Source organism: Thamnophis sirtalis, unplaced genomic scaffold (assembly GCF_051295495.1).
Source record: "Thamnophis sirtalis isolate CommonGarterSnake01/CBP01778 unplaced genomic scaffold, rThaSir2_p1.2 scaffold_4, whole genome shotgun sequence".
NCBI classification, from domain to species: Eukaryota; Metazoa; Chordata; class Lepidosauria; order Squamata; family Natricidae; genus Thamnophis; species Thamnophis sirtalis.
Window position 1 is genome coordinate 129,390,699 of NW_028261384.1, and position 68,484 is coordinate 129,459,182.

At 39.0% G+C, this 68,484-nt stretch overlaps 1 protein-coding gene across 1 annotated transcript; it reads right to left on the reverse strand.

Moving 5' to 3' along the window:
* Positions 1 to 29,924: 29,924 nt before the first annotated feature.
* LOC148046554 (vomeronasal type-2 receptor 26-like) lies at positions 29,925 to 38,914 on the reverse strand. The gene is made up of 4 exons (XM_087714835.1): positions 38,624 to 38,914; positions 37,353 to 37,499; positions 33,673 to 33,799; positions 29,925 to 30,829 (listed from the first exon to the last, which is right to left on the reverse strand). The coding sequence occupies exons 1-4, from the start codon at positions 38,912 to 38,914 to the stop codon at positions 29,925 to 29,927; spliced, it is 1,470 nt and encodes a 489-aa protein (XP_087570961.1).
* Positions 38,915 to 68,484: the final 29,570 nt, after the last annotated feature.

The window sequence follows — 68,484 nt, forward strand, 5'->3', positions numbered from 1 at the left end:
ATGAGCAATAGTTTCCAGGTTACCACATTCTTTAGATCTTATGACTAATTCTATATAGATTAGGTCATTCTTGTAACGGACCTCATGAAAATAGAAGACTTATTGTATCGCATATGTTTGAAAGATATTATTTCTAATCTATAATCTATACATTAATAGTAGCAATCTTTTCTGATGAATTAAATTCACCCCAATTTGTAACATACTTTCATGTATTAAAAACCAGAAGAAGATATTGTCTGTCTATAAGAAACACAAATCTATGAAAGCAATAAAAATCTGGACAGTAGTATATAATTGCTGCACAGAATAAAGAAAATGAAATTGTAATTTATATCAGATCACCTCCCTGGGATGGTTCAGATTAATCAAAAGATAGCAGGGAGGGATCCTTGGTGATCTCTGACTTTATTTTTTGCAGATGTTTCGTCAGCAACATTAGCTAATTTAACAGAATAACAGAGTTGGAAGAGACCTTGCAGGTCTTAGAGTCTAACCTCCTAAATCAAGAGACCCTAAACCTTCCAGACAAGTGGCTTTGCACTCTTTTTCTTAAAAACATCCAGTGTTGGAGTAACTACAAGTTCTGGAGGCATTTGGTTCCACTAATTAATTCTTCTAAGTGTCAGGAAATTTCTCCTTATTTCTAGATTTCTTTTCTCCTTGATTAGCCCTTGATTAGTCTTCTTGTCCTGCCTTCAGGTGCTTTGGAGAATCTTTCTTAGATATTGGAACAGTCACTGTTATAGTGTCCCTTCCTCTGTGTGTGTGTGTGTGTGTGTGTGTGTGTGTGTGTGTGTGTGTGTGTTCTAGAGAGGAACTTTAAGTTTTGAAAACAGGTAAACTTCTTTTCTATTTTGAGGTTTTCATTATTTCAAAGTAGAAAATATTTTTATACAATGGGTGTTTGTGTCTCACATTCATCATCACAGATAATTATAGAATGTTATATATAAGAAGCTTCTGAGTTCTTGGTATACTATCATATCTTGTACTATTTGCAATTTTCAGCAAGGATAAACACATACAAATATTTATGCACCAAACTATTGAATAAAATCGGCCATTCTCTTCTTTCTTTTCATCTCCAAGTTGGAGCTACAGAACAAACAGCTAGATGAAGCTAAGGAACATGAAAAGTCAGCCCTATGCTGTAGCTGCCAAAAAGCCAACACAGTTTTAGGCTGCATAAACAGAGGGATAGAATCAAGATCACATGAAGTGCTAATATCACTTTATAATGCCTTGGGGATGCTACACTTGGAATACAGAATCCAATTTTGGTTGCCACAATGTAAAAAAGATGTGGAGACTCTAGAAAGAGTGCAGAGAAGAGCAACAAAGATGAGGCTAAAACATATAAACTGGAGGCTAAAACATATAAACAATGGTTGCTGGAATTGGGTATGTTGAGTTTAATGAAAAGAAGGACTAGGAGAGACATGATAGCAGTGTTCCAATATCTCTGGGGCTGCCACAGAGAAGAGGGAGTCAAACTATTTTTCAAAGCATCTGAGGGTAGAACAAAATTCAGTGGGTGGAAATTAATCAAAGAGAAAAGCAAACTTGAACTAAGGTCTAGGTCCAGGTCCGTCCGAATCTGAGCGATTTTATCTGACAGAAACTGGGCAAATTCCTCAGCTCTACCCTGTAGAGGTTCATCCGCGTCCCTCCCTTTCAAGAGGGAGCAGGCTATCCTAAACAGGGCGGCTGGGAGCGATTCTGCGGATGCGATAAGAGTGGAAAAATGTGCACATTTTGCCACCCGTATCGCCACTAGATAAGTCCTAACAAAGGCTCTTAATTGTGTTTGGTCGGATTCAGAGTTACTAGCCCTCCATCATCGCTCTAGGCATCTCTTTTGGTGTCTCTTTTTGTACCCAACCAGGGGTGGGTTCCTGCCAGTTCTAACCTCTTCTATGGAAGAGGTTCCACAAATCTACAGTGCCATTTAGAACCGGTTCCAGCTCCCTCCCTCCCGCCCGTCCGCACATCATCAAGATGAAGAGCGAGAGGAGGAATTCTGGGAGTTGAAGTCCACAAGTCTTAAAGCTGTCACCCCTGGGGTTTTTTTTCTAAAGGGTTAGGGGTGCAAGGGTCTTGTAACTTGACAGCTTTAAGACTTGTGTGCTTCAATGCCAGAGTTCCTAAGCCAACATGACTGGAGGAGGAATTCTGGGAGTTGAAGTCCACAAGTCTTAAAGCTGTCACATTTGAACACCCCTGGTTTTTTTTTCTAAAGGGTTAGAGGCGCTTTAAGACTTGCGTGCTTCAAATGCCAGAGTTTCTGAGCCAACATTTTGATTGCTAAGCAAGAGCGTTGTTAAGTGAGTTTCACCACATTTTACAAGTTGGCCATGTCCACCAAGTCACATGACTGCCAAGCCACTCCCACTCAGTCACATGGCTGGCAAGCCATTCCCACAAAGCAGGCCACACCTACAGAAGAGGTTCTAAAAAAAATTGAAACCCATCACTGTACCCAATTGAATATAGATTTCCAGGAAAAAGCAGTTAGATAAGAATATGTTATGAACAACACAAAGAAATAGGAGATAAAAATGGGAAAGACTAGAAATCTCTTTAAGGAAATAGGACATCTCAAGGGAATGTTTTCTGCATAGATGGCACAATAAAGGACAAAAATGGTAGAGACTTAACAGAAGTAGAAGAGATTAAGAAGATGTATCAATAATATACAAAAGAACTATACTGTACAAGAAAGATTTTAATGTCCCTGATAACCACATTGGTGTGATTGCTGGCCTCAAGCCAGACAGTCCCTATTGCAAAGTCAAGTGGACCTTAGAATGCATTCCCAAAAACAAAACTAGGTGAGCTCTTTAAAATCTTAAAAGATAGTGCTGTTAAAATGTTGCACTCAATATGCTAGTAAATTTGGAAAACTCAACAATGGCCATAGGATTGGAAAAGGTAAGTATATGTTCCAATCCCAAAGAAGAGCCATGTCAAAACATATTCAAATTACTATACAGTTGCACTCATTTCACAAGCTAGCAAGTTCATGGTTAAAATCTTACAATTTAGGCTTAAACAATACAGTATATGAATCAAGAACTACCAGAAGTACAAGCTGGGTTTCATAGAGGCAGAGGAACTAGAGATTAAATTGTCAACACTCACTAGAGTATGGAGAAAGCAATAAAGTATTGACTACACTAAAGCCTTTGTGTAGAACACAATTTATTGTGGCAAATAAATTCTTAAAAAGAGGAGACTACCAGACCACATTCTGGGTTTCCTAAAGAACCTGAGTGCAGGTCAAGAAGCAACAATTAAAATTGAGACATGGAACAACTGATAAATTAAAAATAGGGAAAGGAGTGTGACAAGATTGTATATTGTCACCATTCTTATTTAACTTATATGCAAATTATGCAAAATCATACAAAATTCTTAAATTAAAATTGACAGAAGAAATATCAACAGGCTCAGACATGCAGAGGGTGCTACACTAATGGTAGAAAGTGAAGAGGAACTAAAGAGCTTGGAGAAAGACAAGAGTGCAAAAGTTAGCTTGAAACTCAACATTTAAAAAACACCTAAGATCATGGCATCTGGTTGCATCATTTTCTGGCAAATAGATTGGGGGGGAAATGGAAGCAGTGACAGATTTTGTTTTCTTGGGCTCCAAGGTCGCTGCAGATGCTGATGTGAAATTAAATTTCTCCTTGGGAGAAAAGCTATGGCAAACCTAGACAGCATATTAAAATACAGAGACATCACCTTGCCAACCAAGGTCCATATAATTTTAAGATTTCACAAGACATTCTGCCATTTAACAGCACAACTGCAATTTTACACACAGGTATGGGCTTTCCAAAACTTTTTCAAAATATCCAAACTATACCTTATTCTTACAGCACTGTCTTCTGCTGAAATATATTCACCCTTATAGTAGGTTATATTGCTAATATCTTTGTCACCTTCTTATCTTTCTCCTCTTCTCATTTTTCCCACCTCTCATCTTTCCTTCTCCTATCAGTATATTATGATTTATCAATTGTTGTTGTATCTTATGATTTATGATCTAAGACTTATCACTTTGTTGTTTGTATGTGCACAGAGAGTTTATGAATGGAGACAAATTCCTTGTGTGTCCAATCACACTTGACCAATAAGGAATTATGTCATGTTCTGTCCTGTCCTGTCCTGTTCTCTATATGGTGAAATACAGCCCCTATCAAACTAAGATTTCTATTTTCTAGTTCTCACTTGCAAAAGTACTTATAAAAATATAATGAAACCGAATGTTTCATAGCTTCTTTTTACCTGGGGAATCTTGTAGGTGCTCAAGATGTTTGTCATATGGAGACAGACTTCAGAAGTAGGTCCCCCAATTACTCCCACAATCTTATTCTGAATATCACATTTGTAGTTAGGGATGAACTTGTCCTGAGTGGATAGAAGTTCCATTGAGGCAAGATAGATCCACATTGCCAAAAATAACTATTTAAGATGTGGAAGCCCAAACTGACATTGGGTAAGAGTTGGGTATTCTCATTGATTTCCTTCATAGCAAATACCAAGGCCAAGATGTGCTGGTAATTCTGAGTAAGCATTCTAAGTTATGAGCAATAAGTACCAGGTTACCACATTCTTTAGATCTTATCACTATTTCTATCTTGACATGATCATTCTCATAGTTGCCCCTTGAAAATAGGAGGGTTATTGTATGGAATAAGTTTCAAACATACTATGTAATTAACAGCATAAATCCACCCCAATGAATTAAAGTCATCATCAATACATAACAAAATATTCCATAAATTGAAAAGACAAAATGCAGATATTGTTTGCCTTCAAGAAGCATATGAATATGTATATATAAACAATAGGGCACAAGTTTCTGTTAAAACAATGGAAATTGAGACAAAAATATAAAGTTGCTGCACACAGTAAAAAATAAAGTGAAATAGTAATTTATGCCAAACCAGCTGCCCTGGAAGATTTTGATTAATTGAAAGAGAGCAAGGAGGGTATTAATCTAAAAATATGAAAGAAAAAACAAAATAAAATAATCATTCTGGTTTCTACATATGGTCAAAAAAAAAATGAAAAGCAATGTTATAATATAGTGCAAATTAGCAGATATAAAAAAGGGAGGGGGAATGTAATGTATTGTTTCTCCTTTTCTTTTCTTTTTTGCTTTCTTTTCTGATTATTATTTTTTCGTATTTTAACATTGCTAAACTTGCTTAAAGTATTTATTATTATGAATATTATATTCTAATTTAATGTATACATACATACAGACAAAAATTAAATAATGATAGATGATAGATTAGATAGATAGATAGATAGATAGATAGATAGATGATAGATAGATAGATAGATAGATAGATAGATAGATAGATAGATAGATAGATGATAGATAGATAGATAGATAGATAGATAGATAGATAGATAGATAGATAGGCAGGCAGGCAGGCAGGCAGGCAGGCAGGCAGGCAGGCAGGCAGGCAGGCAGGCAGGCAGGCAGGCAGACAGACAGACAGACAGACAGACAGACAGACAGACATAACATTTCCTCCTAATGGTGCACTTTGATAGTGGTAACTTTAGTAGTTTTCAATATAGGAGATTTCAATATAGGATATAATTCTTATATAGTAGGTGATCTGCCTGACATTCATAATAGAAGATGAGTATAGGAAGCTTCTATTGTGTCTTTGCAATTTGCAATAAAAATAAACACATGGGAATTTTTATATACAAAAGTGTTGAATAAAATCTTCCATCTTCACTTTTTTTCATATGTAAATTGGAGCTTTAGATGAAACCCCCTACATGAAGCTAACTAGTTGTCTGACCACATAGAAGATTTATTTGACTTTCCAGCCTAAGGTACTTACAAAAGGTCATCAAAATTTTCATTGGAAGGCGACTTCTGGAATGTTAATGGACTTGAAAAAATGTAGACTTGAGAGGTAATGCTAGCAATGATAAAATCCCCAGGCTGGTAATATTTGTGGAGAACTGGCAGAGGTGCGTTAATAGGACACTTAGCCAGAGGAATCTTTCTCTGGCCATAAAGTTCAACAGCTAGGACTATAATCAGTGCCAAATATAACATGACTTTAACTGAGAGTCTTCTTACTTTATTCCAAAATAGTTTGACCATTGATTGATTTTTTAAAATATTGGTAATTCACATGTCATCACTCAGTTGATTGAAAAATGTAAATCAGCTACCAATAATTCTAGCTCTGTAGTTCTTCCTGTCTCATCCTTCACAAAAAGAGACATGAGATCGTTGTTCCTAACAACAAAGCATGAGATATTAGTACACTTGACTTTTTACTTATCCTCCTGTCCTAAGGGAATGTTCATGAATCAGGAACGTATTATATAGTATTCATTGTGGTTATTTCATAATTACAGTGAGACAGGGAATATTTGCCAGTTTTGAATTCTTAGTTTTCTCAAAATGATTCAGAGCTCAACATGTTGATCTTGATGATTTCTCAGCTGACATCTTCCCAATCTATTTCTTTGAAAGAAATAGATTGTCTGTCCTTTGTATTGAAGTTACTCCCAAGTTTTGTACATTCCCAACTCTGTTGATTTTTGTATGTATACAACACTCTCTCTCTCGCTCCCTCTCTCCCCCCTCTCTCTGTCTCTCTCTCTCTGTCTCTTTGTCTCTGTCTCTGTCTCTGTCTCTCTCTCTCTCTCTCTGTCTCTCTCTCTCTCTCTCTCTGTGTGTCTCTCTCTCTGTATCAGTGATGGGATTCAAAAGTTTTTACTACTGGTTCTATAGGCACGGCTTGGTGGGTGTGGCTTGGTGGGCATGGCAGGGGAAGGATACTGTAAAATCTCCATTCCCACCCCACTCCAGGGGAAGGTTACTGCAATATCCTCATGTCCCCCGATCAGCTGGTACTTGGAAGGCAGAAAATAGATGGGGGCGTGGCCAGTCAGAGGTGGTATTTACTGGTTCTCTGAATTACTCAGAATTTCCACTACCAGTTCTCCAGAACTGGACAGAACCTGCTGGATACCACCTCTGTTTTGTGTATGTGTGCATGCACTCACCCTCCCTTCTCTCTTTCTCACACCCATCCACCAGTGTCTATTCATACTGTACAGTATAAAAACCAAAATAAAATCTGAAAAATGTATGACAAGGGAAGAAAACACATATATGTCCTCTGCACGTTTTTCTATTTACCATCTCATACCTTTCCCACTCCCCATATAATTGAATCTACCATTGTAGGCAGATTCAATAAGTGGAAAATTTCTAACTGCACCAATTAAATGTCTTCTTCAAAAAGGTTCCTTATGGCTTAATTAAACTATAGAATGCCTAAGAGATTGAAGAGCCCCCACCAGGGAGATGGGTCCCAATGCTATGTGCAGGAGTGGAAGGAATATGATCTAAAAATATCTTTAAAACACTGTGGTGCAATCAGAACAATCTTGAACTGAACACACTCAAAACTGTAGTGATGATAGTAGATTTTAGGAGATATCCTCCTATTCTACTACCTCTTACACTACTGGACAATGTGGCATCAATAGAAGAATGTCAGGGTTCCAAGTAACACCCCCCAATGAAAGAAGACTCCGAGGCTTGAGTTTCCTCAAAGTTCCATTTTATTAGAGAGATCATATTGGCACATCTGGGTAAACCCGAATCTGAAAGTTTCCAGGTTTTCCCCACCCAAATGAAAGTCCAAGCCCCTGCCCAGCACCCACATGTCCATCCCATGGTCCAATCAGTCACAGTCCTGACTGGAGGTGCCTCCCAGTCGCACCACTCCAGGTGCAGGGCAAGATGTCCTTGACTCTCTGAGAAAGAAATGTTATCTTGACTATATATTTCCCATACTCCATATAATCCCCCTTCCCATTTTCCCACAGCTGAAAATGTCGCAGGCCTAAAGACCCAATGTAAAAGATCACTTCCAGGCCTGACGAAGAGACCTTCAAATTTCTAGGTTCTGTAATATCTCAGGACTTAAAACGGACACCTCCCATCAAAAATGTCATCAAAAAAGCACAATAAAGAGTGTTCTTCCTGTACTAACTCTGAAAGCTCAGACTGCCCAAGGAGCTGCTGATACAGTATATAGTATACAGTATACAGCAATATATGGAGGGATAGATTTGTTCTCTGAGCTTGTGGGTTGGTTTCAAAATGTTTCATTCGTTGGCTAGATACCATCTACAGTGGAATTTAGGGGATGTCAATGTCAGTGTTCTTCTGTTTATAAGGGCTTTGTATGGTCAGTAGGTCTTGTGATTGTGAGGTCACATCAAGTGAGAGTCATATCAGGTCAGGGATTTGTGATGGATCAGGTGTGGATGTGTCAAGTGAGGGTCTTGTGGTGGATTTTGTGAAGAGTCAAGTGTGGATCACCAGTGAATCCTGTGATGGGGATGTTAAGTCAGATGAGGGCCATGGAAGGTGAAGTGCTAGTTGGGGGGCAGGGAATTGTATGGATTGATTGAGGGTCGATGCTATTTCTAATTGGCTGTGTGACTGATTTGAATTCTGAGTGGGTTAATAGACTGGTTGTAGGTCTGTTGATGGTGTTGCTTGTGGAGTGCAGGCTTTGATGAACTCGTGAGCATGGTTGGTGGTAGTGTGGCCAATGATTCTTTTATTGCTCCAATTGAACGGGTGCTATTTGGTGTCAGTGTAGATGGAAATTAGGGATTTGTGATTGTGCCATTTGACTGCCAGTCAGTGTTCATGAATCCTGGTTTTTAATTGACATGATGTTTGCCACATGTAGAATTGCTTGCAGTTGTTACAGTTGATTTTATAAATTACATTGTTTTTTTTTTCAAACTTCTGTATCTTTTCTTTGGTTCTGGATCATTCCTGGCAGAATGTGGCTGTGGGTTTGTGGGCTATTGCTCTTCCTAGAGGTTGGGAAATTATAGTTGTCATTTCCAACGCCCCTTTTGTGTATGGTAAGATTAGTTTTTGCTAGGTGGTTGACTGCATAATGGGTTGGGGTTGGAATACTAAGTTTTTCAGATAGCTGTTGCAGCGAAAGATATCAAGCAGCCATTTATCTTCCTAAATAAACCATGTCTGTAATGCAGCCAATGAAATGCCATACATCTGAATTTAAACTAAGTTTTTGAATTATGATTTTTGTTTTTGTATTTGATTAATTCAATAAGTTTGAATTAATCAAATAAAAATTAACCAGAACAACTAGACACAAGGACAGTTTTTCCTCCCGAATGCCATCATTCTGCTAAACAACTAATTCTCACAACAGTCAAACTATTTACTAAGGCCGTATTACTATTCTTCTTCTCATTCTTCCGATTACCTATCTCCTGGAAGGCCTGGAGGGTGGTGAGGGTTCAAATCTGCACGGGGAGTTCGTTCCAGAGGGTCGGAGCAGCCACAGATTAGGCCTCTTCCGAATTCCATCCGCCGGCCAGTGCCGACTGGCGACTACTCGGAGGAGAGCCTTCTCTGTGGCTGCTCCAACCCTCTGGAACGAACTCCCCATGGAGATTCGAACCCTCACCACCCTCCAGGCCTTCCGCAAAGTCCTTAAAACCTGGCTGTTCCAACAGGCCTGGGGCTAAAGAGCTGTTGCCCCCGTCTCGAATGGTATGACTGTTGTGTGTTTTTAAATTATGTATTGTTATGTTTTGTCTTTTATTTTCTGTCTGTACCCTCCTTCCCTCATTTGAATTGTGAGCGGCCCTGAGTCCCCTTCGGGGGAAAAGGGCGGCATATAAATATAATAATTTAAAAAAATCAAATCAATCCTCCCACTTATGACTATAACCTTGTTGCTTGTATCATTACAATTTATACTGCTTTATTTAATTCCTAATATGATTTGGTTGCTTATTTAGTATTCTATGTTATTATATATGCAGGCCATATTGCAAAGATGCCAGACCATCTGAGGACAGATGGTCCTCTACGGTGAGCTGTCTCAAGGAAAGTGATCACACGGGGGACAAAGGAAGTGATACAAAGAAATGCTGAAAGCCTCCTTCAAGTCCCTGGAAATTGACACCACCTCCTGGGAAACCCTGGCACAAGATTGTTCAACATGGCGCACGCTGATCCACCAAGGCTGCCAGACATCTGAGGACAGAAGAACAACCATAGCACAAGGCAAGCAAGCACTCTGCAAAGCCAGAGTTTTTCTTAATGTTGTGGCACTGCAGTGTGTCCTGGCCCTTTTGAAGAGGGTCTGGATGCAGCTTATTTTGTGGGTAGTGGGGTGGATGCATGGGAAGCTGAGGATTTGGTCCATGTGTGTGTGGGTTTGTGGTAGATGCAGATTTCCAGTTCTCCATTGAATTATTGTAAGATGTAAGATGGATTATTAATAAGATGAATTATTACTTATATTAATACCAGGTAAAACCAGGAAAAGAAGGAAACGAAAAAAGAGCATCCAATCTCAAGCGGGTAGCAGCATCTCGCAGCAATCTTCCCACTACAGTCAAAGATCACGGGCATCTCTAGTTGCAGAAGCACAAATGGAAGCTGAGGTGGCCAAAACAGATCTACAGACAGCTAAAGAAGAGCAGCTGCTGAAGGAAGAGATGGCAACCTTGGAAGCCAGAGCTCAAGCAGAGAGAGCAGTTGCAGAAGCAGAGAGGGCAGCTGAGAAAGCTAAAGTTCAGGTTCAACTAGAATATCTTCAACGCAAGCGGGAAGCAAAAGGAAGACTAATACGGGCCAAAGCTCTACATGCTGAGGCTAATGGCGGCTTCCCTGACTTTGATCCTGGAAATTTAGAGGAAGAAACCCTGACGCACGTGTGAAAGCTTACGTAGATGACCAACGTGTGGCACAACAGGGACAATCACCAATCCAACAAATTAATGAAGTGGATCATGTTGTTCAAGTTGCATCACTCGACCCCTCCCTTGGAACGAGAGAATTTATCCCAACAAATCCAGGCACATGAGGCGCCCACAACAATTCCCCAGTGATGGTGAATAATCCTTAACCAGCGGGAACACAAGTAGCCGCAAGTAGCAATCTCATTGCCGAAGCAAAGGATTTCCAGCCAATACTGCAAGGCAACTTGAACATTAACAAACAGAGTAATCAACATGGACAACCGGCAGAGCAACATTGAAAACAACCTCTGCCCACACCGTGAAAAGATGAAGCCACACAGAACCTTTCCGAAGGAAAATATCAGCTGTTTTCAGCAACTGTGTCTACACCCACAGATCGCAATGGCCTGAACCAATAGTATACCACTGGTCCTGAACCCACCAAAGTCCTGGAGCACACCATACCGTCTCCCCCAGCATACAAGACCAGAGTAGAATGCCAATCCTGCCGGAGGAAGGTGGACTTGGGATCTCAAGGAACACAGAAGTTCTGTGACATGCCAGGCCAACCCTATCGAATATATACTGTTGAGTCAGTACAGAGCAAAAGACCTTTATTGTCATTTTACATCATGTATACAACAAAATTGGATTTAGCCTCACTGGTGCAATCCATGACAAAAAATATAAACAACATAAATAGTATAAAGAATAATCCTTATGCAAGTAATTATGAGAAAAAAGAAAAGGAAAGAAAAAGAAAAAAACTTGTCATATGTTTCCATGTGTGCATGCAGTGGTTCCATGTGGTTGTGTTTAAGAGTCTGACAGCCCAAGGATAGAAAATATTTTTAAACCTATTTTTTCAGTTGACTATGCTTTGATGTCCAATGGTAGAAGTGTGAAGAGACATTGACCAGGGTGTGAATTACTCTGCTAAAGCAACGAGACCTGTGCAATCTTATCCAGTGGCATTAGAGGGCAAACAATGGTTACTTGTGCCAAAATGATCGCTCTCTGTAGTGCCTTCCTGTCTGCAGCAGTTAAACCAGCGTACCATACTATAATACCTTGGGACATACTACATTGCAAAATAAACAGAACTTTAAGTTTCCAGTAGCTGAGTAACAACTGATGAGTTTAAATTAGGACAATTTTAAAACCTTTAACATGTGGATAATTTCAGTTTCTAACAAGCAAGTCGTGGAGTACTTAACACTGGATAGATAACTAGAAGGCAAAATCACAAAACTGCATCTCCCTAATTTAGCTATGTCATACAGGGGAATTCACAAAGGTAAAGTCAAGCACTAAAGAAATCAGGAGATCTAGGCAATTCAAAATTTATATAAAGATTTCATAAGCTTAAGTTCTCTACAAGAATCTGAACTACTAACAGTCAAGGGAAATTAGCAGGAGAATAGAAAGGAATTAAAGGTAGGCTGGATTTAGTTCTCTTGTGGGTGCAAAAGGACTCATAACTGATGACACATTTAACCCCTCCATTGGGATGAGCCTACAAGTAATAGGAAACCAGGCAGTCAAAAGACATGGTGGCTGGACACCAGCTACAGCATAGATAATTTCAAAGAAGTAGTGCAAGATTGGAAGATGTGGAGGGACTGGATCCATAGAAACATGAAGAGTCAGAAGTGACTGAATGGATATCATCATCATCTTTCATGACTAATTAAATTGTTCATGTTTAGTTCACCATTTAAGTAAAATAACTACAGTCTTGTAAAAGAAACAGGGCATACAAACATAATTTTTTTAAAAAAGTATCTGATCTTCATAAGCATTTTTCACATTGTACCTTTGTGAGAACATAAAGACGGACTCTCTGCTCAAGTGGAAAATGATTATGAGCTACCATCACAATATCAACAATAAGTTACAAAAAAGGAAAAATAAGTAGTTTTGCTTTTCTATGTTGGTTTATGGATTGGGACAGACCCTGGATCAAGAATTAGCAGAATGCATATATGGTGTGTATCAGAGGTGATATTCTGCTGGTTCACCCCAGTACAGACAAACTGGTAGCGGTGGCAGAAGGTTCCACCCATCTGTCCTGATGTCATCAAGGATGGTCTGAGCATGTGCAGAAGGTTCTGCATATACACAAAAGCACATGAGATCCCAGTTCCAAACCGGTAGCTAAGGTAAGAGGATTTCATGTCTGGTGTGCATGTCTATGAGTAAGTTTTAAGGAGAATCACTGAATTACATTTAGATCTGTGGTTAACTGTAGACCCAATTCCTTTGTGATTAGAGGTACTTTGGGTAAAAAAAGGGGGGAAATATGGGAGGACCAGAAGTACGACAATGTAATTTGAGTATTGAGGTCATTTATCTCAAAGTTCCTACTGTTCAACATCTTAATGTATACTCAATATTTTTTTTAAAAAAAATATTTTTTTTTATTAGTAAAAGAAAAATACAACAGCCAATAGATTGCAAAAGACAATACAACATCCACCACTGTTTTGCTTTACATTTGACTACGTTTCGAGACATTTCCATAATAACAAAATCATTATAGACATCAAAAGTTAGGCATCTTCTTCCCTCCCTCCCTCTTTCCTTCCCTCGTTTCTTCTCTCCCACTCCCCTTCCTTCCCTCCCCCCTTGCCTCCTTCCCTCCCCCCTTCCTTCCCTCCTTTCTTTTCTCCTTTTCTCCTTCCATTCCCCCTCCCTTTCCTCTCTCCTTCCCCCTTCCTTCTCTCATACATTCCCTCCTTCCTTCCCTCCTTCCCTCCTTCCTTTCTTTCTTTTCTCTTAGATTCCCTTCTTTCTTCCCTCCTTCCTTCCTTCCTTTCTTCTCTCCTTCTCTCCTTCCTTCCCTCCCTCCTTCCCTCCTTGCTTCCCTCCCTGCTTCCCTCCCTCCTTCCTACCCCGCTTTCCTCTCTTAGTTCTCTCCTTCCTTCTTTCCACCTCTCCTTTCCCTTCTCTCCTTACTCTTCCTCCCCTTTAACCTTCCCCCCTTCTTCCGATTCCTCCCCTCTTTCCTACTCTTACATTCCCTCCCATTCTTCCTCTGCCTTTCCCTTTCTCCTGTTCCTCTCCTTTCTCCTCTCCTTCCTGTCTTTCCTACTACCCCTCCCTCCATCCACTCTAACCGTTGTTGCATTTGCATATTCTCCTCTACTGAGGACGACCTGGTTCTCTTTTTCTTTCCTTGTTTAAAAAAGGCAAGATTTACAAAATGCGAGATGAAAAGATATTTTCATCTCCCATTGCTCATCTCGCCTTACCTAGAATGAAACTAGGTTGCTAATTCCATGCAGGTAGTTATAACGGATTACCTATCAGCTTTTCAAGTTTTTCCAACGTTGTGGTCTAGCGGAGTTGCTCAACGGTGAATTCTCACCTTTAATACATTTCTACTCTCATTTGTCCCTCAGTTTTTGTATATTGTTTGTTTGAGTTGTTGCTTACATCGTATTAAGTTAGTCAGCTATCTCCTTTTATATCTAAATCTTCACTGTCTCATCCAGCCATTTGTACAATTTCTCCCAGACTTTATAAAAGTCTGTATCTTCTTTATCGTTAATCCGCATCGTCAATTTGTTCATTTCTTCTAATTCTAAGATTTTGTTCATCACCATAGTGCTAGTGGGGGCATTTTCACTTTTCCAGCACTGTGCGTAAACGATCCTTGCTGCCGTCAAAATATGGATGAGAAGGTATTGATTGGTTTTACATATTTTTTGATCTGTTATCCCTAATAGAAAGATTTCCGGCTTAAGACATAATTTAATTGACAAGATTTCATTCAGCCATCTTAGCGTTTGCTTCCAATACGCTTTGGCAACCGGACACGTCCACCACATGTGGTAGTACGTGCCCAGCATTGTTTTACATTTCCAGCATTTGGCCGATACTTTTGAGGAAACTTTTGCCAGTCTTGTCGGAGGGAGATGCCAGCAGTAGAACATTTTGTATATATTTTCTTTATAGGCCGTCAATTTTGTCAATTTCAGGTTCCACTCCCAAACCCTTTCCCAGTCATCTAGGTCTATTGTGTGGCCGATATTTTGGGCCCAGGTTACCATGACTTCTTTTACTCTTTCTGCTTCCATTTTTCAAATCAGCAGGCAGTTATATATTTTCGAGATTAATTTCTCATCTGGTCCTATTAATATTTTATCCAGTTCCTGGTCCTTGTTCTGAAAGCCAAATTGTGCTAGATCTGATTTATATTTATTTTGAATTTGAAGATATGGCCACCAATCAATGTTTATTCCCATTTCAGCCAAATTTTCCCTGGAGTTTAGTCTATTTTGATCATCTAACAGCTGTTGGTAAATAACAATTTTATCAAAATTTATCAAATTTGGGTATATCAGGGCTTCCGTCGGGGATATCCATTTGGGTAGTTGAATGTAAAATTTCCTTCTGATTTCCAGCCAATCCTTAATTAATACCCCTCTTAAATGATGTCTTCTAAAATAATTGTGGACTTTATTTCCCTCACACCATAAGTAATTGTGCCACCCGTGTTGCAAGTCGTGGCCCTCTATCGTTAAGATTCTTTTGTTGGCTAACATTACCCACTCTTTTATCCACATTGTTGTTGCTGCTTGATGATATACTTTCCATTCCGGTAGGCCCATTCCACCTTGCGCTCTTTTATCCTGAAGATGCTTATATTTTATTCTAGGCTTTTTGCCATTCCACACGAAATTTTGTACCATTTTGTCCAGATCATTATAAAAATTTTCTCCTAATTTGACCGGTGCCATTTGAAATAGGTAGAGGATTTTTGGCAAGATATTCATCTTAATTACTGCGACTCTTCCCATCAATGATATTTGTAGTTTCGACCAATTTTTTAAATCTTTTTGGATGTTTCGTAGTAGTTTATCATAGTTATCTTCTTTTATAGAAGAGCATTTCGCAGACAGCCAAATCCCTAAGTATTTAATCTTTTTAGTTACCTTTAATTCCATTGCTTTCTCTAGTTCTTCAATCTGTTTTTTGGGAAAGTTCTTTATAATCATTTTTGTTTTTTCCTTATTAATTTTTAATCCAGCCACACGCCCAAAATCCTCAATGTCCTTCATCAATTTCGGTCCCGAAATTAGAGGGTCTTCCACAATAAAGACCATGTCGTCCGCAAAGGCCTGTGTTTTATATTGTTCTTTTTTTATAGTCAAACCCCTAATTTCCTGGTTTAATCTTATCTGATTTAGGAGAACCTCTAGCGACATAATAAATAGTAATGGGGAGAGCGGACACCCTTGTCTAACACCTTTTCCAATTCGTACCTTCTCTGTTAGTTCTCCATTAATTATAATATTTGCTGATTGCTGTGAGTATATAGATTCTATAATCTTAATAAATTTGTCGCCGAATTTCATCATTTTTAGTTGTGTGATTAAAAAGTTCCAATCTAAGTTATCAAAAGCTTTCTGCGTGTCGACAAAAATTAAGGCTAGTTGTTTCTCGGATCTTGTTTCGTAGAATTCCAAAGTGTTGATTATTATTCTTGTATTGTTCCGAATGTGTCTTTTTGGGAGAAAGCCATTTTGATCCGGATGGATACTTTGATTTAATATTATTTTTCCTGAAACAGAACTTTTTTATTTTTCTTTAAAAAAAAACCAAAACACAAATATGTCATCATTTGTCAATCATTAAGACATTGAAGTACAATTTTTTTTGTGTGTGTGCCCCTCCCTCCCTCCACCCCTCCACCCCCCTCCTCCTTCCCCCCCGACTTCCCAGAACCCGTACACGGTATAGATTTTTAACTAACACAGTCTAAAATCTATTGAGAAAAAAGAAATAAAGAAATTAATGACATTCTAGATTGACCTTAGCTTCTTCTTACTGAACTAACTTTTAACAGTTTAAATCATTTCTGATCTTAAGCATAGGCTAACTGGAATTTCTTAGTCCCGTATTTATTTTGTATATAGTCAATCCATTTTTTCCAGTCTCGTTTATATATCTCATTTGAATGATCTTTGAGATATGCCGATATTTTAGCCATCTCGGCTAAGTTTGTTACTTTCAATGTCCATTCTTGGATTGTAGGCAGGTCTTCCTTCTTCCAATATTGCGCCACCAACAGTCTTGCTGCAGTTATCAGGTGCAGAATCAAATTAGTCTCTACCACTGTAAAGTCAGTACATATACCTAGTAAAAATAACTGAGGAATAAACTTTATCCTTCTTTTAAAAACATTTTGCATGACCCACCATATTTTTATCCAAAATGCCTTAACCTTTTGGCAGGTCCACCATATATGATAATATGTAGCATCGAGAGAACCACACCTCCAACATTTAGGCTGTACATTCGGATACATAGAAGCCAACTTTTTAGGATCTAAATGCCATCTATAGAACATCTTGTAAAATTTTTCTCTCAGATTTTGAGCTTGTGTAAATTTCACATTTCTTACCCAGATTCTTTCCCATGTATCCAACATTATTGGTTCCTCAATATTTTGAGCCCATTTTATCATACAATCTTTAACTAATTCTGTTTCCGAATCCATCTGTATTAATACATTATATATCCTCTTTATATGCATTAAGCTTTGATCTCTTATTTGTTTAAACAGATTATCCTCAACTTGGATAAAACCAATTTTTTGATCTATTTTCCACCTAGCCTGTAATTGCCCATACTGGAACCATGTTTGAACTACCTTCTCCTCTTTTAATACCTCTAAAGATTTTAATTGTAATACCCCCCTTTCCGAGGTAAGAAGCTGTCTGTAAGTAATTGTGTCCTGTTTTTGTGCTGTATTCATATTTTCAATTGCGTGTCTAGGAATTGCCCACATGGGTATCTTGTCATTTAATTTATATTGGTATTTCTTCCAAACCCGCAATAAAGCATTTCTTAAAATATGACTTTTAAAATTCTTATCCAATTTTTTGTTGAATAACAGGTAAGCATGCCAACCAAATACCAGATCGTGTCCCTCAATATTCAATATTCTATCATTGGTTAAATGAGTCCAATCACTAATTACAGATAATGCCACTGCATCATAATATAGTTTTAAATTAGGTAGTTTCAATCCTCCTCTCTCACGTACATCTTGCATTATTTTCATCTTTACCCTCGGCTTCTTTCCTGCCCACACAAATTTGTTGATACCCTTCTGCCATTCTAAAAGGTTCGCATCTTTTTTAAGTATAGGTAACATTTGGAAAAGAAATAAAAATTTTGGTAAAATGTTCATTTTCACTGCCGCTATCCTACCCAGCAAAGATAAGTGCAATTTCTCCCATTTTTTTCATCTCTGTCTGTATGCTATGCCAAAGTGGTTCATAATTATGCTTATATAATTTCCCATTTGAAGTTAAAATGTTAACTCCAAGATATTTGACTTTTTTAACTACCTCACATCCTAGCATCACTCCTAATTCTTCCTTTTGTTTAATATTCATATTTATAGCTAATATTTTGGTTTTTCCTAGGTTTATTTTAAAGCCAGACACTTGACCATATTGATTAATCGTATTCATTAAAACCATACTGGATTCCTGCGGTTGTTCCAATATTATGACCAAATCATCCGCAAAAGCGCGGACTCTATATTCTTGCTGCCTAATCTTGATCCCTTTTAAACCATCCAAGCCCCGAATTTTATTCAACAATACTTCCAAAGTTATAATAAACAATAATGGGGACAAAGGACAGCCCTGTCTTGTACCTTTTCCAATTTGAAAAGAGTCTGTTAAACTTCCATTGACTATGATTTGTGCTGTTTGCTGTTGGTATATTGCTTTAATTGACTGTAAAAAATCATCTCCTATCTGCATTTTTTGCAGTATCTTCAGCAGAAATTGCCAGTTAACTCGATCAAAGGCCTTCTCAGCATCCAAATATATAAACGCAGCAGGGATCTGGTTGTTCTTTCCCAAATATTCTAATGCATTAATAATTAATCTGACATTACTTTTCATCTGTCTCCCTTGTATAAAACCTGTTTGGTCCGTATGTATCAATTGTTGAATGACCAACATTAACCTATTTGCTAATATTTTAGTAAAAATTTTATAATCTACATTCAGTAATGAAATAGGTCTATAATTTTTGGGTTGAGTAGTATCTTGATCTTCTTTGGGTATCAAAGATATAAACGCTGTCTTCCAAGATGGAGGGACTTTACCTTCCGTTTGAATCATATTAAATAATTCTCTAAGAGGTTCTACCATTTCTAACTGTAAGTTTTTATAGTAAACCGCTGTCAAGCCATCTGTACCTGGTGCTTTCCCTGACTTTAATTGCTTAATTACCTGCAGGATTTCCCCCGAGGTTATTGGTTGATTCAATTTTTGCCTGTGTTCTTCTCTAACTGAAGGTATTTTCTCTTTGTCTAAATATTTGTCTATGTCTAAACCATTAATTTTATCCCCTTTATACAGTTCTGTAAAAAATTCCCAGAAAGCCTTTTGAATCTCTTTCTTTGAAACACCTCCTTCCCTCTGTAAATCACTTTAGATATATTTCAAGTTTTCCTTTTTTTCCTAATCTGATAAGCTAACCATCTGCCAGGTTTGTTTGCATTACAAAAAGTATTGTGTTTTGCATATAATAAATTAGTAGCTACCTGGTCAGAGATCAACATGTCAAATTGAGATTTTAATATGTTAATAGCTTCCTTAACCTTTGTATCATCTGGGTTCATTGTTAACTCCAGCTCTTTTCTCTTAATTTCCTGTTCCAGTTCTGTTCGTTTTAACCCTTGCTTATTTCTATGTGTTTTATTTATATTCATCAAAACTCCTCTCATATACGCTTTGCTTGCGTCCCATACAAATTCCATAGATGTACCCTTAGTCATATTCAAAACAAAATATTCAGATAGTAATTTTTTACAATCATTAATATACTTTTCATATCTAAATAAGTTTTCATTCAATCTCCAAGACCTTCTTGCCTGCACTACCCTTCCCAACTCCATCCAAACTGGGTTATGGTCCGAAAGGACCCTAGCTGCAATCTTTGTTTTCTTGACCCTAGAAAGCAAATCATTAGTGGTTAGAATAAAATCAATCCTTGAAAGGGATTGATGCCTGTCCGAGAAAAAAGTGAAGTCATATTCCTCTGCATTTCTTTCTCGCCAAATATCTCTCAATTCAAAATCATCCATAATGTCAAAGAAAGATTTGGGTAACTTTGCTCGCATCTTGGTATTTAGGCGGGAAATCTTCTTATCTCTCTTAGTGTCTATCACTCCATTCCAGTCACCCAATAGTATACAGGAACTATAGTCCCACTGTACTAATTTAGCATGAAGATTTCTATAGAATCTATCTTGCTGTTGATTGGGAGCATAAATTCCCAAAAGTAATGTCTTTTTCCCTTCTAAGATTAAGTCTAAAGCAATATATCTTCCGAAGGGATCTGCTTCTATTAATTCAGCTTTCATATCTTTTCTTAAGTATACAACTATACCATTCTTCTTTTCCATAGCAGAAGCTGCAAAATGTTGACCAAGTTTTGAGTTGATCAAATATTTTTGATCAGTTGACTTGATATGAGTTTCTTGCAAACAAATTACATCGTTCTTAAACTGTTTGAGATAATGAAATATTTTCTTCCTCTTCTGTGGGGAATTCAGTCCGTTGACATTCCATGTTAAAATCTTAGTTGTCATCTTTGGTTGGTTGAAGCATTTTTAGAGCTTCCTGCATGGCCTGTTTAACCTTAGGTCTAGCTCCTCCCACTGCTTCCAGATTTGTTATTGTAGTTCCTTGATCGATGGCCGATGATTGTTGATGCTGTTGCTTTTTAGCTTGTTTCTCCATACGTCTAGTAGTCATGCGGCTAGGTCTTGGTTCCATAGCACCTTGCACTTCTAGAGAAGAGAGATGCTCCATCTTGTCTGTTGGTTGTGTAGTTTGCTGTCTATCCTGTCCTTCTTGTGGTCTTTCTCTAGGTCCAGATGGTGCAGGGTGTCCGGCCTTCAATATATTATAATAAAAATCTTGGGCTTTCCATACAGAGTTGAGGCGGTACCTTTGCTTATCAAATGTGAATATGATGCCAAATGGTGCATCCCATCTATACTGTATCTGACGATTTCTGAGTTCTTCGACCAAAAAAGTGTAGTCTCTCCTGGCTCTTAACATTTGAGGTGGTATCTCTTTCAAAACACCCAGGTCTTGACCGCCAATTTGAAGCTTAGTGTTATAAGACGCTTGCAGTACCATATTTCTAAGCTCTCTTGTAGTAAAATATATAACGATGTCTCGAGGAAGCTGCTTCTGCTTTTCCAGCCAGGAGTTAACGCAGTAAGCTTTGTCAATTTGCCAGTCTTGGTTGGTCCCTGGCCTTCCCATCAGGCGGTCAAAAGCTTCCGATAGGATCTGTTTCAGGTTCTCCTGTTTCTCCTCACGCAGCCCCCTTACTCTTAATGCGAACTCCATTTGTCGGTACTGTATCATAATAATTTCTTTTTCAGCATTTTCCACTTTTTGTTCCACCACCTCTGTTTTCAATGTCAAGTTAGCATTGGCATCATTAAGAACCTCTAGAGTATCTTCCATTCCAGAAATATGTTCTGTTAATACAGTTACAAGACTCAGCATGTTGTCTCTAATTTTATCAACCTTAGCATCAAATTTCTCATACAGCTCCTGTTTAAGTCCTTTTATTTCACTTTTAATTTCTTCTTTCATTTCTTTTATTTCCTCTTTTCTCTCCTGCTTTACCACCTCTCTATTATCTCTAAACTTATCTTCCATTTTAATTGTCTGTGCATTAAGAGCCTCGCTTAGATTACTCAGGAAAAATTCTTTCGTTAACACATCCCCAGCAGGGGGCGTAGGAAGCGGAGGCTGCAGCTTTGTGCCAGGAACTGAGGATGTGCCCCTGGAAGTAGAGGGTGATGACTTCAAGTTAATATTTGGTTTTGAGGCCATTCCAAAATTTATCTGCCTGCAGTTAATAAAACTCTATTGCCTGAATATGCAGCTTTAAGTAAAGAGGCTTTTATTTTGAAGTTTAAGGCTTGGCAAAACTTTCAGTGAGTAAACATTGTAACAAGACCGTTCAGCAGATTCATCACCATTTAACTTCCAGATAAGCAAGGTTAATGAAGGAGTAAAATTCTTCTATTGTGAAACCAAAACATATGATAAGCAATCTCTTTTGTTTTGAATTCTTGTGAGGATTAACAAAAAGGGTTCGTTATTACCGGAGAAACCAGCCTGCTCGGCGCCATTTTAAAAGCCTCTAAGTAAATAATTTTTTGGAGGAGAAAAAGAAAAGAAGCTAAAATGTTGATAAACAATTATTGTCCACGCAAACGGATTCAGCTCGTGATAAGATTAAATCAAACAAAACTTTGAACAGAGTGGGGGAGACCTACTTTGTCCTGCACAAGGCAGTTTGAAGTTCCCAGCACGGACAGCCGTTCTGCCTTGGGCTAGCCCCCCTTTCCTTGCAAGCACAAAAGCTGCAAAAATCCACATATTCAAATAATACTTTCAACAAAAGTCAGTTAACCTTCTGTTTTAAAGTAGTCCCTTCTAACAAAATTTAAACAACATAATTCATTCCGCATTCATTTTACATCTATCTTAAGATAATCCCAACCGGCTTTCCTCTTCTAATAAGCTTTAAACAACGTAAATCATTCCGCATATATTTTACCCTCATCCCTTGCTTGTCTGATGTTTACCACTATCAAATTTATGCTGACATTAGTTTAAGATCTAGCTCAAAGTAATTTCACCCAACTTTCCCTTCTAATAAGAATTAATCCGCTTTTTCTACCGGAGAGAGGTCGCAAACCCCCATTCGGTCCACAACTTTGGCAAATATTTTAAAATGTCTAAATTCTCGATCTCTGTTTTTCTGCTTCTCCGAGGGAGGAAAGGCTACCCCCTCCATCTTGCAGCCACGCGGCCTGCCGTTTGCCTTCTCCTTCCGCTTGTCTCTCCTCTCTTCCAAGTGAGTCAGGAAGTCCCGCCTTCAAAGTCCTACGATAGAAATCTCGGGCCTCCGAAACAGAGTTAAGAAGAAATCTTTGATTCTCAAATGTGACCGTAATGCCGGCAGGGGCCTCCCATCTGTATCGAATCTGTTGACTCCTAAGCTCTTTAGTTAAAAAGGCGTAGTCCCTTCTTGCTCTCAACATCTGGAAAGGAATATCTTTGAAGACAATCAGGTCCTGGTCATCAACTCGGAGACTGTTATTATGAAACTTTTGCACAATCGCATTTCTGGATTCTTTTGTGGAGAAATATATAATTATGTCCCTCGGGAGCTGTCGCTGTTCCGCTATCAATGAGTTCTGGCGATAGATTTTCCGAATCTGCCAATCAAAGTTAAGTCCCGGGCTTCCCACCGCCTGGCTGAAGGCTTCAGCAAAGGTCTGTTTCAGATTCTCTTGCTCCTTTTCACGGAATCCTCTAACTCTTATTGCAAATGCCTTCCTATTAAAATTTATCATCATGAGCTGTTCTTCAGTGTCTCTAATTTTTTGTTGTAATATTTGAATATTAGTAGTCAAATTAAAATTAGCCTTCTCCAAGCTTTCCAATTTATTCTCTATTTCAGCAGAATAATCTGACAGGGCAGACACGGCTGCGAACGTATTCGCCTTCATTTGGTTAATTTTAGACCTTAAATCATCATATAGTTCCAATACAAATTCCTTAATTTCTTTTTTAAAATCATTAAACATTTTAAAGAAATATTCCTGTGTTAAAAATTCTCCAGTAGAGGGCATAGGAGACAAAGGCTGTGGTTCCAATATGAATTCTTTAAATTCTTTAGGCACATTTGTAGCAAGACGCTTCTTTGATCTGGGTGCCATAATAAATAAACAGATAAGCAGCGCTTTTGCTCCACTCTGTTTCCAAGGAAAAAGAGTTTATTTTGTTAAGGAGCGGTCTGCAGGAAGGTAAGACCGGCTAAGTACATCTACTATCAATCACCAATGGGGGGAAATCGCCATTTTGAAGTCCATTTAGACAAAGAAGTCTCTAAGACGAATGGTGCTGGTATTTAAGATAGTAATAAAAACATAAATCTCACAGGAGTGGGACCCGCCCGTATTAACCTAGCTTGAAAAAAACTTTGCTTTGTCCTGGGGGGAGGGGGCTAGCCTGTCTGGGGCTGCCAAAAAAGGCAGCTGAGAAGAACTGGCTGGAGATAAAAGCTCCGCTCCCGCTGGATCTAATCTCTGTCCACAGCCAAAAAAAAAGAAAAGGCTGTGGATTACGAATAGACCCTAGCATACAGAGCTACTCCCTGCCCCTTCCTTAGCCAAAAAGGGGTGATATCTATGATCTTATTTAGATATACAGACCAGATCCCTGAGGAGCTCGGTTGAGCCCTCCTCGGCAACAGGCCACGCCCCCAGGAAGTCTTCAATGATGATCCATGCTATTTAATTCTTATTAGAAGGGAAAGTTGGTTGAAATTACTTTGAGCTAGATCTTAAACAAATGTCTGCATAAATTTGATAGTGGTAAATATCAGACAAGCAAGGGATGAGGGTAAAATGCATGTGGAATGATTTACGTTATTTAAATCCTATTAGAAGAGAAAATCGGTTGGGATTATCTTAAGATAGAAACTGATTTTTGTGTAAAGTAATACTTGATCTACGCTGCTTAAACTTTACTAAGAAGGGGAAGCTTGGTTAGATTATTTTGAATTATTGTTTGAAAAGGAGGTTAAGAAAGATTATTTACGCTGTTTAAATTTTATTAGAAGGGAAAGTTTGATTATTCTTCTGTAAAGTAATATTTGAATATGTGGCATGAACCACGTTGCTTAAATTTTATCGGAAGGGATCAATTTTGGTTAGACTGTATATTGATGCCTACACAAATTTGTATAAATGTTTACCTGAATATAAGGTTTAGGAAGAGGAACGGGAGAGTCTACAGAAGGTTGGGGTAAATAACAAAGAAGTAAGAACGAGAATAAAATATAGATAGAATGACTTATACTATTTAAGCATAGATAAAGATGGGTGGCTGAGATCAACACAAAGAGTGGTTTCTTTTTTTTTCTTTATTTTCTTTTCTCTTTTCTTTTCTTTTTTTGTTTTCTTGTTTTTTTCTTTCTTTTGACATATTACTTTTATTTTTAATCCATATGTATACAAGATATTTTAGACAGAAGGTAGTGCCAGGTGTGGGCCCTGGGAAGTCGGGAGGATTAGGGATGGGGATTTGTGGGGGGGGGGGGTAGGGGGGCGTTAAAATAGTCTCAATAAGAACAAGAATGTATTTATATACGGTGGTTTTTTCTTTTTTCTTTTCTCTCTTTTTTCTTTCTTTCTTTCTTTCTTTCTTTCTATCTATCTATCTATCTATCTATCTATCTATCTATCTATCTATCTATCTATCTATCTATCTATCTATCTATCTATCTATCTATCTATCTATCTATCTATCTATCTATATATATATATATATATATATATATATATATATTTTCCCTTGGTTTATTTTACTTTTATCAGATTAAACAACACTCGAATAAAGGCATACACCAAGGAGGGAGATAGAGGGAAAGAAGAGGGAGGAGTAAGGAAGGAGTAAGGGGAATGTAAGGAGGGCGTGTGGGGAGTAAGGGGAGAAGGAAGGTTTGAGGGGAAAGGGAAGTAGGAGGGGAGTGTTAGAGGGAGAAAGGAAAGTTGGAGGAGGTAGATGGGGTGTATGGAGGATGGAAGTGTTAGGTGGGGTTGTGAATGATGAGTTGTGTTCCTTTTTATTTTGTTTGTTTTATTTCTTTTTTTTACTTTTTTTATAGTAAATACCCTGTATATAAGTGATTGCAAATGGAATGTGAAAATGAATAAAATATATTTAAAAAAAAAAAGCTGCAAAAATCGAAGAGCATTTGCCAGCAAAACAGTTTCTTCTTTCCTTCTTGCCTGAAGGATAAGAAAACCTGATAAGACGTCAGATGGAAGATCCTCTAAACAGGTACGTAGCCAGGAATTTGGAGGCAGCTGATTTTTTGCTGCCACCACCAGCAGGCTCCTCCCAGGAAGCGTCAATTTAATATTATTTTTAATCTTTCCGCCAATATTGATATAAAAATTTTGTAATCTGCGTTTAACAGGGATATAGGTCTATAGTTTTGAATTTTACTACTATCCGCCTCTTCCTTTGGTATTAGGGTAATGTAAGCTTCCCCCCATGATTTTGGGACCTTACCATTTTGTAGTGCCTCATTGAATAATTCTAATAATTTGTCTTCTACGGTATTTTGACGTTTTTTGTATATTTCCGATGGAAGCCCATCTGGACCAGGTGTTTTATTGTTTTTTTGTTTTTGAATGGCCTTTTTCAGTTCCTCTTGTGTAATTTCCTTATCAAGCATCTCTCTCATCTCCTCCGGCAAGACTGGAAGTTTCTGCTTTATTAGGTATTTTCTAATGTCTTGTTCACTAATTTCGTCCGGTTCGTATAGTTTCTTATAGTAGTTCTGTACAATCTTTTTCTTTTCCCCTATTTCCTGTTTCAAGTTCCCCTCCTCGTCGCTCAATTGTTTAATAGTTCTTTTAACCTCATCTTTTCTTATTTTGTGGGCCAGCCATCTCCCAGTTTTATTTGCATGTTCAAAATAGTTCTGTTTCATTCTCTTAATGTTTTGTGCTACTTCCTCTTGAGAGATCAAATTTATTTGGTGTTTGATTAACTCTCCTTTCTCCCTGTATCTAATATTGTCTGGCTCTTTCTGAATCAGCAGTTCTGTCTCTCTTAATTCTTTGTTCAATGTATTAAGTTTTCCCCTATACATTTTGTTTCTTCTTGTTATATAGGCTATTGATGTTCCCCTCACGACTGCCTTCATCGTATCCCAAACGTTTTGTATTGATGTCTGCTCTTTACTGTTTTCTTTGAAAAAATGGCCCAGTGCCTTGTTTGTACCCTAACCACCCTCCAGACCTTCCGCACAGCCCTCAAGACCTGGCTATCCCATCAGGCCTGGGGTTAAAGATTATAATCCATCCCCGCCCGAATGATGAATGTTGCTTTATTCTTTTAATTATGTATTGTCCTATATGTCATTGTATGTTTCCCCTTCCTACATAAGTTGTAAGCCGCCCTGAGTCCCCTCAGGGAAAATGGCGGCCTATAAATAAACTTATACAATTATACAATACAATTATTAATTGTACAAATTGTTTCTCTTGTAATATGTTCTGGTTTAATGTCCACCTAGCTTTTATCCTTGACTTCCCTTTCCATTGCCATAAGACTGGGTGATGGTTGGCCCACTTGTTCGTTGTTATTTCAATGTTTACAGTATCCATGAGTAGTTCCGGGTTTGACCAGACCATATCGATACGGGACCAAGAATTATGTGGTTGAGAATAAAATGTGTACTGTTGTATCTTGTCATTCATTGTTCGCCAGACATCATAGAGGTCTAATTCCTTCACCATATTTGCATAGGCAGTTGGTAGTTTCCTTCTAGTACTTTTCTTGTGTATACCCTTATAATCAATTTTATCGTCTACTATTGCGTTGAAGTCCCCTAGAATACATATATTTTGCCACTTTATTTCATTTATCCTCTTGTATAGATTTACATTAAATCTTTCTTGTTTTTGGTTTGGAGCATAAATTCCAACTAGTAAAAATTTTTTCCCACCATTCATTATCTCCACTATTAATACTCTACCCTCTTTATCTGCATATATTAATTTGGGGTTCAACCATTCTTTTATATACATCACAATTCCCCTTTTTCTAGTTTGTGCTGACGAGCAAAATGTTTTACCTAATTTTGGACATCTCAACAGGTTATTATATTTCTCTTTAATGTGGGTTTCCTGAAGACAGATTACATCTAACTTTTGTTTCACTAGATCCAACAGTACACGTTTTCTTTTGGAAGTTATGTTAAGACCATTTATATTTGCTGATAGTACATTCGTTTCCCATTCCTCAATTCCTTTACAAGTTGTTCACTTTGAGGGCACCTTTAGATCTCCAATTGAGTTTCAGTTATAATATCCTCCTGTCTTAAGGTTCCTTCTTTATTAAACCTCTCTTCATCTGCTAGTAAAAGTTCCTGGAATTCTTGAGCTTTCTCCAAGGTATCTATCCGGTACTTCTTTTCCCTCCATGTAATTAACATTCCTTCTGGAAGGAGCCATCGGAACTGGATTCTATATCTGTTTAATTGTGAGGAGAGGAAGTTATATTTCCTTCTCTTCTCTCTAACTCTCTGGGGAATCTGCTTTAAGATGAGAATTTATTTACCTTTATACGTTAATGAGTCCCCTCTTATTGTGCTTAGAATGTCCTCTCTCAGTTGTCTTCTCAGCACCCTCACATGAATCTCCCTCAGAAGTCGATGGCGTCTCACAAAGCTTGTATTGATTCTATAGACTTCATCCAGTTCGTTAATGACCTCATTTTTCGGCCTGTCAAGAACTAGTCCCAAAATTTCTCCAATCAGCTCCCGGAGATTTTCATCTCTTGCTTCCTCCACGTTTTCTAATCTCAGATAATATGCTGATCGCTCTAATTCTAGGTGAAGGATGGCCTCCTCCAGGTTTGTGTTTATAGATTCCAGTTTATCCTCTGTTTTGTCTATTTTTTTTCCGCTATTTCCGTTCTCTCCTTAACATTTTGGATTTCCTGTTCATTTCTTGACAATGCTATTTGTATAGCCCCTATACGCTCCTCAATCTTTCCCATATTATTTTTAACTTCACGCATTTCATTCTTTACTCCCTCCAGGCCTTTGGTGACGTTTTCATTCATCTTCAGTATTGCTTCCTGTAGAGAGTCCATTGTTACCTCCTGGCCTTGTGAAGTTGAGGCTGTCTCATCTCCCATCTGCCTGCCCTCAGGCGACTTTTCCCTCACCGGAGTGGATAAAGGAGTTTGCTTTTTGCTCCCTTTGGTTAAAGTTACTGTTCTTGTTGCCATTTAAGTTAATTTGGCTCTCCCCCTTTGAACTGTAAATCTAGTACCTTCTGGTTGCTGTTTGAGTAATTATACAGTACCCGAAGGACAAGCAAGGTAGTTAAACTGGAGCAGAGCTATACAGTATAGAATCAAATAGTTCTGTAATATTTGGGAGGCATCCACTAGCTAAGGAGAAGACGTTTCAGCGTGAAGAGTCAAGAGACGGGAGAGGCCAGAGCTTCTGAAAGTGTTTTAGAGCTCACCCATCAATCACTTCCTGTTGTCAGTATAGTGTCGCCCTTCTATTGTCTCTATCTGTGACTTGGCACCGCCTCATCAGAGTTTTAAAGTTGATTCAAACCCTCGCGACTCACAAGCCTTTTTCCCTTTTTTCCCACGAAGAGGGCAGATCCAACCGACTGTCTTTCTCTTCTCCATCTCGCCCACCGTTAATCCTCCAGATTTAGATATTCCAAAGACTCAGTCCTTCTTTATCCCCTCCACCACTCGGCTCTCTTAAATCTTTCCTGTCCATCTTTACTGGCCGCTTCAACTAAATGCGCCCACACACGTATCCGTGCTCATAACAATTAAGTTATTAATCTCTTCAAATTTAGGCTTTTAAGTCAAGGTCTTATGTTTACCGTCTTTCAATCCGCAACGTTCCCTGCAGCTGTCTTTCCCTTCCTTGTTGAGGGCTGGCAGTCACGTCTTCTGGTCGGCCATTAATCAGCTGACCTCTTTTGCACGTGATCTGAGGGAGTCTCTCGCTTCGTGGGGGGAGATCGCCTTTCTCCCTCCGATGCTCCGATGCTTCCCCTCTCCACAGGTCCTCGCACCTCGAAGGGACCTTGCCTACTACGGCCACGCTCGTGCAAAGACCGGGCGAACCGAGCAGAAGATCTGTCGGCAGCTCGCTCCGGCGCGACGCCAAACCAGACGTTCGTATACTCAATATTATTCTATAAAACCAATTAGAAGGAAGGAAAGAAAATGACAATATTATTTTGGAGGAATAAGAGTTGATGTTCATTGCTTCTATTATATTTATTAAAATAATGGTGGATTTATCTGGGTTAATAATTTGTTTCAACAATTTGTTTAGGGGACAAAGGTAGGAGAAATTGATAAGTGCCTAAAGCACTCAGAAATAATTCCTATGACTTGCAATGACTTAATTCTGCACTATTTTCTTAGTGTTCTTCAGTCAAGGTATCATTTACTGAACAAGTTATGGAATTATATTTATTCTTTTTTGCCTCTCATTAGTTGTTTTTTAGTATTCAGATCAGGCCTTAGTAGAATAACAAAGCATTTGGGGAAAAAGATGCCACCCAATAACCCAGCACTGGAAGATAATATGGAAAAGATCTCCACGGCCACCATATATTTCCCCTTGGTGCTTAGATATGTTGGGAAAAAAGATAACCAGACACTGCAAAAACACAACAGGCTGAAGGAGATGAACTTGGTCTCATTAAAACTGTCTGGTAAATGCCGGCCTTGGAAAGCCACATTGAAACCAACAATGGCCAAGAAAAGCAGGTACAACAAGACACAGTAAAACATGACAGTAGAGCCTTCATTACACCCCAGGATAATTTCATCTGCCACTAAGTTCGTATCAGCTTCTGTGTATGGGGGTGAGATTACAAGCCATATAGTGCAAACAGTGACTTGAAAAAGGGAACAAGAAACAACAATGTGATTATCTAATGGTTTGCCCAGCCATCGCCTCATCTTGGATCCTGGCACTGAAGCCATGAAAGCTAAAATCACAATGATGGTTTTGGCCAACACACAAGAAATTACAACTGAGAAGACAATCCCAAAAGCAGTTTGTCGCAAAAGGCAGGTCACCTTTTCAGGTTGTCCTATAAATAATAAACTGCAAAGGAATGAGAGCACAAGGGAGACAAGGAGAAGGTAGGTGATGTTCCGGTTGTTGGCCTTGACTATGGGAGTGTCCTGGTATTTGATGAAGATCCCAAGCACCACAGTGGCAATGCAAGCAAAGACAATTGTGGCAGTGGCCAAACTGATGCCTAACGGGTCTTCATAAGAGAGGAAAACTATATGTTTTGGGAGGCATGAATCATGATGGTTGTTTGGATACTGTCCTTCTGGGCATGGCAAGCAATCATCCATGTCTGTGGAAAGGAACAAATGAATGAATGAACAAATGAATGAATACATTGCTCTTATTAAAATGTAGAAGTTACTGTATTAATGAAGTATTATTGAAAGAAGTAAGAAATTTAGCAAGATATGCCATGGTTACAGCTTCAATAGGAAGTTCTCTGGAGTTGCAAAGTTATTATCTAGACTGAAGGCACTAATAAACAATGCCTGTAATGCAGCCAATGACAGGCCATATATCTGAATTTAAACTAAGCTTTTGAATTATGTTTTCTGGAAGTTTTTATTTGATTAATTCAATAAGTCTGACACAAGGACCGTTTTTTTTTTTTTGCCAAATGCCAGCACTCTGCTAAAGAACTAATTCCCACAACACTGTCAAACTATTTACTAAGGCTGTATTACTATTCTTCTTCTCATTCTTTCTTTTACCTAACTCTTCCCACTTATGACTTGTTGCTTGCATCTTTGCAATTTATATTGTTTTATTTAGTTCATAGTTTGGTTTGATTGCTTATTTAGTATCCTATCACTATCACTAAGTGTTGTATCTTCTGATTCTTGATTGATGCATTTTTTTAATGTACACTGAGAGCATATGCACCAAAGAAAAAATTCCTTGTGTGTCCAATCACACTTGGCCAATAAAGAACTATTCTATTCTATTCTATTCTATTCTATTCTATTCTATTCTATTCTATTCTATTCTATTCTATTCTATTCTATTCTATTCTATTCTATTCTATTCTATTCTAAAAATACCATATTGTTCGGAGTATAAAACGCACCCCCCCCCAAATAGCATGGAAATGTTGGTGTGTCTTATACATCGAATACAGCCATTTTTGACATCCCAAAGCCCCACCCCTGCATTCCATTTTTTGAGGGGGTAAAAACAGGTAAAAACTGGCTTCTTTTTGCAAAAATGGAGGTGTTTTTGCCTTCCCGCCAGCCCCAGAAGCATTCTGCAGACTTCAGCAGGGCTGGGGGAAGGCAGAAATGCCCCCGTTTTTGTGAAAAACAGGCCAAAATGGGCCATTTTCCACAAAAAATGAAGGGGTTTTTGTCTTCTCCTAGCCCCCAGCGCCCAGTAGCACTCTGCAGACTTCAGCAGGGTTGGAGGGAAGGCACAAACGGCTCTGATTTTGCAAAAAAAGAGCTTGTTTTCGGCCCACTATTCACAAAAACAGAGCTGTTTTTCGCAAAAATGAAGACATTTTTCCTTCCCACAGCCCTACTTACCTCTTTGAAATCTTGGTGCGCATTATACATCGGTGTGTCTTATAGTCCGTAAAATATGGTAAGTTAAAACAAAGTAAGTTATAAAATCATACAGTATATGCAATAGGTGAAAGGTGTATGCTAAAAGCAAAATTTTTAGATGCCAGTTTTTCACCACAAAGGTTGGATATTGAAATTATAGCTCATCATAAATAGTCATTGCCATTTTCAAAACAGGAGACACAAAAAGATTCTGGGGGAGGGCAAGTTATTAAAAGAAATTCATCTCACATCTTTTCTAAAGAGTTTGTTTAAAACTAGAGATTAGCCCACAAATGCTGATTTATAGTGCAGCAGCTACAGTAGTTTGACTAACCTAAAAAGGGAGCAGATGCAAACCATTATTATTAATTGATGCAAATTAGAATATGCATGTGATTTGAAAGAGCCAGCAATGTTTTTGATTAGGTACAGCAGCACATCAGGTCTTCAGTAACAAAGCTAGAGCAGAACAATAAATATAATGCTGATCTTAAGGGAAGTCAAGAGTATTTCATGAACAGTTTGTAGAGTTGATATTAAATTTCCTTAAGTTTCCAGAAGCTGTGTCTTCCTCTTGGGTTTTATTTTGTGGCAGTTAATTAGAGAAGACATAAAGTACTTTCCTACATTTCACTCATCCCAAATGATTTGTAAAATATCCTATAATGCAACATATACAGTACTATATAACATGCTGAAATTATTCCAGATAGGTTTTGGTGGGTTAATATTTATAAACTAATCCTGGGAAAGGCGTGGCTAGATGAACCAAACATTGGAATTAAGATTGCTGGGAGAAATATCAACAACCTCGGATATGCATATGATACCACTCTAATGGCAGAAAGTGAAGAGGAACTAAAGAGCCTCTTGATGCGGGTGAAAGAGGAGAGTGCAAAAAGTTGGGTTGAAACTCAACATTGAGAAATCTAAGATCTTGGCATCTGGTCCTCTCAATTCCTGGCAAATGGATGGGGAAGAAATGGTGGTAGTGACAGGTTTTATTTTCCTGGGCTCCAAGGTCACTGCAGATGTGGACTGCAGCCAAGAAATTAAAAAACACTTACTCCTGGAAAGCATACTAAAAAGCAGAGACATCACTGTGCCAGCAAAAGTGTGTATCAATGTTATGTTTTTTCCAGTTGCAATGTATGGCTGTGAAGGTTGGACCATAAGAAAGGCTGAGCATCAAAGAATTGAGCCTTTGAACTATGGTGCTGGAGAAGACTCCTGCAAGTCCCTTGGATTGCAAGACAACCAAACTGGTAAGTCCTAGAGATCAGCCCTGACTGCTCTTTAGAAGGCCAGATCCTGAAGATGAAATTCAAATACTTTGGCCACCTAATGAGAAGAAAGGACTCACTGGAGAAGAGCTTAATGCTTGGAAAGATTGAAGACAAAAGAAGAAGGTGACGACAGAGAATGAGGTGGATGGACGGAGTCACTGAAGCAGTAGGCGTCAGCTAAAATGGACTCCAGAGGATGGTAGAGGACAGGAAGGCCTGGATGAACATTGTCCATGGTGTCACAATGGGTCAGACATGACTTCACAATTAACAACAACAACATTTATAAATTGAAGAAACATTACCTTTCTGATTTGTAACTTTCCCTTCTGGACATGAAAAGCAGTCATAGCAGCAAAATGACTTTCCTTCTATTTTGACCTTACTTGAACCAGAATGACAATAGTCATTACACAGGGATAAGGGTCTTTTCTGAATGAAGGAGATGAAAAATAAAGGAATCAGTTTGGTAGCTCTGCCATGGCATTCCTTTTATTGAAACATAGATGCATATTTTCTCTATTTATTGTTTGAGAATGAGTTATTGTCAGATGACTATTATGGTGGTCACTGCCTACATGGTGGGTAAGTGTCATGGCAAGCATTTCCAGGTAGTATTCATCTTGAATCAGCAAACTAAGCAATGAGCAGCAAACTGGTTCAATTTATCTCAGATATTGGTCAGTTATCCAAGATAATGGCCACATTCTACTTAACATCAAACTCAGCTCCTCAACAACAGTATGGGAGTATTTTGATATTCTCCTTTAAGATTTTTTCCCCTCACAACCTAGCCTAAGTCCTAGAGTTTTCACTTTGGCAACTTTTCCAGTTCTAAAGAAGACTTGTAATCTTGTACCACTTTTTAGAGCAATTTAATTCAAAACATTATTTCAGTATCTCAGTAGGACTATTGATGTTACAGTTGGAAGAGTAGAATGACCCTTTGAATATTTAGAATGTGGTTTAAGTTATCTTCAAAACTATGCAAAATACTGTAAGTATCCATTTATCTCTTGTAGAGCACACAATGGAGTCCTTCAGAATGTCAACCACTTTAGCCGAGAAATACCTGAGCGGAATAGCACTCTTCTTCTAAAGTTATCAAAAGGTTGTCAAGATAGGTAACGGTTCCCTCGCACATGCATGCTAGTTTTTTCTGGCTCTGGGGGGGGTGTGTGTGCTTATCTCTGTTTCAAAGCCAAAGAGCCAGCACTGTCCAAAGACGTCTCCATGGTCATGTGACCAGATTGACTATATACTGAAGGTGCACAGAGCACTGTTACCTTCCCACCAAAGTGGTCCTTATTTTTCTACTTACATCTTTTACAGGTAGGTTGGCAGAAGCTGGGAGAAATAATGGGAGCTCACTCTGTTACACCGCATTAGGGATTCGAACCCTGACATGCCAACCTTCTGATTGACAAGCTCAGCATCTTAGCCACTGAGCCACCATGTCCCTTTGTCAAGATATTGCCATATAATTGTACACTAAACTATACAGCAGAGCAAATTCAAAACATAAATATACTAACAGCATAAGACTAAATTGTTTCAATAGATGAACAATTCCATGTTTTTTTTTTAATATTCAGAAATATAGGTTAAGCTATGCCTAAATCTGTACAAGATGTATACCTGATTAAATCTTGTGGGCCACACAATGGAGTCCTCATGAATGTTGAGCCAATTAGAAGAGGGAGGGTTTGGGTCAACCCATCCAACTTTGACTTTTGTAAATGTGTTGTTTTCATATGTGACCCAGTTGAAAATATCAAATCCAGCAATTATGTGTCCATTGTCATCAAAGGAAATATTTTCTCCAGCACTGTTTGTTAAAAATGTATTTCTTATAAACCTATGGAACTAATTTGAAGAGAAGATGGGGAGGAAATGAGGCCAGGGAGAACCTTCATAATAATTCTAAAACAATTTAAAACTAAGATGAAGGATCAGTGATGATGATACCTAGTTTGAATCATGGAAGACATACAAGAAAACAAGGAATTCCCCATTACAACCCTGAGCTACAATTTTTCTCTGTTATTGGTAAGATGAATAATTTGGAAGGGGAAAATACAGAAATAGGAGGAGGAGGGGGGAGGGGGAGGAGGAGGAAATGTTCAAGTCAATTGCCTGGACAATACCTGAAAGTTTGGGAAAGAAGTTTGGAAGACAAATTGCTTTTAATATAGGAGAAATTAATAGACTAGACTAGACTAGACTAGACTAGACTAGACTAGACTAGAATAGAATAGAATAGAATAGAATAACAGAGTTGGCAGTGACCTTGAAAGTCTCCTAGTCCAAACTCCTGCTTAGGCAGGAAATCCTACACCACTTCAGACAAATCCATATCCAACAGCTTCTTAAAAACATCCAGTGTTGGAAGATGTTGGATATCCATTTGTTGGATAAAGGTAAAGGTTCCCCCCGTACATATGTGCTAGTTGTTCCCCACTCTAGGGAGCAGTGCTCATCTCCTTTTCAAAGCTGAAGAGCCAGTGCTGTCAGAAGATGTCTCTGTGGTAATGTGGTCGGCATGACTCAATTCCGAAGGTTCATGGAACACTGTTACCTTCCAACCAAGATGGTCCATATTTTTTTACTTGCATTTTACGTGCTTTAGAACTGTTAGGTTGGCAGAAGCTGGGGCAAGTAATGGGAGCTCACTTCATTACACGGCACTAGGGATTCAAACTGCCAAACTGCCGACCTTCTGATTGACAAGCTCAGTGTCTTAGCCATTGAACCACCACAGCCCTTAATTTGTTGGATATCCATATCCAAATTATTCTCACTGGGTGTGCTGTCCCTTTTTAATCTGTTTTATTATTCCCTTCCCCTTTTTCCTGTTATGTTAGTTTATATTTTAATGTTTAACTTGGTAATGTAATAAACGTATTATAAAATCATTACATATTAATTTGTAGAAAATGTTTGCACTGTATTTACAGTTAAAGAAACAATATCTACATCAGTGTTTCTCAATGTTGGCGACTTGAAGATGTTCGGACTTCAACTCCCAGAATTCCCCAGTCAGCGAATGCTGGCTGGGGAATTCTTGGAGTTGAAGTCTGGACATCTTCAAGTCGTCAACATTGAGAAACACTGATCTATATATAAAGACATACTCAAAGCATAAAAATATACAGAAATATGTAACACTATACATATTTCATCTCTTCTTAACATTCTCAATACATACTCAGAAGCTATATTTAAAAGGGAAAAACCATAAAGAGAAATTTGTTCCTTTTTTAATGATATAAATTTAATTACTTTAATTTTTGTAGTTTTCCCCAGAAGGTAGCCGTCATTATATAGATTTATGAGTTCAGAGAAGAACTGCATTTTTGCCTCTTTTATATCTATTTCCCAGCACTTAAGTGGGTAATAATTTAAGTGGGCAACAATATTCTATGCTGCAATGTCTTTAATTGTCTATTAAAAATAGCTCTAGTACATTCATGGAAGATACCTGCCAGGGCTCTCCAAGTAGATATTTTTGTTTTCTGCTTTTTATCATTGTCCTCTCTTTTGACTTCAATGAAGTTATGGCATACAAAGCATGTGCCATAATGTAAACTGCATTGTAGATACTATAACTGTGGCCAGACATGTTTGTATCAAATAGGGTTCTAGGCAGATTGTCCAATTTTTCTTCCCCAGTACAGATATTCTTATCCCCCTCTTCTAGGTTGGAATTTGAGAAATCACAATTAAATACATCTTCCCAGAAGATTCTGATAAACCCATCTCTATTTTCTGAAGCAGGGCCTCTTTCCTTCTGAAATTTCTGGAATCCTCTGGGATAGTTTGTATGCACAGCAAGCGATAGAGCCCCATGGAGGAAATGGATGTCCCAATCTCTTGACAAACCAGGACATGCAAAATCCATTTGGGCTGTCATAATCCACACTCGGCTTTCAATTGCTACGTCATAAAATTTTGAAAAGTGGAAAATTGTCCTTAAGACACTAACTGTTTGCATTTCACCTTGAATAATAACAGTGTTGGCACTACTTCCTGTGACAATACGTGAGGTTGCAAACCATTCCGTGGCTGTTTCAGCAATGTCACTGGAAAAAGATATTTTGGGGAATGCTTCTAAGAAGTCCAGACAAATACCCTTCCGATAATAAAAGGGAAGTATATCCTGTACAAAGACATCTCCATTGTCATCATCAAAAACAATCGCACCGATCCAGGTCCACTTGAAATGCAGTAGTAACTCTAGAATGCACAAATATTGATGTGTCCCACTTGGAAACATTTGGTGAAAAAAATATTCTTTGCTTTTGTCATTTATTATTGGAGAAGACCCGTATAAGATCTGAACCAAAAAAATAAATAAAATAAAAATGGGAAGAGCTCGGTAAGAATTTAAAAAATGAACCTCATACTTTTAGTAGAAAAAGAGATAATCAGAATTGTTTTCATTATTTTTTTCTTTATAATATATAAATCTTTAAAGTATATAAACCTTATATACTTTTATGATAATTTAAATATTTCTTATGACAAATCTGCAAAGTAGTATATTTTTTTCCTAGACCACAGGAAATAGAATGATTTATCAAGATTTTTGCTATTGAACAGTATTGATTACAATCTTTACATATAAATTTAGACTTTTCAAACCTTTTTTCGAAAACTCCTGATCAGTGATTCTCAGTAAAGGTAGAATTTATAAATATTGAAGTATAGATGTATTTCTGGAAAATATTCCCATTTATAATAATTACAACACAGTTCCCCAAAAATTTCAGCACCCAAATATAGACTGATCTACTTTCTCAGTATGTCATAAATAAATTAACTAGCAAACCAATAAGATTTCCAGTTTCTATCTTTCATTTACAAAACTATCTTATATATTTATTTATTTAATTTAGTTAGTTAGTTTCTCAAACATGTAAAAAATAACAGGTATAAGTATAAACATAAATATAAACATAGTAAATGGGTAGAAATAAATGGAGACCGTAGAACAGGGACAGTAGCCATGTTGGTGCACTTCTGAATGCCCTTTATAGATCTCTTAGGAATGGGGGGAGGTAAACAGTAGAAAGTCTTAGGTTAAAATTATGGGGGTTTGGGGATGTAACAACAGAATCAGGTAATGCATTCCAGGCATTGCCCACTCTATTCCTGAAGTCATATTTTCTGCATTCAAGAAAATATGGTAACATTAAGATAACATTATGTTATCTTATGGTTAATAAACCAGAATCTTTCATATATTTTTTTTACCTGTGGAATCTTGTAGGTGCTCAAGATGTTAGTCATGTGGAGGCAGACTTCAGAAGTAGGTCCTCCAATGACTCCCACAATCCTATTCTGAATATCACATTTGTAGTTAGGGGTGAATTTGTCCTGAGTGGATAGAAGTTCCATTGAGGCAAGATAGGTCCACCTTGCCAAAAAATTGCTGTTTAAGATGTGGAAGCCCAAACTGACATTGGGTAAGAGTTGGCGATTCTCATTGAGTTCCTTCACAGCAAATGCCAAGGCCAGGATGTGCTGGTAATTCTGAGTGAACATCCTAGGTTATGAGCAATAGTTTCCAGGTTACCACATTCTTTAGATCTTATGACTAATTCTATATAGATTAGGTCATTCTTGTAATGGACCTCATGAAAATAGAAGACTTATTGTATCGCATATGTTTGAAAGATACTATTTCTAATCTATAATCTATACATTAATAGTAGCAATCTCTTCTGATGAATTAAATTCACCCCAATATGTAACATACTTTCATGTATTAAAAGCCAGAAGAAGATATTGTCTGTCTATAAGAAACACAAATCTATGAAAGCAATAAAAATCTGGACAGTAGTATATAATTGCTGCACAGAATAAAGAAAATGAAATTGTAATTTATATCAGATCACCTGCCTGGGATGGTTCAGATTAATCAAAAGATAGCAGGGAGGGATCCTTGGTGATCTCTAACTTTGTTTTTTGCAGATGTTTCGTCAGCAACATTAGCTAATTTAACAGAATAACAGAGTTGGAAGAGACCTTGCAGGTCTTAGAGTCTAACCTCCTAAATCAAGAGACCCTAAACCTTCCAGACAAGTGGCTTTGCACTCTTTTTCTTAAAAACATCCAGTGTTGGAGTAACTACAAGTTCTGGAGGCATTTGGTTCCACTAATTAATTCTTCTAAGTGTCAGGAAATTTCTCCTTATTTCTAGATTGCCTTTCTCCTTGATTAGTCCTTGATTAGTCTTCTTGTCCTGCCTTCAGGTGCTTTGGAGAATAGGTTGACCTATTCTTGTGAGATACTGTTCCAATATCTTTCTTAGATATTGGAACAGTCACTGTTATAATGTATAATGTATATAATGTATAATATAACATGAAGTGTGTGTTTGTGTGTTTGTGTGTGTGTTTGTGTGTTTGTGTGTGTGTTTGTGTGTGTTCTAGAGAGGAACTTTAAGTTTTGAAAACAGGTAAACTTCTTTTCTATTTTGAGGTTTTCATTATTTCAAAGTAGAAAATATTTTTATACAATGGGTGTTTGTGTCTCACATTCATCATCGCAGATAATTATAGAATGTTATATATCAGAAGCTTCTGAGTTCTGGGTATACTATCATATCTTGTACTATTTGCAATTTTCAGCAAGGATAAACACATACAAATATTTATGCACCAAACTATTGAATAAAATCGGCCATTCTCTTTTTTCTTTTCATCTTCAAGTTGGAGCTACAGAACGAACAGCTAGATGAAGTTAAGGAACATGAAAAGTCAGCCCTATGCTGTAGCTGCCAAAAAAGCCAACACAGTTTTAGGCTGCATAAACAGAGGGATAGAATCAAGATCACATGAAGTGCTAATATCACTTTATAATGCCTTGGGGATGCCACACTTGGAATACAAAATCCAATTTTGGTTGCCACAATGTAAAAAAGATGTGGAGACTCTAGAAAGAGTGCAGAGAAGAGCAACAAAGATTAGGCTAAAACATATAAACTGGAGGCTAAAACATATAAACAATGGTTGCTGGAATTGGGTATGTCTAGTTTAATGAAAAGAAGGACTAGGAGAGACATGATAGCAGTGTTCCAATATCTCTGGGGCTGCCACAGAGAAGAGGGAGTCAAACTATTTTTCAAAGCATCTGAGGGTAGAACAAAATTCAGTGGGTGGAAATTAATCAAAGAGAAAAGCAAACTAGAACTAAGGAGAAATTTCTGGTCAGTTAGAATAATTAATCAGTGAAACAACTTGCGAATACTCCAACACTGGAAGTTTTTAAAAAGATGTTAGATAACCATTTGTCTGAAGTTGTGTAAGATTTCCTGCCTTAGCAGGAGTTTGGACTAGAAGACCTCCAAGGTCCCTTCCAACTCTGTTATTCTAAGAAAACTATCTTACCACATAGAAAATGTTTTTTTAATTATTTTTTAGCCTACGGTACTTACAAAAGGTCATCAAAAGTTTCATCAGAAGGCTGCTTCAGAAATGTTACTGGACTTAAAAATATGTAGATTTGAGAGGTGATGCCAGCAATGATAAAATCCCCCAACTGGTAATATTTGTGGAGAACTGACAGAGGTGCCTTAAGAGGACACTTAGTCTGAGGAATCTTTCCTTGACCATAAAGTGCAATTACTAGAATTATCATCAATGCCAAAAATAACACAACTTTATCTGAGCATCTTCTTGCTTTGTTCCAAAGAGTCTGACCCTTCATTGATTTTTTTTTTAAAGATTGGTAATCAGCTGATTGCAAGTCAGAATCCTACAGGCTCAACTACCAGTAATTCCAGCAGTGCAGTTCTGCCTGTCTCATTCCTGATGAAAGGGAACATGAGATCATTGTTCATATTAATAAAGCATGAGATATTAATGCATTCAAGTGTATGCTTGTCTTCCGGTCCTGAGGGAATGTTCCTGAACCAGGAACTTACTATATAATTTTAATTATGGTTATTTCATAATTACATTGAGATGGGGAATAGTTACCAATTTTGAATTCTATATTCTTTCAAAAAGAGTTTCAGAGCTCAGCATGTTGGTGTTTCTGACATGTGGTGATGTCTTCCCAATCTATATCTTTATATGAGTTGTCCCTATTAATACTTGCCCTCCAAAATAAGAATAGCTACTCTTAAGTTAGGACACGGTTGCTCAGTGGCTAAGACAATGAGCTTATCAATCAGAAAGTTTGGCAGTTCGAATCCCTAGCACCACATTATGGAGTGAGCTCCCATTACTTGTCCCAGCTTTTGCCAACCTAGCAGTTTGCACGCAAAAATGCAAGTAGAAAAATAGGTACCACTTTGGTGGGAAGCTAACAGTGCTCTGTGCACCTTCAGCGTTTTGTTATGCCGGCCTCCTGACCATTGATATATCTTCGGACAGTACTGGCTCTTTGGCTTTGGAACGGAGATGAGCAACGCACCCTAGGGTTGGGAATGACTAGCACATATGTGCGAGGGGAACCTTTACCTTTACCCTTAAATTCAATACAATAAAAGTATACAAAGCAAAATATAGAAAGTCAGAAAAAAATGGAAATGAATAAAAACACAAGAAAGCATATAGTTATATATTCCACGCTTCCTCTATTGAACAGTTATTATCTGACGGTTTCAAAGAAAACAGCTTTAGTCTCTGTTCCCAGAAACATTCTTCGCCCCAACTCATGCTTAGGCTTCCCTCACTCAGTAGGCCTACGAAGCAAAGGGAGCTTGATTAGGCTAGTACAGAAGCCTTTGATTGAGTGTGTTCCCTCACACAGTGGGCCTTTAAGGAATAGGCTTCCTTCACACAGTAGGCCTATGAAGTAAAGGGAACCACATTAGGCCAGTACAGTGACCTTTGATTGACTGCATTCCCTCACACAGTGGGATTTTAAGTACTAGGCGCCCCTCACAGAGTAGGCCTGTGAAGTGTCAGGATTGTAGACAGGGTGGGAAAGAGGAGTGCATGAGAGAGGTAATAGAGATGGCAGGGATGATGGGCATGGGAGCAGGGGCAAGGTAGAGGGCAGGGACAATTGGCATGGGAGTAAGGGGATGAAAGGCCCCTCTCAATGGCTCTCTGTCAGAGAAAATGCTTTAACATCTATAAATACCCAGGCAATGCCAGATCATCAGCTAATATTCCATAAAAAAAGGAAGAAAAGAAATTGAAAATATGATGTCTGGGGAGTAGGTGTTTCATTGTTTATATTCCATTTATTAAAATAAGGGTGGAAATATCTGGGGCAGTAATTTGTTTCACCAATTTTTTGTGGTTTTTTACCCTCAAATTTATGAAACAATATGTCCCTAAAACACTAAGAAATAATAAGAGGATTCCGATGACTTGCAACAGTGGCTAAAGGAGGACCACCCGTATATCATTCATTGAAATATTAACTTAAAATTATATTTATTCTTTCTTACCTCTCATTAATTGTTTTTCAGTATTCAAATCAAGCCTTAGTAGAATGACAAAGGATTTGGGAAAAAATATGCAAATGTAAGTATTGGTCAAAAAGTTACCTTTTCCTCACCATCGTAACTTAATATTCATTAAATGAGGCAGTGGCTGTAGGAGGATTACCTGCATATCATTCACTGAAATATTAACATAAAATTATTTCTTCTCTCTTATCTTTTAGTAACTGCCTCTTATTGTTCAGATCTGGCCTTAGTAGAATAACAAAGCATTTGGGGAACAATATGCAACCTAGTAGTCCTGCACTAGATGACAATATGGAAAAGATCTCCACAGCCACCAAGTATTTCCCCTTTGTGTTCAGATGATTTGAGAAAAAGGACAACAAGATACTGCAAAAACACAACAGGCTGAAGAAGATGAACCTGGTCTCATTAAAACTGTCTTATAATTGCCAACCTTGGAAAGCCACATTGAAACCAACAATGGTAAGCAAAAGCAGGTATAGCACGACACAGTAAAACATGAGCATAGAGCCTTCATTACATCCCTGAATAATTTCATCTTCCACTAAATTTATATCAGCATCTGGATATGGGGTGAGATTGCCAGCCATATGCTACAAGCAACAACTTGAATGAGTTTGCACCAGCCAGCTGGTCTTCAGGTTTCATTTTTTTTTCATTTTCCCTTTATTTGTAGGCCGCCCTTTTCCCTGGGGGGACTCAAGGTGGCTCACAGTTCAAAAGGGGGGGGAGGACAAACAATTTCTAACATAAAGACAATACATCATAATTAAAAACACAACAGTCACACAATTCGAGTGGGGTTAGAATCTTAACCCCAGGCCAGCCGGGACAGCCAGATCTTTAGGGCGGCGCAGAAGGACTTGAGGGTGGTGAGGGTCCAAATCTCCACGGGGAGTTAGTTCCAGAGGGATGGAGCAGCCACCGAGAAGGCTCTCCTCTGGGTAGTTGCCAGTCTACACTGGCTGGATGATAGAATTCGGAGGAGGCCTAATCTATGCGATCGTATCGGTCTAGTGGAGGTAATTGGCAGTAGGCGGTCTCTCAAGTACCCAGGTCCACTACCATGAAGGGCTTTGTAGGTGATAAGTAGCACCTTGAATCGCACCCGGAGATCAACAGGCAGCCAGTGCAGCTCACGGAGGATGGGTGTTACGTGGGTGAAATGAGGTGCACCCACGATCGCTCGCGTGGCCGCATTCTGGACCAGCTGAAGTCACCGAATGCTCTTCAAGGGCAGCCCCATGTAGAGCACATTGCAGTATTCCAGCCTAGAGGTCACAAGGGCACAAGTGACTGTTGTGAGGGCCTCCCAGTTCAGGTAGGGATGCAACTGGTGCACCAGGCAAACCTGGGCAAATGCCCCCCTGGTCACAGCTGACAAATGATGTTCGAAAGTCAGCTGTGGGTTCAGGAGGACTCCCAAGTTGCGAACCCTGTCTGAGGGGCGTACAATTTGACCCCCCCAGCCTGAGAGATGGAACACTTGGCCAATTTGCAGGAGGGAAACACAGCAGCCACTCGGTCTTTTCTGGATTGAGCACAAGCTTGTTAACCCCCATCCAGTCTTTAACAGCCTCAAGACCCTGGCCCATCACATCCATCGCTTCGTTGAGTTGGCACGGGGCGGACAGATACAACTGTGTATCGTCCGCATACTGGTGGTATTTTATCCTGTGCCGTCGGATGATCTCACCCAGCGGTTTCATGTAGATGTTGAAAAGAAGGGGGGACAGTACCGAGCCCTGCGGCACCCCATACGTTAGGGGCATAGGGGTCAATCTCTGCCCCCCCGACTAACACCGACTGCGACCTGTCCGAGAGGTAAGAGGAGAACCACTGTAAAACAGCGCCTCCCACCCCCACCTCCTGCAGTCGTCGCAGAAGGATACCATGGTCGATGGTATTGAAAGCCGCCGAGAGGTCAAGGAGCACCAGGATGGAGGCATGGCTTCCATCCCTGGCTCTCCAGAGATCATCGGTCAACGCAACCAAAGCGGTTTCTGTGCTGCAGCCAGGTCTGAAGCCTGACTGGAATGGATCGAGATAGCTTGCTTCCTCCAAGGACCGTTGGAGCTGAAAGGCCACCACCTTCTCAACAATCTTCCCCACAAATGGGAGGTTGGAGACCGGACGATAGTTACTTAAAACGGCTGGATCCAAGGATGGTTTCTTCAGGAGGGGTCTCACCACCGCTGCCTTTAAAGCGGGGGGAAAGACCCCCTCCCATAGAGAGGCGGTAACAACCGCCTGGATCCAGCCTCGTGTCACCTCTCTGCTGTTTACAACCAGCCAGGAGGGGCACGGGTCCAGCACACATGTGGAGGCACCTACAGCTCTCATCGCCTTGTCCACATCCTCAAGGGTAACAGCCTGAAAATCAATCCAGTGATGGCTTACCAGATCATCCCTTAGTGCCTCGGCTGGTTCTGCAGAATTGGAGTCCAGGTCCGCCCGGAACCGAGCAACCTTGTCTGCGAGGAATTGGACATAATCCTCAGCCCTACCCTGCAGCGGATCGCCTGTATCCCTCCTATTTAGGAGGGAATGGGTTATCCTAAAAAGGGCGGCTGGACGCGACTCGGCAGACGCAACCAGAGAGGCAATATGTGTTCTCTTAGACGTCCTAATTGCTCGAATGGACTCTCTGGTGCAGGTTGTTAAAAGTGCTCGGTTCGATTCAGATTTACTGGACCTCCATAAGTGCTCTATGCGTCTCCTTTGGCGCTTCTTCTCCCGGAGTTCCTCAGTAAACCAAGGAGCCCTCCGGGATCCACTGCCTCGGAGCGGCCGTAGAGGCGCAATCCGGTTAAGAGACTTCGTCGCTGCCAAGTTCCAGGCAGCAACCAGGGTCTCCGCCGGACTGTGGGCGAGAGTATCAGGAATAACCCCAAGCTCCGTCTGGAACCCCAAGGGGTCCATAAGTCGCCTGGGGCGGAACCACCTGGTCGGCTCCTCCTCCCTACAGTGGGGGTTTGGTCTCCAAAAGTCGAGCCTCAATAGGTAGTGGTCTGACCATGACAGGGGCAAGATCTCACTATCCCTCAGACCAAGATCACAATTCCACTGCTCCGAGAGGAATACGAGGTCAAGCGTGTGACCCGCTGAGTGGGTTGGACCTTGGATTACTTGGGTCAAGCCCATGGTTGTCATGGAAGCCATGAACTCCTGCGCTCCATCAGAGTGTTCACCGAGCGAAGGCAAATTGAAATCCCCCAGAACCATAAGTCTGGGGAACTCAACTGCCAGCGCGGCTATCGACTCGAGGAGCCAGGGGAGGGCTGCTGCAACGCAGTTAGGAGGCAGGTACGTTAGCAGCAAACCCACTTGACCCTTGAGGTCCAACTTCACCAGCAGGGACTCACACCTGACAAGCTCCGGAGCAGGGATCCTACGAGGTGCTAGAGACTCTCGGATAACAATGGCCACACCCCCACCCCTTTTCTGAGCTCTCGGCTGATGGAGCACCTGAAAACCCTCTGGGCACATCTCTATGAGGGGGACTCCTCCCTCTGGGCCCAGCCAGGTCTCAGTAATACATGCCAGGTCTGCCCTCTCATCTAAAATTAAGTCCCGAACGAGAGGAGCTTTATGAACTACAGACCTGGCATTTAGCGCCAGCAGCCTGAGGCCAGGGTCCTGATTGCTCACACCACCTGGCCTTGGAGTGGGACTCTTAGGGCCGGAAGGAGGGATCTCTGTGACGTAGCGAGCCCTCCTTCCCCGGTAATGGCCTGCCCGAAAGTCCCCGCCATATCTGCCCCTCCCTGTTAAGACCGTAATGCTCCAGCCCACTCCCGTGTCCGTAATTCCCCCAACCACCCCAATGGCCCCCGCGTTCCTCGACAGGTCCTCCGAATCAAACACACTCATTCGTTCACCCAAGCAATCCCCACGTAATAATTTAAAAACACAAAAAATACAACAATAATAGGCTAATAAAAAAGTGGAATCATTCACTCAATCGCACACATAAAAATTGTGCAACTGTGCAAGTTCATACGAGGTTTGTGGTAATATGAGGGAGGAGGTCTTAATGTTCTTAGTTTTCTCCTCTGCAGCGTGTTATTCAAGATGGTGTTAGTACTCCCAGAGCAATTGCATAATAGTCAAAACAGCTAAAATAGTTGCAATAGCAAGGCCAAGAGTCCTGGTATTGTGGTTAGATAAGGGCTTGTTGTTTAAAGGCCCAGCTGGAGAAGATAATGATGACAACAATTGGGGCTGAAAAAGCCAGTCCAAATGCCCCAGGTTTCTGGGACTCCAGAGCATATGCATGTGCCCATGTGCATTTCAGTTTGGGCACTCAGTGCCAAAAACGTTCCTCATCATTGGCATTTGGTCTTCTGCTTGGGCAGTGGTTTGGGTTTTGTTATAACTCTGTTATTCTGTTAAGGCCACATTGTCTTCTGTTAAGGATTTCTTTTGTTGAACTGCTGTATGAACTGCTTTTTCCAATTTCTCTTTATATTACTTTATGGTTATCTTTTATTTGTGAGAAAATGTTCAATAAAAATATTATAAAAACAAATGGTAATATACTGTAAATTCATAAAAACAGAATGATAATACAGATTGAGGAAATTACACACATCTATAATAAAGCATATGGAATTCACCAAAGAACAACCAATAGGGATATAATGCTCCCCCCCCCCCTCAACCAACCAAAGGCTTGCCAGGTTTTCAAAGATATATGCAACAGAAACAGTATAAAGCCATGGAATTTTGACCTTTGAAGGCCATGACCTGCAGGCAGGCTGGCATACATTCCTATGGGATGATAAAAATAAAGCACACAAATACTTTCAAAATCATTTAATCAGAAGAGTGTTATTGCAAAAATGTCTCAATTTTTTTAAAAAAAAAATCCACTATGTGAAAATCCCAAATTGGCTATCACCGACAGAAAGGACGACTCACCCAATTTTTACAGATTTGAACAAAATCCTAAGATACAGAGACTTAATTGATAGACAGGGAAATTTAAAAACAATTGAAGAATTGGCACATCAGAGCATGAAAGTTAACTAGCTAACTTACCTGCAAATCAAAACTAAATACAATAAAGATACTAAATTATATGACATTGAAACAGAACCACACGAATTGGATAAAATTATTCAAAGCTCAGATAGAAAGATGATAGGGAGAATATATAAATTCCTCCTGAAGTATAAAATGGTAGAGGAAATTGTGAAAGAACAAATGATAAAATGGGCACAGAACTTTGGCTATAATATTGAATTAGACAAATGGGAAAAAATTTGGGGAATAAATGTAAAAATGACACTATCAGTTGCATACAAGGAAAACCAGTACAAAATGTTTTACAGATGGCACCTGGCACCAACAAGGTTAGCTAAAATCTTAACAAATACCTCCCCAAAATGCTGAAAACGTGAATCAATACACAGGACATATTACCATTTATGGTGGACCTGTGAGGAGGCTAATTTTTTTTGGAAAAGGATCAAAAATTGGCTGGAGGCAATAACAGGGGTTAAAATAGAATGGAAACCTGAAGTTTTTTTTAATTAGGAATTATGTCTGCGAAATACAAAAAAGAAATCCAGTATTTAATACTACATATAATTACGGCGGCAAGGATTGTCTTTGCCCAGAAATGGAAAAACAAATTAATTTCAAGCGAAGATGAAATGATAAGAAAGGTTATGGACTGTGCAAAAACAAATTAACTAAAGAAATCCAGGGAAAAGAATAATCAGAAATCTACCAGATATGGGATAAATGGTATAGATGGATGGAGGAAAGAAACAAAAATCAATGAAGGAATATAACAAAACTCAAAAAATAAGAGAGTTAAGAATGGTGAAATCCAAATGAAATACAATAGAAGGGGAAATAATATAAGGTGAGCGGTATCGATTGATGATTACTATTATAAATAACAGGAAGTTCCTGTTCTTATTGTATTGTATAAATGTGGTGTATGTCTAATTTTTGTGTGTGTGTATTTTGCATGTTTGTTAATTAAAAAAAATTTTTTTTTAAAAAAAAAGCTGTGATGGTGCAGTGGTTAGAATGCAGTTATTTGGCAGTTCAAATCTCACCAGGCTCAAGGTTGACTCAGCCTTCCATCCTTCCAACGTCAGTAAAATGAGGACCCTGATTGTTAGAGACAAGAGGCTGACTCTGTAAACTGCTTAGAGAGGGCTGTAAAGCATTATGAAGCGATATATAAATCTAAGTGCTACTACTATTGGGATAAGTCCCAATAGTTGGCCCCGTTTTACCAAAGAAACCACGGGGAAACACTATTTGATCATTTTGGATAGGCAGAAACTTAAAGATGGGTAGTCCCTCAAATCCAAAGACCATATATTCAAACCTATAGTCACTTCTCAAAAGAATTCAATATTCTTAGTTCTTGTATCCCAAAATTAATCAACCTGTTCCTCTGGATAGTCCCATAAGCTTTCCAGAATCTCATTAGGTCCTTCTATAAATGTAGTCTTGTATTGTAATCTTCAGGGGTCATTTAAATTGTATTAACACATTTACATCCCCTATAATCAGATAGTTCTAAGATTTTGGGAGTATGTTGTTCTTCCTTTGGTCAGTAGGTGGCAGTCTTAACTTGGATTTTGTCAGCAGGTGGCATTCTTGTTTATAAAAAGTTTTTATTTTCCATTTTCATAGCATATAATCACATGTATACTATTACATAGTCAATATCAAGTTGTATTATTAAGTACTTAAATCAATTCATCTTACCATCAACTACCAAAGGAAAAAAAAAGAAAAAAAAAGAAAAGCCCAGTTATTGGCTCTTCTGCTCTCCATACACCATATTTATACCTTATCTGACACTTTCTTCCCCTTCTCTCCTCCCGCTTTCTACATTCTGTCTTCCCTCCATCATTTTCTACTCTACTTCCCCTTCCTTTCTCTTTCTACTTTCTCCCCTTACCACTCCTCCTTATACACCTCATCTTCCCCCTTCACCCTCTCTGCTATCCCCCTCTTCCTATCTTTCTTCTCTCCTCTGCTTCCCACTCTTCTACATCCTATCTTCCCTCCATCATTTTCTACTCTACTTCCCCTTCCTTTCTCCTTTCTGAATCCTTTCTGAGCAAACTCCCTTTTGTGTTGATTGTATTTATAATTCCATTTCAATATACATAAAAAAAGAAAAAATAGCAGTATACATGTACAATCATCCAACATCCCTCCTCCAACTTAGTAAACTCCACTCCCTTCCACCTTCCCCACAACCTCCCCCAACCTTCCCCCACCCTGTATAAGAGCCAAGGTGGCGCAGTGGTTAAATGCAGCACTGCAGGCTACTGCTAGATCAGCAGGTCAGCGGTTCAAATCTCACCGGCTCAGGGTTGACTCAGCCTTCCATCCTTCCGAGGTGGGTAAAATGAGGACCCAGATTGTTGGGGGCAATATGCTGACTCTCTGTAAACCGCTTAGAGAGGCCTGAAAGGCCTATGAAGCGGTATATAAGTCTACTGCTATTACCCTGACTTTCCAGAACCAATACAAGGTATAAATCTTTAACAAAAACAGTTTAAGATATACTTAAAGAAAACGTAGAAAGTTAATAACATCTTTGAATTGAGCTTAGCTCCTCCTTGCTAGGCTAACTATAAACAATTTGTATCATTTCTGATCTTAATCATAAGCTATCTGAAATTTCCTAGACCCATATTTATTTTGAATATAGTCAATCCATTTTTCCCAGTCTCATTTATATCTCTCATTTGAATTATTCTTGATATGCAAATATTTTAGCCATCTCTGCTAAGTTTGTGATTTTCAATGTCCATTCCTAGATAGTAAACAAATCTTCCTTCTTCCAGTATTGCGCCACCAACAATCTAGCTGCAGTTATCAAATGCAAAGTCAAGTTAATCTCTACTGCTGTACAGTCAGTAATTACAAATAACAAAAAATAGGTGGGGGGTAAACTTTATCCTGTTTGTTGGAACATTTTGCATAATTCATCATATTTTTATCCAGAATACCTTAACCTTTTTATAAATCTACCATGTCATTTAATTAATATTGATGTTTTTTCCCCAACCCGTAGCAAGGCATTCCCCAGAGCATGACCTTTAAAATTCTCATCCACCTCTTTATTATACAGCAAACAAGCAGCCATATACCAAATCATACCCTTCAATACTGAGCACTACATTTCCTGCTAAATTGATCCAATCGCTTAACATTCCAAATTAGAGACTTAGTTACCATCATTAGCCCCCTGTAACTTTTAAATAGCCATCTGAACATCTTGGAATTTAACCTTTGGCCTAGCTCCTCCCACTGTTTCTGATGTAACACCTGTATGCTCCTGAATGGTGGCTTGTGTACGTTGCTTTCTTAATTCCTGTTCCATTCGTCTGGTAACCACGCAGTCTTGTCTTTGTTCTTTATCTTCTTGTACCTCTGAAAGAACAAGTTGATTCCCCCCTTGTTAAAACTTGAGTGGTTTGCTTTCCATCATATCCTTCTTGTTCTCTTTGTCTAGATTTAGAGGAAGAGGGTTGTCCACCCTTCAGTACGTTGGTGTAGAAATCTTGTGCCTTTCATACTGTATTGAGGCGATGTCTTTTTCCAAGGTAGCTAAATGTGATGCCGGTTGGTGCGTCCCATCTAAACTGTATCTGGCAATTTTTAAGCTCTTCCACCAAAAAGGCATAGTCTTCCCTAGATCTCAGCATTTTAGGTGGTATCTCCTTCAAGACAGTCACCTCCCGACCCCCAATTTGAAGCTTATTTTTGTAGGATTCCTGTAATATCATATTTCTCACATCTCTAGTGGTGAAATAGACCACTATATGTCTTGGTAATTGTTTTTGTTTTGCCAGCGAGGAATTAACACAATAAACCTTTTCGATTTGCCAATCAAGATTCCCTCCTGACCTTCCCGCCATCAGGTCGAAGGCTTCAGAGAGAGTCTGTTTCAGGTTCTCTTGTGTATTTTCAGGGAGGCCCCTTATCCTTAAAGCAAATTCCATTTGCCTATACTGTAGCATTATGATTTAATTTTCTGCATCGCTAACCTTTTGCTGGACCGCCTCCATCTTCATTACCAAGTTCGTATTAGAGTCACTAAGATCTTCTAACTTTTTTTCAATGCCCTGTGCATAACCAGCTAGCGAATTCAGAGCCATCAGAAAGTCGCCTCTAATCATTTGGTTACATGTCATAAGTTCTTCAGACATCTGTTTGTTAGAAGCAGCTATCTCTTCCTTAAGTTTTGCTTCCATCATAACAGCATGATTTTTTAACGCATTGATTAATTCCTTCTGCAGAATTTCCCTTGTCAGGGGGTCCCCTGCAGAAGTAGAAGAGAGTGATGATTGTATTTTAGCAGAAGGCACTGGTGAATTTCTGGCACTTTTCGATGCGGGGGGAGGAGGGGGGATTTTTGCTTAGAAGCCACCTCAAACTTAATCTTCTTTAGTGAGTTAAAAAGTCCAGGCAGTCCAATTATACAGCAATTGCTATTTGTTTTGATAATAAATCACTTCTTGGTAATAAATCATTTTTAGGCTTCACAAAAGTTCTATCCGAGACATGCCCCTCCTACACAGCTTGGCGCCATTTTTATAGAACTTTCAACAAGTAATCAGCAGAAGGAATTCTTTGCAAATGGAGCTAAGGATTTATACATACAATTAAGATGTTCACAGGTATTGGTTCAGCTCGGCTTGAAGTCCATAATAAATCATTGTGCTGAGAAAACCTTCATTCTGCAACAAAAGGCAGAATGAATCCCGGCTCGGAGCTGCCATGCTACAGCTGGTGCTTTCCCCCTTTCCTCCCAGCATTTAGGCTGAAAGGGCTAGTTGGAGAGCTTCTGATGCATAGCTTCTCATCTCTCTCTTCTAAGCCCGAAGAGAGGATAAATAAACAGCCAAACAGCTTGATAGATTGCTGTTTAGACAGATTAATGACGCCAAGATTCCAGAGCTGTTAAAGATAACAACCCTCTGTCAGGCTCTGCCCACTAGAAGTTCAGCAGGTGGCATTCTTAACTTTGGAGTTTTTTCTTTTCCCACAATGAAATTGAGATTTTACAGTATCCTTCCCCTGCCATGCCCACCAAGCCATGCCACACCCACCAAGCCACATCCACAGAACTGGTAGTAAAAAAAAATTGAATCCCACCACTGGGTTATTCCCAGTTTGGGGTATCCCCAGCTCCATTGATTTTTGTATATATGAATCCTTGTATCTTCCCCATCCCCTCTGTGTTTGTGAACAATAATAATCTAGAGAAGTGGCAGCTTCAGAAGATACGATGCTAAGTAGCCAATGTTTTTTAATGCAATATATGGAGGGATAGGTTTGTTCTCTGAGCTTGTGGGTTGATTTCAAAACGTTTCATTCCTTGGCTAGATAGCATCTACAGTGGAATTTAGGGGATGTCAATGTCAGTGTTCTTCTGTTTATAAGGGCTTTGTGTGGTCAGTAGGTCTTGTGATGGTGAGGTCACATCAGGTGAGAGTCATATCAGGTCAGGGATTTGTGACATCTGAGGACAGAAGAACAACCATAGCACAAGGCAAGCGAGCACTCTGCAAAGCCAGAGCTTTTCTTAGATTTGTGGCACTGCCGTGTGTCCTGGCCCTTTTGAAGAGAGTCTGAACACAGCTTCTTTTGTGGGTAGCGGGGTGCATGCATGGGAAGCTGAGGATTTGGTGCATGTGCGTGTGGGTTTGTGGTAGATGCAGATTTCCAGTTCTCCATTGAATTATTGTAAGATGTAAGATAGATTATTAATAAGATGAATTATTACTTATATTAGTACCAGGTAAAACCAGGAAAAGAAGGAAACGAAAAAAGAGCATCCAATCTCAAGCGGGTAGCAGCATCTCGCAGCAATCTTCCCACTACAATCAAAGGTCACGGGCATCTCTAGTTGCAGAAGCACAAATGGAAGCTGAGGTGGCCAAAACAGATCTACAGACAGCTAAAGAAGAGCAGCTGCTGAAGGAAGAGATGGCAACCTTGGAAGCCAGAGCTCAAGCAGAGAGAGCAGTTGCAGAAGCAGAGAGGGCAGCTGAGAAAGCTAAAGTTCAGGTTCAACTAGAATATCTTCAACGTGAGCGGGAAGCAAAAGGAAGACTAATATGGGCCAAAGCTCTACATGCTGAGGCTAATGGCGGCTTCCCTGACTTTGATCCTGGAAATTTAGAGGAAGAAACCCTGACGCACGTGTGAAAGCTTACGTAGATGACCAACGTGTGGCACAACAGGGACAATCACCAATCCAACAAACTAATGAGGTAGATCATGTCGTTCAAGTTGCATCACTCGACCCCTCCCTTGGAATGGGAGAATTTACCCCGACAAATCCAGGCACATGAGGCACCCACAACAATTCCCCAGTTACCTTCGGAATTTGAGAAATCACAATTAAATACATCTTTCCAGAAGATTCTGATAAACCCATCTCTATTTTCTGAAGCAAGGCCTCTTTTCTTCTGAAATTTCTGGAATCCTCTGGGATAGTTTCTATGCACAGCAAGTGATAGAGCCCCAAAGACATCTCCAATGTCATCCTCAAAAACAATCACTCTGATCCAGGTCCACTTGAAATGCAGTAGTAACTCTAGAATGCACAAATGAAGTTTGAAGTTTAATAACACTTGTATGCTGCCCAATCCCATAGGACTCCCGGCAGCAGATATTGATGTGTCCCACTTGGAAACATTTGGTGAAAAAAATCTTCTTTGATTTTGTCATTTATTATTGGAGAAGACCCGTGTAAGATCTTTGGGGGGGGGGAGCCATAGGAAGCGAGCAGAGACAATGGAAATGAATCTTTTCATACTTTTATTCAGAAGATCATTAGAACTATCAGTGTTTCTCAGAAAATAAGACAGGGTCTTATTTTCTTTTGACCCCTGAAATAAGCGCTTGGCCTTATTTTCAGAGAGATCTTATTATTTTTTGAGGTGCAGGAGATGGCGAGAGTGGTCACCTCAGGGCTGCTGCTGTGTTTCAATATTTTCAGGGAGGGCTTATTTTTGGGGGAGGGCTTATTTTTTATGCATGAGCTCAAAAGCCCAATTGGACTTATTATCCAGGGAGGTCTTATTTTAGGGTAGTTTTTGAAAATGTATAAAAAACTATATTTAAAAAAGACCATTAGAACTAGTTTCATTCTTTTTTCTTATTGATTTTTCTGGTCATGTAAATGTTTCTTATGATGAATGTTAACTAATATATTTAGATCCATAGGTATTATAAGAAATATTATGTGTTCTTAAAACATTTTGCTATGGAGCAGCATCAATTGCAATCTTTTCACATGCAAGCCTTTTCACAGCATTTCCCCAAAAATTTCTTGAAAAAGGGTTTCTTGGAAAATATAGAATGTATAATAACATAAAGAATAAAGATAAAGGTTCCCCTCACACATATGTGCTTGTCATTGCTGACTCTTGGGGGCAGTGCTCATCTCCATTTCAAATCCGAAAAGCCAGCACTGTTCGAAGACATCTCCATGGTCATGTGGCCAGCATGACTAAATACCAAAGGTGCACAGAATGCTATTACCTTCCTACTGGTAGTGGTTCCTATTTTTCTACTTGCATTTTTACATGCTTTCGAATTACTAGGTTGGCAGAAGCTGGGAAAAGTAACAGGAGCTCTCTGTTATGCGGCACTTAGGGATTGAACGGCTGAATTGCTGACCTTTCTGATTGACAAGCTCAGTGTATTAGCTACTGAGCCACTGCATATCGCTGTATAGTGGCATAGGGATGTCTTATTGCAAAACATAGATATTCCTTGCTTAAGAAGGTTAAATTATGATGGACTCCCCCCCACAAACTCTTAATAAGTATTTAGAATTCTGTTGTGGAATTCTAATGGTGTCACCACCACCACCCTCTATAGTCACATGAGGGCATTCTGGGCATTTGGCAACCAACATGTCTTTACACCTGATTGTAGTGGTCCAAGATCACATTGAACAATGTGCTGGTAACTGGCTGGTCACATATATCTCTCAAATTACACCTACCATGACCAAAATTCCAACATCCATTACAACTATAATTGAGGACTATCTATATTCTAATTTATTATAAATACAACAAAATGTAGTTTTTTTCACTCCTAATTATTTTATATTGCTCAACTACTTTTTCAATGCTTCACAAATATATCATCTAGCAAATTACTAAGATTATGATTTTCTATCTCTCATTTAAAAAAAGTATCTTAAACATAGAAAACCTGGATTTTTTTTAACCTGTGGAACCTTGTAGGTGCTCAAGATGTTGGTCATTTGAAGACTGACTTCAGAAGTAGGTCCCCCAATGACTCCCACAATCTTATTCCAAATATCACATTTGTAGTTTGGGGTGAATTTGTCCTGTGTGGATAGAAGTTCCATTGAGGCTAGATAGGTCCACTTTGCCAGAAAGTAGCTGTTTAAGATGTGGAAGCCCAAACTGACATTGAGTAAGAGTTAGGTATTCTCATTGATTTCCTTCACAGCAAATATCAAGGTCAGGATATGCTGGTAATTCTGAGTGAACATTCAAGGTTATGGACAATAGGTTCCAGGTTATCACATTCTTTATAACTTATTACTAATTTTATCATGACATGGCCATTCTCATAATTGCCCCCTTGAAAATAGGAGACATATTGTATGGAATAAGTTTGAAATGTATTTTCTTTCCTATGTATGTACTTTACAATATAAATCCACACTAATGAATTAAATCCACCATAAAAATGTAAGAAAGTGTTCCATAAATCAAAACACACACAATGAAATTATTATGTGTCTCCAAGAAACATACAGTATTCGCTCACCCATCCACATAATCAGACTCTCAGTTGTGTGCGAATACTTTTGGCAATATAGTGTATGTAAAAGAAACATTATATAGGTTTCTGTTAAAGCAATAGAAATTGGGAGAAAAATATATAACTGCTCTACTGAGGAAAATCATGAAATATTAATTTACATCCAATCGCCTGCATGGGACAATTTGGACTAATCTAAACAGAGCAGCGAGGATATAGGGCAAATTAGCTGATGTTTAAAAAAAGGGAGGTCAGAAATGTAATACATTGTTTTGTCCCGTGACATGCAGTCAGGGGAGGCAGGGGAGACACAGCCTCACCACTGTCAATCATAAAAAGCAAAAAAAATGTTAATGGGAAAAGGCGAGTGCTGAGGTTAGGCTAGCTAGCTACTGCCACACCGTGAATGACTGCCTGTTTTAAAAAGCCTCTAAAAAAGTGCCCTCTACTATGAGGCAGGAGAACTGCATGCCTCATCTAGTCTGACTTTTTAGGCACTCGAGCAGAGTTAAGCGAGGGTTAAAAGCCTAAAAAATCCTGAGGTAGTTGAGGCACACAGTTTTCCTGCCTCATAGTAGAGGGCGCATTTTTTAGAGGCTTCAACTCTGTCATTCTGTTTCAAGCTGCAGTGTCGCGCTCATTCTTCCTCCTCTCTTTCTTCATTTCTGATGCCCCCTACCCCACCCCACGCTCCCTCTTTTCCTTCAAATTTCCTTTTTTTCTTTTTTCTTTAATAAATGCAATGATCAGGCATTCTTTCCTCTCCCTCAACACCCCACTGACTAAAGAACTTTCTTTCACCTGCCTGAGCTTGCGGCAAACCACCTGAGCTCTGCTGCAAGGACAGGCGAGCTCAGGCGGGCTGCCACAAGCTCAGGCGGGCAGCCGTGAGCACAGGCAGGCGAAAGAGCACAGGTGGGCTAAAGAAAGTGCTTTAGTCAGTGGGGTGTCGGGGGAGAGGACTGCCTCACCAGCCATAAACCTCATCGCATGTCACTGGGTTTGTCATATCTTTATTTGCTTTCTTTTTCTGTTTTTCCCCTTTTTTCCATTTCAATTTTATTAAACTTGCTTTGCCCAACTCTTTTTTCTTTTTAATATATACTGAATATATTTGTAGGGATATCTGTATATTATGCATATATATTATATTATAATTATATACATAACTACAGGCAAAAATAGATGATAGGTAGATACATAGAGTGATAGATAAATACTGAAGATAGGTACATGATAGATGATAGAGATAAATAGATAGATAGATAGATAGATAGATAGATAGATAGATAGATAGATAGATAGATGATAGATAGACAGATAGATAGACAGACAGACAGACAGACACTGACTGACTGACTGACTGACTGACTGACTGACTATAGCTACAGTAGATAAAAAATTTCCTTCAGAGGTGCATTTTTCCCCCTTAGAGATGCATTTTAGTAGCTTCCTTTTTCTCAAACTTCCAGAATATAATGAATATATGGAAGCAGTTAGCTTCCTCCCATAATTGGGGCTTACCAGGGGTTGTAAAAAATCTAATAGATACCTTTCACCCTGGCTTCGCTGATAAACGGATAAGAGCCTGTGGCCTAATGGCTAAGATCTCCGCCTAGTATGCCTAGTGTGCAATATAGCCCAGGTTCAAATCCCAGTAACGGTATGGCTAGCTGATGAGAGCTAAATAGCTTGAAATAGATCTATACTAGTCTCCCTTTATTTATTTATCAGCACAAATAAAAAAACAAATATATACATATACATATACATATATATACACATATACACATATACACATATACACATATACACATATACACACATACATACATTTATTTATTTATTTATTTATTTATTTATTTATTTATTTATTTATTTATTTATTTATTTATTTATTTATTTATTTATTTATTTATTTATTTATTTATTTATTTATTTATTTATTTATTTATTTATTTATTTATTTATTTATTTATTTATTTATTTATTTACAACCCCTGGTAAGCCCCAATTATGGGAGGAAGCTAACTGCTTCCATCATCTGTCAATCGGCTCGTCACAAGAGTCCATCATGACAGAAACCCAATATTTTTACTGTTGCCTTGAAATAGCTTGAAATACATCTATAATAGTCTCCCTTTATTTATTTATCAGCACAAATACACACACACACACACACACACACACATCTATATCTATATCTATATCTATATCTATATCTATATCTATATCTATATCTATATCTATATCTATATCTATATCTATATCTATATCTATATCTATATCTATATCTATATCTATATCTATATCTATATCTATATCTATATCTATATCTATATCTATATCTATATCTATATCTATATCTATATCTATATCTATATCTATATCTATATCTATATCTATATCTATATCTATATCTATATCTATCTATCTATATCTATATCTATATCTATATCTATATCTATATCTATATCTATATCTATATCTATATCTATATCTATATCTATATCTATATCTATATCTATATCTATATCTATATCTATATCTATATCTATATCTATATCTATATCTATATCTATCTATCTATATCTATATCTATATCTATATCTATATCTATATCTATATCTATATCTATATCTATATCTATATCTATATCTATATCTATATCTATATCTATATCTATATCTATATCTATATCTATATCTATATCTATATCTATCTATCTATCTATCTATCTATCTATCTATCTATCTATCTATCTATCTATCTATCTATCTATCTATCTATCTATAGCCACAGGCTCTTATCCATTTTCAGCGAAGCCAGGGTGAAAGGTATCTATTAGATTTTTTTTTACAACCCCCAGTATGCCCAAATATGGGAGGAAGATCACTACTTCCATTCTCTGTCCTATTTTTTTTCCTAAAGAAAAACAAAAAAATCTAATAGATACCTTTCACCCTGGCTTCGCGGATAACGGATAAGATTCTGTGGCCTAATGGCAACAGTAAAAATATTGGGTTTCTGCCTGGATGGTCTCTTGTGATGAGCCGAAGGACAGAGAATGGAAGTAGTGATCTTCCTCCCATATTTGGGCATACTGGGGGTTGTAAAAAAAATAAAATCTAATAGATACCTTTCACCCTGGCTTCACTGATAACGGATAAGAGCCTGTGGCCTAATGGCTAAGATCTCTGCCTAGTATGTAATATAGCCCAGGTTCAAATCCCAGTAAGGGTATGGCTAGCTGATGAGAGCTAAATAGCTTGAAATAGATCTATACTAGTCTCCCTTTATTTATTTATCAGCACAAATACAACAAAATGTAACAAAAAGGCAAAAGTAAAAATATTGGGTTTCTGCCTGGATGGTCTCTTGTGACGAGCCAAAGGACAGAGAATGGAAGTGGTGATCTTCCTCCCATATTTGGGCACACCGGGGGTTATAAAAAAAATCATATATATATACCCAGTAAGGGTATATATATATATACCCTTACCCTTATATATATATACCCAGTAAGGGTATGGCTAGCTGATGAGAGCTAAATAGCTTGAAGAGCATCCGGCGACTTCAGCTAGTCCAGAACACGGCCGCGCGAGTGATCGTGGGTGCACCTCGGTTCACCCACATAACACCTATCCTCCGCGAGCTGCGCTGGCTACCTGTCGATCTCCGGGTGTGCTTCAAGGTGCTACTAGTCACCCATAAAGCCCTCCATGGTAGTGGATCTGCGTACTTGCGAGACCGCCTCCTGCCAATTACCTCCCTGCGACCAATTAGATCTCACAGATTGGGCCTCCTCCGAGTTCCATCTGCCAGCCAGTGCCGGCTGGCAACTACAAGGAGGAGAGCCTTTTCAGTAGTAGCTCCGACCCTTTGGAACGATCTCCCCGTGGAGATTCGTACTCTCACCACCGTCCAGGCCTTCCGCATAGCCCTTAAGACCTGGCTCGCCCGTCAGGCCTGGGGACAAAGATAATTGCCCCTCCCGAATGATGAATGAATGTTGCTCATTATTTTACTCTATGTTTGTCTACGTTATTGTTTGTATTTCCCTCCCCTGATTTTATGTAAGCCGCCCTGAGTCCCCTCAGGGAAAAGGGCGGCCTATAAATGTTAATAATAAACTAATAAACTAATAAATAGATCTATACTAGTCTCCCTTTTTTTATTTATCAGCACAAATAAAACACAAATATAACAAAGGCAACAGTAAAAATATTGGGTTTCTGTCGTGATGGACTCTTGTGACGAGCCGATTGACAGATGATGGAAGCAGTTAGCTTCCTCCCATAATTGGGGCTTACCAGGGGTTGTGACACTAAATATATATATATATGTTATATTTATGCTGATAAATAAATAAAGGGAGACTAGTATAGATCTATTTCAAGCTGTTTAGCTCTCTTCAGCTAGCCATACCCTTGCTTGGAATCGAACCTGTGCTCTATTGCCTCTTAGGCAGATGTGTTAACCATTGAGCTACAGAGCTCGACTCCTTATTAGCCAGGCCAGGGTGAAAGGTATATATTTAAAGTCACAACCCCTGGCATGCCCAAACATGGGAGGAAGGTCACTGTCTCTCGGCCCGTCACAAGAGACCATCCAGACAGAAACCCAACATTTTCTACTGTTGCCTTTTTGTTACATTTGTTATATTTATGCTGATAAATAAATAAAGGGAGACTAGTATAGATCTATTTCAAGCTGTTTAGCTCTCATCAGCTAGCCATACCCTTGCTGGGAATCGAACCTGATAAATAAATAAAGGGAGACTAGTATAGATCTATTTCAAGCTGTTTAGCTCTCTTCAGCTAGCCATACCCTTGCTTGGAATCGAACCTGTGCTCTATTGCCTCTTAGGCAGATGTGTTAACCATTGAGCTACAAAGCTCGACTCCTTATCAGCCAGGCCAGGGTGAAGCGTATATATTTAAAGTCACAACCCCTGGCATGCCCAAACATGGGAGGAAGGTCACACTTCCACTCTCTGTCCCTCAGCCCGTCACAAGAGACCATCCAGACAGAAACCCAACATTTTCTACTGTTGCCTTTTTGTTACATTTGTTATATTTATGCTGATAAATAAGTTATGTGTGTATATATATATATATATATATATGTTTTTATTTGTGCTGATAAATAAATAAAGGAAGACTAGTATAGATCTATTTCAAGCTATTTAGCTCTCATCAGCTAGCCATATCCTTACTGGGATTCGAACCTGTGCTCTATTGCTTCCCAGGCAGGGAGTTAACCATTTGAGCTACAGAGAACGACTCCTTTTATCAGCCAGCCAGGGTGGGAGGTATATACTTAAAGTCACAACCCCTGGTATGCCCAAGTGTGGGAGGAAGGTCACACTTCCACTCTCTGTCATTAGGCTCGTCACAAGAGTCCATCCAGACAGAAACCCAATATTTTTACTGTTGCCTTTGTTATATTTGTGTTTTTATTTGTGCTGATAAATAAATAAAGGAAGACTAGTATAGATCTATTTCAAGCTATTTGGCTCTCATCAGCTAGCCATATCCTTACTGGGATTCGAACCTGTGCTCTATTGCTTCCCAGGCAGGGAGTTAACCATTTGAGCTACAGAGAACGACTCCTTTTATCAGCCAGCCAGGGTGGGAGGTATATACTTAAAGTCACAACCCCTGGTATGCCCAAGTGTGGGAGGAAGGTCACACTTCCACTCTCTGTCATTAGGCTCGTCACAAGAGTCCATCCAGACAGAAACCCAATATTTTTACTGTTGCCTTTGTTATATTTGTGTTTTTATTTGTGCTGATAAATAAATAAAGGAAGACTAGTATAGATCTATTTCAAGCTATTTAGCTCTCATCAGCTAGCCATATCCTTACTGGGATTCGAACCTGTGCTCTATTGCTTCCCAGGCAGGGAGTTAACCATTTGAGCTACAGAGAACGACTCCTTTTATCAGCCAGCCAGGGTGGGAGGTATATACTTAAAGTCACAACCCCTGGTATGCCCAAGTGTGGGAGGAAGGTCACACTTCCACTCTCTGTCATTAGGCTCGTCACAAGAGTCCATCCAGACAGAAACCCAATATTTTTACTGTTGCCTTTGTTATATTTGTGTTTTTATTTGTGCTGATAAATAAATAAAGGAAGACTAGTATAGATCTATTTCAAGCTATTTAGCTCTCATCAGCTAGCCATATCCTTACTGGGATTCGAACCTGTGCTCTATTGCTTCCCAGGCAGGGAGTTAACCATTTGAGCTACAGAGAACGACTCCTTTTATCAGCCAGCCAGGGTGGGAGGTATATACTTAAAGTCACAACCCCTGGTATGCCCAAGTGTGGGAGGAAGGTCACACTTCCACTCTCTGTCATTAGGCTCGTCACAAGAGTCCATCCAGACAGAAACCCAATATTTTTACTGTTGCCTTTGTTATATTTGTGTTTTTATTTGTGCTGATAAATAAATAAAGGAAGACTAGTATAGATCTATTTCAAGCTATTTAGCTCTCATCAGCTAGCCATATCCTTACTGGGATTCGAACCTGTGCTCTATTGCTTCCCAGGCAAGGGGTTAACCATTTGAGCTACAGAGAACGACTCCTTTTATCAGCCAGCCAGGGTGGGAGGTATATACTTAAAGTCACAACCCCTGGTATGCCCAAGTGTGGGAGGAAGGTCACACTTCCACTCTCTGTCATTAGGCTCGTCACAAGAGTCCATCCAGACAGAAACCCAATATTTTTACTGTTGCCTTTGTTATATTTGTGTTTTTATTAGTTAACTAGTTAACTCTATTAACTCCCTGCCTGGGAAGCAATAGAGCACAGGTTCGAATCCCAGTAAGGATATGGCTAGCTGATGAGAGCTAAATAGCTTGAAATAGATCTATACTAGTCTTCCTTTATTTATTTATCAGCACAAATAAAAACACAAATATAACAAAGGCAACAGTAAAAATATTGGGTTTCTGTCTGGATGGACTCTTGTGACGAGCCTAATGACAGAGAGTGGAAGTGTGACCTTCCTCCCACACTTGGGCATACCAGGGGTTGTGACTTTAAGTATATACCTCCCACCCTGGCTGGCTGATAAAAGGAGTCGTTCTCTGTAGCTCAAATGGTTAACTCCCTGCCTGGGAAGCAATAGAGCACAGGTTCGAATCCCAGTAAGGATATGGCTAGCTGATGAGAGCTAAATAGCTTGAAATAGATCTATACTAGTCTTCCTTTATTTATTTATCAGCACAAATAAAAACACAAATATAACAAAGGCAACAGTAAAAATATTGGGTTTCTGTCTGGATGGACTCTTGTGACGAGCCTAATGACAGAGAGTGGAAGTGTGACCTTCCTCCCACACTTGGGCATACCAGGGGTTGTGACTTTAAGTATATACCTCCCACCCTGGCTGGCTGATAAAAGGAGTCGTTCTCTGTAGCTCAAATGGTTAACTCCCTGCCTGGGAAGCAATAGAGCACAGGTTCGAATCCCAGTAAGGATATGGCTAGCTGATGAGAGCTAAATAGCTTGAAATAGATCTATACTAGTCTTCCTTTATTTATTTATCAGCACAAATAAAAACACAAATATAACAAAGGCAACAGTAAAAATATTGGGTTTCTGTCTGGATGGACTCTTGTGACGAGCCTAATGACAGAGAGTGGAAGTGTGACCTTCCTCCCACACTTGGGCATACCAGGGGTTGTGACTTTAAGTATATACCTCCCACCCTGGCTGGCTGATAAAAGGAGTCGTTCTCTGTAGCTCAAATGGTTAACTCCCTGCCTGGGAAGCAATAGAGCACAGGTTCGAATCCCAGTAAGGATATGGCTAGCTGATGAGAGCTAAATAGCTTGAAATAGATCTATACTAGTCTTCCTTTATTTATTTATCAGCACAAATAAAAACACAAATATAACAAAGGCAACAGTAAAAATATTGGGTTTCTGTCTGGATGGACTCTTGTGACGAGCCTAATGACAGAGAGTGGAAGTGTGACCTTCCTCCCACACTTGGGCATACCAGGGGTTGTGACTTTAAGTATATATATATAGGCAACTATAACTATATACTTATAGTTAACTAGTCTCTCTTTATTTATTTATCAACACAAATGCAAAACACACACACACACACACACACACACACACACACACACACACACACACACACACACACACACACACATATATATATATATATATATATATATATATATATATATATATATATATATATATATATATATATATATCATATCACCTATACATGAGGAAATTATGCCTCACATTCATATTAGTAAATAATTATAGGAAACGTCTGAATGCTGGATACTATCATATCTTTTGCAATTTGCAATATTCAATAAAAATAAGCACATGGAAAAAAATTATCACAAAGTGTTAAATAAAATCTGACATCCCCTTCTTTTCATTCCAAATTGTTAGCTTTAGCGAAAATCCTTACATGATGTAAGTAATCTGAAAACGGTCTAGACTCATAGAAGATTTTTTTTTCAGCGTACAATACTTACAAAAGGTCATCAAAGGTTTCCTCAGAAGGCGGCTTCTGGAATGTTACTGGACTTGAAAAAATGTAGACTTGAGAGGTAATGCCAGCAATGATAAAATCCCCAGGCTGGTAATACTTGTGGATAATAGGCAGAGGTGACTTAATAGGACACTTACTCAGAGGAATATTTCTCTCACCATAAAGTACAACTGCTAGGATTACTATCAATGCCAAAAATAAAATGACTGAGAATCTTCCTGCTTTATTCCAAATAGTCTGACCCCTCATTGATTTTTTAACACCACATGGCAAGACTCAACTGATTGAAAGAGCTGAGGTGGCGCAGTGGTTAAATGCAGCACTGCAGGCTACTTCAGCTGACTGCAGTTCTGCAGTTTGGCTGTTCAAATCTCACCGGCTCAGGGTTGACTCAGCCTTCCATCCTTCTGAGGTGGGTAAAATGAGGACCCGGATTGTTGTTGGGGGCAATATGCTGACTCTCTGTAAACCGCTTAGAGAGGGCTGAAAGCCCTATGAAGCGGTATATAAGTCTAACTGCTATTGAAAGCAAGAACCATATAGAATCAACTACCAATAATCCTAGCAGTGAAGTTCTGCCTGTCTTCTGCCTCATGAAAGGGAATGTGACATCATTGTTTATATCACTATAACGTGTGATATTAGTACACTTGACTGTTCACTTATCCTCCTATCCTGAGGGAAAGTTCATGAACCAGGAAGTCACCATGCAGTGTTAATTGTGGTTATTTCATAACTGCAGGGTGATGGAGGAATATTTACCAATTTTGAATCCTATGTTCTCTGAAAAATTGTCAGTGCTCAACATGTTAATGTGGATGACACCTCAGCTGGCATCTTCCCAATCAACTTCTTTCAAAGAATTATGTGTAGCAGTGCCTTCCTTCTGTGATAAGGTTCAACTGCCCACTTTTGGATGTCCCAAACTGTTGGTTTTTATATGTATGCATCTGTCTCTTTATAGCGTGTGTGTGTGTTTATGTGCATCCATTCAGGATAAAGGTAAATGTTCCCCTTGCACACATGTGCTAACCGTTCCCGGTTCTAGGGGGTGGTGCTCATCTCCATTTAAAAGCCGAAGAGCCAGCACTGCCTGAAGTCATGTGGTCATGTGGCCAGCATGATTAAATGCCAAAGGCGCACGGAACGCTGCTACTTTCCCATCAAAGGTGGCTCCTATTTTTGTATTTGCATTTTTTTGTGTGGTTTCGAACTGCTAGGTTGGGAAAAGTAACAGGAGCTCACTCCATTATGAGGTACTAGGGATTTGAACTGCCGAACTGCTGATCTTTCTAATTGACAAGCTCAGTGTCTTAGCCACTAAGCCACCACATCTCTTCCCATCCAGGATACACTGTCCCAAAAACAGAGTATATTCAATACAGTATAAAAAACAAAGTAAGCAAATGTAGAAAGTAAGAAAAAGAAAATGAATGAAAAGAGAACAAAACATAGGTATGACTTCTGCACTTCTTTCTATTGAGTAATAGAAGAACAGAAGAAGGGGTATTCTTCAAAACACCTGAAGACAGGTCAAGAAACAAGGGGTAGAAAATAATCATGAAATGAACCAGTCTAGAACTAAGAAGACATTTTCTAACAGTGACAACAATTAATTAATGGAATGGCTTGCCTTCAGAAGTTGTGGGTGCTTGATCATAGGAGGTTTTTAAGAAGAGAGTGGACAACCTTTTGTCTGGAATGGTACAGGATCTCCTCCTTAAAGAGCCATGGTGGCACAGTGGTTAGAGTGCAGTACTTCAGGCTTGATTGCTGGCTGCCTGAAATTTGGCAGATCAATCTCACCAGGCTCAAGGTTGACTCAGCCTTCCACCCTTTCAAGGTGGGTAAAATGAGGACCCAGATTGTTGGGGGCAATGTGCTGACTCTGTAAACTGCTTAGAGAGGGCTGTAAAGCAATGTAAAGCAGTATATAAGTGTAAGTCATATTGCTATTGAGTAGGGGATTGGACTAGAAAATCTCCAAGATACCTTCAACTCCATTGTTCTGTTATTTATTTCCCAATCCCAGAAATCTTAAATTTGATCTTTTTTTCTTTCAACAAAACTTCTATATCTTTCCAGTCTTTCAAATAGTATTTTTGTTTTGTTTTTTCTCTAACCAGACTAACCATCCTTTCCACTTCTACAAGCTCAGCTGTTTTTACAGTTGAATCTTCCACTGTAGGCATTTTAGAAAAATTGGAAATTTGACTAATTTTAATACCTTTTTAATAATGAGTTATGAGTTATGAGTTATGAAAGTTTATTTATATGCCGCCCTTTTCCCTGGGGGGACTCAGGGCGGCTTACAACTCGAGGGAAGGGGGAAACAAACATTTAACCCATAAGAACAATACATAATTAAAAGCGCAACATTCATACCATTCGGGTGGGTTACAATCTTTAGCCCCAGGCCTGTCGGGATAGCCAGATTTTAAGGGCTATGCGGAAGGTCTGGAGGGTGGTGAGGGTACGAATCTCCATGGGGAGATCGTTCCAAAGGGTCGGAGCTGCTACCGAGAAGGCTCTCCTCCGCGTAGTTGCCAGTCGACACTGACCAGCAGATGGAACTCGGAGGAGGCCTAATCTATGTGATCTAATTGGCCGCACGGAGGTAATTGGCAGTAGGCGGTCTCTCAAGTACCCAGATCCACTACCATGAAGATGCTTTTGTAAGCTATGGATTCTTTTTAGTCATAAGAATTGGCTGTTTTTTGTTTGCAAGTTATATTTCTTTAATACCTGACAGTAAGAGATGACAGTAAGAGATGATTAGAGATGTTTTGGGTAAAAACAGAACAAAAACTAATGGGATGACCATGAACTGAAACCTAGTGCGGCAATTTGCCATGCCCAACTTGCCACAGCGAACTTGCCATGGCCAACTTGCCATGGCCAACTCACTACAGCATAACTTGCCATGGCCAACTCGCCATGGGACAATTCATTGCAGCTCAAGAGTGTCACTAATATCAAATAAGTGGTGCAATTGAATGATTAAAGAAAGGATGCAAAAGGAGAAACAGAATGAAATGTGAATGACAAAAATAAAAAAAGTAAATTTTGAATAATTAAATTGAATAATTAAATTGTCCTGTGGTGAATTGTCCCAACAAATTGGCCATGGTGAATAGTCCCACAGTGAATTGGCCATGGCAATTTGGCCATGGCAAATTGGTCACAACGAGTTGGCTGTGGCATGTTCATCCCTGGCAATCCAGGAGAAAAATGTCATGAGGCATTTCAGCCATCACTGAGCTGATAGATTTGTAGTAAGAACAGACTTTATGTTCTCTCAATAATAACTCTGTAGATCTATGAGATACTC

Excerpts from the sequence above, each read along its gene's own strand:
- LOC148046554 (XM_087714835.1), bottom strand. The coding sequence starts at position 38,914 with ATGTTCACTCAGAATTACCAGCACATCCTGGCCTTGGCATTTGCTGTG. Across the intron at positions 37,500-38,623 it reads GCACCTACAAGATTCCACAG|GGTATTTGTCTGGACTTCTT; the intron begins GTAAAAAAAATA and ends TATTATCGGAAG. Across the intron at positions 33,800-37,352 it reads TTCAAGGTGAAATGCAAACA|AAAAGACCCTTATCCCTGTG; the intron begins GTTAGTGTCTTA and ends TCCTTCATTCAG.